Source organism: Haliotis cracherodii, unplaced genomic scaffold (assembly GCF_022045235.1).
Source record: "Haliotis cracherodii isolate W230 unplaced genomic scaffold, xgHalCrac1.p SCAF_17, whole genome shotgun sequence".
Classification (NCBI taxonomy): Eukaryota; Metazoa; Mollusca; class Gastropoda; order Lepetellida; family Haliotidae; genus Haliotis; species Haliotis cracherodii.
Window position 1 is genome coordinate 30162555 of NW_027266272.1, and position 72089 is coordinate 30234643.

The window sequence follows — 72089 nt, forward strand, 5'->3', positions numbered from 1 at the left end:
GACTTGGTTGTACATTTCTTTAGCACAGTCCAAAACTCTTTTGAGTTATTTATATAACCTAGTAAAATGTCTCTGATAGATGTATTATATTGTCTCTTTTTGATCCTTATTAGGTCATTATATTTATTGCGTTGAGTAATATATAAATGTAGTGATTCACTGTTCTTTGATCTTCTAAAACATTTCAGTAGCCTCAGCGTTTCTGATCAATTGAAATCACACTCTGAGTCAAACCATGGTTGATCTGATTTTACAGGATAAGGTTTCTTCTTTTTCTTCATGAAGTCCGCAGCCTGGTGAATAGCATCAGTAAAACATTTAACAGCTTGGTCGTTATCGGTCAAGGCAAGAGTGCAACAGTCATTAAGCATAGATGATATATCGGATGACAAGATATTGTCTCTAAATCTTTCAGCAAAATTATTATCCCATAAAAATTTGAAACCTTCCCCGTCTCGGTGGGTATCAGCTGACGAACTGGTGTGGATTTCATAGTCACGTGATTGAAATGTGCGGTGACTCGGTCCGAGATCCGATATTAAAATCTGAGCACATTGCAAACAAATATAAGCAACCCCTAAAAGACCCCTCTTGGGTTGCAAACACCACTTTCACCCTTCTCGGATTACACTAAATGGTCCGGCCAGGCCCGTGTGCGAAATACGCTGCAGTCGGAAAGCGCACGTTAAATCTTCTATATCAGTCAGTCAGTCAGCAAACAAATCACTTGACGCAATAACATAATCTATTACACTCGCTCCTGTTGACGCAAGAAATGTACAATCACCAACGGACGCATCTGAACCAGCTCGACCATTCACAATATTCATATTTAAATTAGAGCACAGATTAAGTAGTAGTTTCCCATACTTATTAACAGATTTATCAGGTATTGTAGAATCACCTGTATATAAGGCCGACACTGTAATTAGATACAACATACTAATGAGAATATGAGAATTATCATAAGAGGGCTGTTGTTGTTTTTCTGAACTTTTCCCATTTTCATACCAAAAGTGGCGATGCAATTAAAAGTTGTTTTCGTGTCATAATATTCACTCAAGTTTTCCTCAATCGTCACTCAGTGGCGGACGTAATTCAAACTCCTTCCACACTGACATCGTATCAAAGATATTTGTGTACCGATTACATAACTCTTACTGACAGGGTGGGGTTGAAGTTCACCGGACGACACTGTGTATAATGGGCGGCGCCTTTGATATCTCCTCACAACGTCCTTTTAATGAATGACCCATTAAATGATGATACACATCAGGATCGCGGAGAAAATACAAGATACGTTCTCGTTGAATATTTCAAGGCACTTATTCATCTTTCATAAACATTTTGTGTCGTTGTGCTTAATATATCCACATATTAACGAAAATATGTAATACGTAAACTATCAAACAAATACATGTATCCACAAAACAAATATGTATAGAGAGAGGTTAGGTATCTGACCACAGCAACACCTGCATAACTGTTTATTCACGCGTGGTGTGGTATATTGTAATTGACCGAGAGCAGGTATTGTAGAATCACCTGTAAATAAGGCTGACACTGTAATTAAATACAGCGTACTAATGAGAATTTGAGAATTATCATAAGAACGTTGTTGTTGTTTTTCTGAACTGTTCCCATTTTTCATACCAAAAGTGGCAATGCATTTAAAAGTTGCTTTCGTGTCACAATATTCACTCACGTTTTCCTCAATCGCCTTTAAACATAATTCCCATTGGTCAGTTCGACACCGCATATAATTTAATAATTTTTCGAGATTTCGTTAGAATGTGAGATATTCAGCCAGACGTTATGCAATGAAAGACGACTCGTTGTTTTCCATTAAAATACGCGTACGTGTACGTGTATATTGCATACCTAGTGTCACTTAATTGCCCAGTGTGGTTCATGAAAGATCGTTACAATATGAAAAAAAGGTGAAATTTGTAAAACTTCTATAAAGGAAACATCCAACCAAAGGCCCTTTTTAGATAGTAATGTAATGATATAATATAAGTATATTTCACATGATACTTTGCACACAATTAGATAATGCTTTAAAGGGACTGACGAAAACATGTGCGAAATATTTTAATAACGACACAAATGATTTGAATTAAGTCAAAATAAGTTGAATCATGTATCATGCTTGTAGACACACCTTTATGTATTTGCAAAACTAAAACTGTTGCGCAAAGAAAATATTATTGCCCATATGGGCCAAACTTCTCGCTCCAGGGCAAAATATTTCAATAACGCCGTAAAATAGTTGAACAAAGTTAAAATGAGTTAAATTATGTGACATGAAACTTGTAAGAACACCTTTAAGTATTTTCGAACCTAAAACACGAGTTTTGAGCAAAGGAAAATATTCTCGCCCATGGGCCAAACCTTTTTCTTGCCCGTGGGCGAAATATTTCAATATCGCTATAAAATTGTTGAATTAGGATAAAATGAGTTAGACTGTGTGTCATGAAACCTGTAAGAACACCTGTACGTATTTGCGAAACAAAAACATGAGTTTTGAGCAAAGGAAAATATTCTCGCCCATGGGCGAAATATTTCAATATAGTTATAAAATCGTTGAATTAGGATAAAATGAGTCAAATTTTGTGTTAGGATACTTGAAAGAAATACATTTATGTGTTTGCGAAACAAAAACAAGAGTTTTGAGTAAATGAAAATATTCTCGCCCATGGGTCTACCCATGGGCAGGTTCATGGGCCATACTTCCCATGGGCGACAAAGTGTAAATATTGAGTTTTTGAACAATATTTTTTTCATGTTTTCTTCCTTGGTTTGTTTCCATGAAAACAGCATGTTTAATTTTGTAAATACCCTTGACCGAAACTGGGAAAAGACCGTAGAGTTTCTGGACTATTGGGTTTCCAGAATTTAAATGGGACGTGTTATACATGCATATTATATTACATAATACATATATACATTAAAACAGAACAAAAACAAGTGGTCAACAGCGAGGTGCGGTTGATGGAAAGGTGTTCAATTATTAAGAAAAGCTATTTAACTATTTGACACTTAATACGAATCTTAAAGTATGAATTAATTATTAAGTTATTACATTAGTGCAAATCCACCACGGAGGATATACATTTTAGTAATTTTAAATTACAGTTTATTATTATTCATTGTGTATTTGACATGAGAGGGATAGCGACACACATATATAAACATGCTGTATTTTATAATAATGACTGTACAATTTTGAATACTTTAAACCTGTTGCATTAAACAAATATAGGATTTGATGTTGTCATATTGTGAATCAATTTATTTAATATCCACTTAATAGCTTTGTTGTGTACTAGTCTTGTAAGTAAATGTTATTTCTTCCAAATTTTCTATTTCGAACAAATATAGAGTCAGCGCTCATGATTGCCATATCTATTGCACGAATGACAAATCGCCGTTAGGCATTCTGCACGGCTTCGTTCACATTCACCCTCAAATGTACGATAGAATCATCTGCGATTCTGTGTGTTCAATGATCGACCGCATTTTTGGGACAGGCGTTCGTTTAGTTATTAAAATTACTACAATTCATAAATCACATAGAGTTACTCACCTATTCTCCAGTTACTCGCACTCTCCACTGATGCTAGCTGTTTTGTTTAACTGGATTCCGGATATAACTAATTATAAACTCTTCTAATTATGCGAATCGAGGAAGTGCATTATACTAGATGACAAACTTAGTAATCCTGTCACACTAATCCTTGTTTACAATGAACGCATGTCAATTGACTAAACGAACATCCTTTTTTATATACTTAATAGAAGTATCACAATGGACAGTGCATACAACTGTTTGTAAAAAAAATTAAAGCAATAATGTAAATTTAGAATCACCATAACTTGAAATAAAAGAAACATATATATTAAATTGTATATATTTATATTTTCCGGTATTCATGGCATATTTATTTTACCGTCATTGTTTAAAACTACTCTGAACTACTTGTATATATATATATAGATCTGTCTTCTTATTTGTAAAGGGGTGGCGTATGTATTTATATATATTATTGATCTAACTGTTAGAAAAGTTTGCTCAAATGCTTTATTATGTAAAATATTATCAACTTAAAAAATTATTTCATAACATTCCAAATATAGTTGTCATAATGAAAATAGTATTAAAATATTATTGTCACATGCAATAATACTGTCCGGTATCATTAGTAATATTTTTAATATCAGGCACATATTGTTAGAATCCCTGAATAAAGTAAGAAGAAACTGAATGAAGCAGTGGTAAAATATATCCATATATACAAAATATTATTGTATATTTTTGGATATACCAAATATTCAAAATTGTATATTTTTGGATGTACGAAATATCCAAAATTGTATATTTTGGATATGTTGGAAATTTTTCCTTGTGATACTACAACATTTTAGTAATCCTTGGAACTTTACAATGACTTCAAAATGTACAATAGATTGAACGAGAACACATAATATATTGCGGATTATACTGTCATTGTCTCTTTTATCAGCCGCTACGTTTGTATCGTTTGCATTGTACAAAGAAATATTTTGTCTGCCCTTTTGCAGATTTAGCCTCAGAATGTGCTCATTCGAATTAGGAAATAAAATAGCTGCTTATCAATGAATACATATGATACAATTAAAAGTTACTTGTACACTGTAGATGTATTCACTTTAGAGTAGTATACGACCTTCGACCTTTGCAAGCGAGTAAAATGATCCAAGTTTATTGGAACGAAGTGTAGAACGGGTTATAAAGGTTTGTATTTGGTAATGTGTAGGTTTGTTAAATATGACTTTTTTAATTCCTTTTATTCAAAATGTAAAAAAATAAATTATGCTTGAACTTTAAGAGCCAAACTTTTCTCGCCCATGGGCGAAATGTTTCAATATCGCTATAAAATCGTTGAATAAGGTTAACATGAGTTAAATTATGTGTCATGATACTTGAAAGAAAAACATTTATGTATTTGCGAAACAAAAACATGAGTTTTGAGTGAAGGAACATATTCTCGCTCATGGACCAAACCATTTTTTACGCCCATGGGCGAAATATTTCAATATCGCTATAAAATCGTTGAATTATGTTAAAATGAGTTGAATCATGTGTCATGAAACTTGTAAGAACACCTTGTGTATATTTTTTGCGAAACAAAAACATGCGTTTTGAGCAAAGGAAAATATTCTCGCCCATGGGCCAAACCTTTTTCTCGCCCATGGGCAAAACATTTCAATATCGCTCTTTTTCATTTCCCAGAAAAAAGAGAGGTGAAGAGTGAGCAGAAGAGAGGTGAAGGAAGAGAGGTGAAGAGGGAGAAAGAGGGGAGGTGTGGGAAGATATGAAAAGAGAGAAAGAGGAGAGGTGAAGGAAGAGAGGTGAAAGAAGGAGATAGAGGAAAGGTGAAGGAAGAGAGGTGAAGAAGAAAGAAGAAAAGTGAAGGAAAAGAGATGAAGAGGGAGAAAGAATAAAGGTGAAGGAAGTGAGGGGAAGAGGGAAAAAGAAGAGAGTTGAGGTAAGGGATATAAAGAGGAAGAAAGATGAAAGAAGAGAGATGAAAGAGGGAGAAGGAAACGATGTGAAGAAAAAGAGGTGAAGAGGGAGAAGGAGAGGAGGTGCGAGAGGGAGTGAAGAGGGAGAAAGAAGAAATGTGAAGGAAGGGAGATGAAAAGGGAGAAAGAGGAGAGGTAAAAAAGGGAGAAAGAAGAAAGTTGAAAGAAGGGAGATGAAGAGGGAGAAAGAAGAGGAGGTGAGAGAAGGGAGGTGAAGAGGGAAAAAGAAGAGAGGTGAAGGAAAAGAGGTATAAAGGGAGAAGGAAGAGATGTGAAAGAAAAGATGTGAAGAGAGAAAAAGAAGAAACATGAGAGAAGAGGGGTGATAAGGGAGAAAAAAGAGAGGTGAGAGAAAAGAGGTGAAGAAGGAGAAAGAAGAGATGTGAAAGAAAAGAAGTAAAGAGGGAGAAAGAAGAGATGTGAAAGAAGAGAATAATAGAGGGAGAAAAAAGGGATGTGAAAGAAAAGAAGTGAAGAGGGAGAAAGAAGAGAGGTGAAGGAAAGGAGGTGAAGAGGGAGAAGGAGAGGAGGTGCGAGAGGGAGTGAAGAGGGAGAAAGAAGAAATGTGAAGAATGGGAGATGAAAAGGGAGAAAGAGGAGAGGTAAAAAAGGGAGAAAGAAGAAAGTTGAAAGAAGGGAGATGAAGAGGGAGAAAGAAGAGGAGGTGAGAGAAGGGAGGTGAAGAGGGAAAAAGAAGAGAGGTGAAGGAAAAGAGGTATAAAGGGAGAAGGAAGAGATGTGAAAGAAAAGATGTGAAGAGAGAAAAAGAAGAAACATGAGAGAAGAGAGGTGATAAGGGAGAAAAAAGAGAGGTGAGAGAAAAGAGGTGAAGAAGGAGAAAGAAGAGATGTGAAAGAAAAGAAGTAAAGAGGGAGAAAGAAGAGATGTGAAAGAAGAGAATAATAGAGGGAGAAAAAAGGGATGTGAAAGAAAAGAAGTGAAGAGGGAGAAAGAAGAGAGGTGAAGGAAAGGAGGTGAAAAGGGAGAAAGAAGAAAGGGTAAGGAAGAGAGATGAAAAGGGAGAAAGAGGAGAGAAAAGAGGTGAAAGAGGGAGAAGGAAGAGATGTGAAGGAAGAGAGGTGAAGAGTGAGTAAGAAGAGAGGTGAAGGAACGGAGATAAAGAGGGAGAAGAAGAAAAAAAGATGAAAGAAGAGAGGTGAAAGAGGGAGAAGGAAGAGATGTGAAGGAAAAGAGGTGAAGAGGGAGAAAGAAAGGAGGTGAAAGAAGGGAGGTGAAGGAAATGAGGTGGAGAAAGGGAGGTGCAGGAAGAGAGGTGAAGAAGGGGGAGGAAGAGATGTGAAGGAAGGGAGGTGAAGGAAGAGAGGTTAAGGAAGAGAGGTGAAGGAAGAGGGGTGAAGGAAGAGAGGTGAAGGAAGGGAGGTGAAGGAAGAGAGGTGAAGGAAAAGAGGTGAAGGAAGAGAGGTGAAGGAAGGGAGGTGAAGGAAGAGAGGTGAAGGAAGAGAGGTGAAGGAAGGGAGGTGAAGGAAGGGAGGTGAAGGAAGAGAGGTGAAGGAAGAGAGGTGAAGGAAGAGAGGTGAAGGAAGGGAGGTGAAGGAAGGGAGGTGAAGGAAGAGAGGTGAAGGAAGGGAGGTGAAGGAAGAGAGGTTAAGGAAGAGAGGTGAAGGAAGAGAGGTTAAGGAAGGGAGGTGAAGGAAGAGAGGTGAAGGAAGAGAGGTGAAGGAAGAGAGGTGAAGGAAGAGAGGTGAAGGAAGGGAGGTGAAGGAAGAGAGGTGAAGGAATGGAGGTGAAGGAAGGGAGGTGAAGGAAGAGGGGTGAAGGAAGGGAGGTGAAGGAAGAGAGGTGAAGGAAGGGGGGTGAAGGAAGAGAGGTGAAGGAAGGGGGTGAAGGAAGGAAGTGAGGTGAAGGAAGAGAGGTGAAAGAAGAGAGGTGAAGGAAGAGAGGTTGAAGGAAGGGAGGTGAAGGAAGAGAGGTGAAGGAAGAGGGGTGAAGGAAGAGAGGTGAAGGAAGAGAGGTGAAGGAAGAGAGGTGAAGGAAGAGAGGTGAAGGAAGGGAAGTGAAGGAAGGGAGGTGAAGGAAGAGAGGTGAAGGGGGTGAAGGAAGGAGGGTGAAGGAATAGAGGTTAAGGAAGGGAGGTGAAGGAAGAGAGGTGAAGGAAGGGAGGTGAAGGAAGAGAGGTGAAGGAAGAGGGGTGAAGTAGGGGAAGGAAGGGAGCTGAAGGAAGAGAGGTGAAGGAAGGGAGGTGAAGGAAGGGATTTGAAGGAAGAGAGATGAAGGCAGGGAGGTGAAGGAAGAGAGGTGAAGGAGGGGAAGTAAGAGAGGTTAAGCGGGAGTGAGATGAGAGGTGAAGGAGGGAGATGAGAGAAGGGGGTCGATCGAAGAGATGTGAAGGGGGAGAAAGAGAGGAGGTGAAAGATGGAGAAGCAAGAGAGTTGAAGGAGGAGAGGAGTGAAGAGGGCAAAGGAAGAGAGGTGAATAAGGAGAAAGAAGCGAGGTGAAGAGGGAGAAAGAAGAGAGCTGAAGGAAGAGATAGGGAAAGGGGACAGGAAGAGTTGGGGAAAGAAAGAAGGGAGCAAGGGGTGTGGGGGGGGGGGGGGGGGGGAGATAGTATATCATGTCCAACAAGAGAACGATACGGTCGTTCAATACAAGGCCTGGTGTGTGTCGAGGAAAGGGACACGTCGATATGTGGGACACACAGTCACACGCCGATTGTACTTGATATGTCAATAACACTTCCCCACCCACCCCACCCTCCCCCACCATCCATATCTGCAACATGTTGATAGTATTAAACGCAGAACACAAAGGCTGCAAATCTCACGCTCTGAAGGCGTTGATAACGATGTCATCATAACCGATAGGAATATGTATACTAACATTATTTCAGGTTATGTCCGTTGTTTTCAATATAATCTAATACAGCACTATAACGGTCATCCCACCTGTGTCCATATTTGCCACAACCTGTTCAGCTGCAAATGTGTGCAATGTCACAGTCGATACCATCGCTCAGATGTATTGTGATAGCAGATCTGGTGTGGGCGCTGATTGCAACGCACCTTGTGTTGATAGGACGAGTATGTGGCGAGCGCGGATGAAATGGCGTGTTCTGTTTCCTTTAGGAATTACCTTTCTTGCTGGTCACATGTTCCTTATGTTTTATCAACTTCAGACTATCAATGAATCGGAACGTTGTGAGTGGATTTTCTTTCATTACAAAGTTATTGATTGTAGTTTTAATTATGGATTAAAATTTAGGAAGTATGAGCAATGTGCACTACAGCCTTAGCACGCATATGATTCTGAAATACTAAAACTACCGTATATTCTAACATATTCAAACATAACCATCGCATTTTTTTTATCAATTTCCTTGAAAAGTAATAACCCCAAACAACAATATCATAAACAAAAATACTTTCTAAATTTATAAAAAGAATATATCTTCATATGTTTACCGAGGGCCGTCATAAAGCTGGGATATTATTAGTGCGGCGTTAAACAACAAACAAACAACGTACTTTGTCAATTGAAATATTTACATCAAAGTGTTACCTGACTGTTCTGTTTTAAATGTATAATATTTGTTCACACATACGTTTAAGTTATCCTCTATGTTTTATACACTTCACAGCACTGAAGAAAAATAGTTCGGGACTAATCGGGACCAATCACGAGGTACGTGTTGATATAAGGATTCTTGCACACAGATAATGATCATATATTATTGTTGACAATTGCCATTTTCCATGTCGTTGTTTTAATGACTGAGTAGGATTTTACACCGCGTTTTGTGAGTGAGTGAGCTGGTTTTAACGCCTCGTTGAACAGTATTCTGGTTATATGACGGCCTATCAGCTTACACTACAACGCAAAAGTTGAAAATTGTAAAATTTCGAATAATCCGCGGATATTGCGCGGACGTTGCAAATAATTCGCGAAAAATTCTGAGAACTAATATATTGCTTTATTGCACTAATTAGGAGTTTTATTGGACTATATATCACGCCGTCAACGAGTGGCGAGCCGTGGCAATAACCCCCATACATGTACAATGTATACCATGATGCTTCACTGAATGGATTGCAGGTACATGTATGTATCATATATGATAAATACATGTAAACACCAGTTTGCAAAATATTCCTGCTATAATAATGCTGTCATTAAATACTAGTATTCTTATTAACATGAATATTTTATTTATGATCAACTTGCATCGTGTCTCTAGTCTTGTGCAAATCTACATGTATGCATTTATGTACAAGCATAAACTTATGCAGTGGTTTGATAAATACCACTTTGACAGCGGGTATATCACAGTTGATGTATGTACATGTACTTGGTTAAAAAACACATACCATGTGCATGTATGGAGGGACGGCCTGATTAGTGTGGCCACGCAGTTAACGTTAAAAATAATATGAAGCGCATTACATTACAGTGCAATGTTTTAAAATGTCTGCGTAGCCTCGCAAACAGGCCGCGGAGTTACTGCAGAGTACCTGCGAAACTGATTGCCCCTTTTATGGGACTAATTAGTTTTATGACCCGGCACAAGTGAGGTGTTGGAAGTTTGTCCTCCCAGATCGCCTAATTTCTCTCAGTGTCTCTCAGTGTCTCTTGTTCAATTACTGACTGACTGACTGATATAGAAGATTTAACGTGCGCTTTCCGACTACAGCGTATTTCGCACACGGGCCTGGCCGGACCATTTAGTGTATTCCGAGAAGGGTGAAAGTGGTGTGTGCAACCCAAGAGGGGGCTTTTAGGGGTTGCTTATATTGATTTTTTGAAATTTTTAAATTTGGAATAAATGCCGAGGTGGGTGGAGGAGGGAACTAAGGGAGCCGGGTGAGGTTGGTGTTTGTATGTTTATTGGATTTTGGATTGGTAGATTAATTAATTTTTAGATGCGCTTAATTAGGTCTGTTTTGATTAGGAATACGCCTAGGGCCTTGAAGTTTTCTAGTTTATTTTGAGGGTTTAGTATTTCATCTAGAGTAGGAACCTTATTTAGATTGAGGGTGGTTTGTAGTGTGGTTCTGTGTGTTTGATAGTGGGTGCAGTGAATGAGTGCGTGTTCTGTGGTTTCGGGTTGTTTGCAGTGGGGGCAGTTGCCTGTGGTGTGTCTTTTAAGTTGTTTTAGGTGGTTATTTAGGTTAGTGTGTCCTGTTTGGAGTTTTGTAATTAATCTGTCAATTTTTTTAGAGGGGTGTAGGATTTTAGGTTTGGCTAGTGGTTTTCTGAGCACTTTTTTGATTTGGCTATTTGAGTTTTGATATTGATTATGCCATTTTTTGGTTATTTTTTGTTTGTTTACACTTTTAATTTCTGATTTTGAGATGGGTAGGTTTAGGCTTATTTCTGGTATTTTGAGAGATAATTTAGCTGCTTTATCGGCGCTTTCGTTGCCGTAAATTCCTACGTGGGCGGGGATCCACAAGAAGGTTATTTGTTTGCCTGCTTTTGTTAGGTCGTTGGAGCTTTTAAGTATTTGGTTTATTAATTTAGGTCGTTTTTTTGGTATTTTTGTTTTGGAGGGCTTGTAGTCCGCTAAGGGAGTCAGTGAGAATTAGGATTTTTTTGTTGTTTTTAGATTGTTGGTTATGCAGGACTGAGGCCATGCCCATAAGTTCGGCCGTGAATATAGATTGGTTGTTAGGGAGTCGGTAAGATTGTGTGGATATAACTGGTTGTGTGGTATGGACTCCGAAGCCTGTGTGGTTGGAGATCGGGTCTGAAGATCCGTCAGTGTATATGTGACACCAATTTGGCCAATTTTCGTGTATGTATGCAAGTGTGGTGGTTTTAGCTATGTTTGGGTCGGTTTGTTTACTTATTTGGTTAGCTAGCGTTGTGTCTATTTGGGGTATTTTGAGTTTAGGGGTGAAGATATTTGATTTTTCGCAGTTCTGTTTAAGATTTTGAGTTTGGTGTTCATTGAGGTAGTTAGTTATTCTTTGGGATATTGGGGTGAGTAAGGGGTGTTTGCGAGCTAGAGCTTGGTTTCTAGGGCTAATGTTTTGGTTAATTAGGTTTTGGATGAGAGGGTTTGTTTGGGACGCGGCCCAGAAATTAAGGCTTAGATGTTCCCTGCGTAGATTTAGTGGCATTTCTCCTGTAAGGGCCTGAAGTGAGGTGTAGGAGGTGCCATGTTGGGTGCGTGTAATTAGTTTGAGAGCCTGATATTGTATTGAGTCAAGTTTTTTAGAAAGAGAGTTGTTTAGGGTATTGTATATGGCACAGCCGTAGTCTAGTTTTGATCTAATTAGTGTTGTATATAGTGAGAGGAGGGTATCTTTGGAGGCTCCCCAGTTAGAGCCGGTGAGACATCTTAATGTGTTAAGGTCTTTGCTGCATCTAGTTTTTAGGTTTTGGACGTGAGCCTCCCAGGTGAGGTGTTGATCGAAAATAAGTCCTAAGAATTTTGTTTGTTTTTGGAATTTGATTGTTTGGTTGTTTAGCTGGAGGATTGGGTAGGCAGGTTTCATGTTTTTATGTTTGAATACTACTCCTGTTGTTTTATCTGAGTTAAGGGAGAAGCCCCATTTGTCTGCCCATTGTTGTATTTTATTTAGAGATTTTTGGATTAAGTTTTCTGCCATTTTAATGCTTTTAGTGCGGATCCATAGGGCTCCGTCATCCGCGAATTTTGAAGTGTTTAGTTTAGGGGATAAGCCCTCGAATAGATCATTTATCATTATATTGAAGAGGGTTGGGCTGAGGATGCTGCCCTGGGGAGTGCCATTTTCTAGGGGACACTGGTCCGATAGTGTATGGTCTATACCCACGGTAATTTTGCGATTGTTTAGGAAATCTTGGATGAAGTTTATTATTTGACCTTTTAGTCCTATTTTTTTTAGTTTTTGTATTAGCCCGTGGTGCCATACCATATCGAAAGCTTTAGAGAAGTCGAGGAATATGCCTATGGTGTATTGCTTGTTTAGCTGTCCTGTTTTTATATCCTGTTCTAGTCGGGCAAAGTTATCGAGAGTTGATCGGCCAGGAGTGAAGCCGCTCTGGTCAGGATTTATGATGTTGTTTTGGTCTAGGTAGTGCTGTAGCCTATTTTTAGTCATAAGTTCCATTATTTTGCAGAGATTTGAGGTTAGGGAGATGGGCCTATAGGTGTTTGCCTGATCTGCTGGTTTATTTGGTTTAGGTATTGGGATTACTAGAGCTTCCTTCCATGAGGAAGGGACCTGTCCGTTTAGGTAGACTAGGTTGTATAGTTTAAGTAAAGTTTGGAGTAGTTTGGTAGGTAAGTGTTTGATTATTTGGTAAGAGGTGAGGTCTAGGCCAGGGGCTGTTCCTTTTTTTCTGTTGTTTAGTACGTGATTTAGTTCTTCTATGGTGTAAGGTTGATTTATTTCTAGGTTGTCTTGTCTGTTTTCTTTGGAGAATTTGGTTTCTTTATTTAGTTTATCTTGGAATTTCTTACTGAAGTTACTGTTGCTGCTAACTTTAGAGAAGTGTTTGGCTAGGTTGTTGGCCTTTTGGGTGGGGTTAGTTGAGTTGTTTATATTGGGGCTTTTTGTTTGCCGTTTGATGCCTCGGATGGCGTGAATTTTGCGCCACACCTTCCTAGCGTCGGTGTGGTGGTTTAGCTCCTCACAGAATTTTTTCCAGTTTTTGGTTTTAGCAGTTTTAACTAGGTTTTGCACTTGGTGGTTAAGTTCATGAGCTGTTTTGAGATGAGAGGGGTCTCGTTTAGCTCTGTTGAAAGCTGATTTGCGTTTTAGTCTAGTTAGCTCTATTTCCTCATTCCACCAAGGGACAGTGGGTTTTCCTGGGTTGGATGATTTGAAGGGGATTGCGGATTTGGCTGCGTTGATTATGAAGTTAGTTAGGTTTTGACAGAATGTTTCGGGGTCTGTTGTTTCTAAATCGTTTAGATTAGCTTCGTTGCATAATTCTTGGAATTGGTCCCAGTTGGCGTTTTTGTACTGAAATTTAAGTTCCTGTTTAGGGGTTTGATTTGGTATTTTTATATTTCCTAGGGTTATATTTATGGGAAAGTGGTCGCTGCCTAGAGGTACTGGGTGGACGTCCCACATCAGACTTTGTGCTAAGTCTGGCGTACATATTGTTAAGTCGATAGCCGACATGGTGTGGTGGGTTTTGTCGTATCTAGTTGGTTGGTTATTGTTTAATAGTATTAGGTCATTTTTTTCGATCCACTCTGATATTAGTTGTCCATGGTTGTCTAGTTTATCTGCAATGCCCCAGGTAGGATGATGGGCATTGAAGTCTCCTAGGAAGATGGTTGATTTATTTCCTAATTGGTAAAGGACATCTAGGTCTGTATCTTTAATTGGTTTTAGTGTTGAGTGATAGATGTTAATAATTTTTATTTTTTGGTTATTTATGGTGACTTGGATTCCATTGGCTTCTAGATTAGGAGTGTTTACTTTAACTTCCTCGTAGTTAATATCCTCTCTAACGTAGATGATTAGACCTCCTCCTGTTCTGCCTGGCATGGTTTTGGACCTGTCGGTTCTCACTGCGTTATAATTTGGTAGGTTGAATTTAGTTTTATGTGAGAATTTGGTTTCTTGAATACAAGCTACATGGGGACCTTTATCTATTTTGAATTTAGCTTTGAGTTCAGAACCATGGCCGGCGAGGCCATTGGCATTCCATTGAAAAATGTTTAGGCCTTCCATTGGGAAACTGGGTGGATTTATGTTTGGTTTAGGCTTGGTTTAGGTATTTACTTTAGTAGGTTATTAAGGTTGCTGCTGAAACGGTCGAAAGAGGTGGTGACGAGTTTTAGTTTATGTGCTACACCAAAGAAGGCTTTGGAGCTGGCTTCTGGATTAGACTGCTTTAACACGTAAGCTAGTAGGAGGACTAAGTTGTTTAGATTTTTGCTTGCTACGTTTTGGGTGAGTTTTTTTCTATAGCTTTTGGTTTTTGGGGCTGACAAGGTAAGATCGTTTATTTCCTCTGAGGATGTGTACTCGTCCTCTTCGGTTAGGTTGTCTTTTGTTTGGTCAATCTGTTCGGTGGTGGGTTGCATGCTGGGATTGGGTGCGAGAGTCTGAGTGGTTTCTGTAGTTTCCCTGTTGACTGGGTGTTCGGGGGTTGCCTGTAGGTTTGGGAGTGTTGTTGCCCTTGTGGCTGTGATGGCTTGTGTTGGTGCTGGTTGTGTGGTGGTCGTTGTGCGTTGGGTTTTGCTTGCGGGTGTAGATGTGGTAATTGTAGGGTGAGAGGCGGGGAGGGTGAGAGTGTGAGTTTGTGGGATGTGTGGGGTGTTTGTTTCATTTGCGATGTATGCGTCTCGCTGATTTTGGTCCCATACGGAGACTGGGTATACTGTTTTGCGTGCGTGAGTGTTGTTGTTTGGGGGTGGTGTTGGTAGTAGTGGTTTGTATGCTTGCGGTGTGGGTTTTTTGGTTTGGATTTTGGCCGTGTTTATGTCTATATGTCTGTTGGCCTGTTGGGTGAGTGATAGTCTGTGGGGGCATTGGTTCGAGAGTGATGAGTGTTTTATGGATTTGCAGTGGATGCACCAGGGTGTGCATATGCCTGGGCAGTCCGTTTGAGCACAGTTTTTGCATTTAGTTTTTTTGAAAGTACATTGGTTAGCGGTGTGATTATATTGTAGGCAATTAGAACATTGCTTTACTTGCTTGATGTATGGTTTGACCTCTAAGTTATGGTTAGCGCCGAAAGTGATATGTTTGGGGGCTTCAGGGTGTTTAGCTGTTTTTTTGAAGTTTATTATTACAATAGGTGTGGGGGTGGTTTTCCCGTTTCTGTTTGATTTAATCCTGCGGAGGCTAGTTATTTGTGGTTGGGTTTGGATAGTGTTAGCTTCTTTGGCGTATATGTCGAGGTCCTCGTCGGTTTCCCTTGGGTGCACTCGAATAACTCCCCTAGTGTATATTTGCCAGTTAGGTTTAGAGCTATTTACGGTGAATTGGAATATTTGTTTAATTTTAGTTGCTGCTATGTAGGATTCTTGATTTGGGAAGATTATCTGATATCCTTTGAAACTACGTTTGATGTTTAGGTAATTGATTTTTTGTTGCCTTAGCCACATGCCTATTTTATTTATGGTCAGTGTTGGAGCTAGTTGTACTGAGGGGGTGGCCGAAAAAAAGTAGAGGGCCCATGTGGTGATGAGGGCTGCGGGTGAGAGGGTGTGTGAGGTAGGTGATGCCGATGCGTCTAGTTTGCGTTTTTTTGAGTTGCATGCTTGGGGAGGTGGGGTGCTGGGTTGAGTTTCCATGTAGGAGGCTTGAGGGTCTTCATCGCCGTAGCCTGCGGGAATGAGTGAGGGTGTTGCCCTGTCGGAGGTGTTGTGCGCCTCCGCAGGTGTAGGGGATGTAATGCCAGATATTTCGCATATCTCGATTTGTCTTTGGTCTGTCATGCTGGGATTGGGTGTATAGGATGTGTGTGTGAGTTTGGGTGTTTGAGGTGAGGGGTTGTGGATGGAGTGTTTTGGAAGGGGTGAGTAGTGTTTGCGGTGTTTTGGTTGTTTAGGGTTTGTGAGTTGTTTAAAGCTTTAAGAGATTAATTGGAGGGCTTGTGTTTTAATTTGAAGTGTTTGAGTTTGTTTAGGTGGGCTTTGTGAGTGTAGTTTTAGGTTTGGGCTTGGGTGTGAGCGTTGATTAGGAGGTGTAGGTTGTTGTGAATGGATTGGTGAGTGGTTATATAATTACCTTTGAAGTTCTCCCTGGGCTTGCTATCAGCGGTGCTGTGCGTGGGCTTGAGGAGGCTCTGGAGGCTTGGAGAGGTGTTGCTCGCTTGGAGTACAAACTGCAATTGTTCAATTAGCATTAGATATCCTTTTATATCTGTGTATATCCTTCTCTTCATTTGAGAAAGGCAAAATTTACTGATCTCTCTATCTCAGTGGTTTAAGATTCATTACTCATGTGCAAGCTATACAACGCTGATATTCCCACTTAAGAGCAGTGTTGGTTTAACGCTTAATCAGCTATGACTTCCCCGTTGCTCAACGTTGGCCTACTCCGGGAGAGCGCATGGATTAGTGATCACACAGATCAGGCAATCTGGGCTGACCAGTAATTAGACAATGTGGGTATTAATTGATTTAGGAAATTAGGCGATCTGGGTATACTCCGCTGGAAGACAAGTTAGACATCTACATCCCACATGATTACCACTATTCACATTCTAATTTTATTCATAATACCACTTGAAACTTTACAATGACTTCAAATGTTAAGTAAGATAAACTGAAAGAGAACAATTGATAATGCATAATACAAATAAGGCTTGTGTATGTCATCTTGCATATTTAGATTAGAATGTGCTCATTCGAATTAGGAACGAGGGTAATTGATTACTGAATAATTATGTATTATGGATTATACAGTAAGAGTTTTATATACATGGTGGGGTCCAGACAATTCCCCAAATAGACAATTCCAAATACTACTGCGTATAATATTAGAGAAGATTACCAAATGGTTGAATGCAAGTACAATGCAAGAGAAAACAGAAACTATTCAATTTCGCGTTAAAGTCAACCTTATCTTAAAATGAAAGGAATTGATATAAATGAATTTGGGTATGATATTTCAGTCAGATTACTTATGGCATTCTCATATTGACGATATAGTTAACAAGTTAAGCCCTATGATAAATTAAAAGCGTCGTGTGAGAAAGCCATGATGGAATGATGATTTGCGTGTGTTGTGGAATGACATGTTTGTCTCATAGGCCTGTATGGTCGGATATTGCTTGCATATATTATGCTTTTATGTCTGTTTCATCGTGTATAGCAATATGTGACACTTAAATAAAATACTTCTTCTTCTTTATTCTACGTCAAAGAAGATCAGAACCCGTGTATAATTACAACATCCTCAGGATAACAATTACAACGAAGTGTGCAAATAAACACACATGACCAACATTATTATTTCAAGTTCATGCATGTAAATATAGGTATATTAATATATGTATACTATGCACCAGTTTGTTTATGTATATGTATGTGAGTATTTGCGTTTTTGTGTATTCGCATCATAATATTTGCAACAGTAGGTACAATTAATCTAAATTTATCATTTCATGTACAGTTTACTCTTATTAATTATTATATGTCCTTTTAAGGGAGAGGTGTTTAAATAGGTTTAACCTGTTCACCAATCCCATTCCGGTTTTTTTAAAATAAATATTGTTTAAATCATATGTATCTTTTTTCAGTTTGTTTTCAAACGCTGGCGAATTGATGCATGCGTACTGGGGAAAAAAGATGAATTACAATTCCAAATACCCCCAAAATTGGCCTGGCGGGCCCGTGTGCGAAATACGCATAAAGTCGGAAAGCGCACTCTCTCTCTCTCTCTCTCTCTCTCTCTCTCTCTCTCTCTCTCTCTCTCTCTCTCTCTCTCTCTCTCTCAAAGTCGAAGAATTGCAGATAGCTATAGAACGACTAAAACGCAACAAAACAGCAGGTATTGTTTTATTGACAACGTAACGTAACGTAACGTATTCCTTAACCGTGTTACCTTGTTTTATCGTCGGGTGTAATTCCTGAAGCATGGCAACAAAGGATTTATAAGACGAGACGAAAAGGTGATGCCCTCGATCCAAATTCATATGGACCCATTACAATTCTGAGCTGCTTGGGCAAACGTTTTACAAGTATTTTAAACAATCGACCTGGTAAATTCCTAGAGTGTAATACTATCCTTAACCCATCTCAAGCAGGCTTTAGAATACATTTATCAACCCTCGATAATATATGTATATAATTGTATTCCTTGACTGTACTTTTGTCATATTATATTGTATTCTAATTCTGGAGCGGTATTCAAATAAGTTTTTGCTTGTTTACCAATCCAGTTCACAAGTTGTGAAATAAATATGTTTAAAACATAATATTTTTATTATTGATACGCTGATGCACTTAATGAAAAAGCCTTTGATAATATATGGAGACTCGGGCTATGGAAGAAATTACTTCAAAATGTAAACTATTAACGGTAGATTCTTTATACTGGTAAACAACCACAAATATAAATCACGCGTTATGGTTAATGGTAAGATATCAGCTCCTTTTCCGAGTTATGCTGGCGTATGACAAGGGGCAAATTTATCCCCATTACTTCTCTCAATTTATCTAAATGATCTTGAGTAATTTCTAAATGAAAAGCAGTGTGAGGGCTGCTGTTTACAAAATGACAAATACTTTTCCCTGTGTTATATTATTACTTCTACTTTATGCTGGTGATACTGTTCCTTTCGGCGAGAGTCCTGATTCCTTACAGAAGCCAACTGGCGCTATGCATGCTTACTGCAATAAATGGAAATTATCAGTCAACAGCAGTAAGAGTAAAATTGTCATATTTGGGTCCTGGCTTCTTAAGATAAAACACTGAAATTTATATGCGGTGACGATGAACCTGAAGTCGTTTGCGATTACAATTACCTGGGAATTCAGCTTCATAGGAACCGGCGTCTACAAGGTTCAATCAAAGGTTTGGCAGAAAATGGTTCAAAAGCGATGTTTTCCTTACTTTAAAAAGCAAGATATATTACTCTTCCACTCGACTGTTTGTTCTCGGCCATTCGATGTATTTTCCTTTATGGCTGCGCAATATTGGGATATGAACTTGAATATGATTTTGAAATCATTTAGAAATAACAACTTATTTTTTTAGAATGGAAACAAGGCTCAGGAACAGTACCCCAAACTTTATTATTTTTGGCAGATTAGAAGGAATGCCACTTGGTTTAAAGGTATATAAGAGAATGATAAACTTCTGTCTTAAAACAGCAGCTAGTGATCAGAAGCTCTCACACTTTGTTTATGATTATGTTTATCATGATTCAAGAAATAATGGGCATAATAATAAGTGGTAAGAATGTGTAACTAGTATACTAAACTGTTGTGGGTTATGTAACGTGATTGATCATCCTTACTTAGTTACAACTACGTGACTTACAAACCGTGTCGAAGATACTTTAAAGGACCAGTATCTTCAAGAATGGCGGTGCAATAACATATCTAGTTCTTAGTGATTGAGTGATAATGGTTTTAGGCCGCTTTTAGCAATATTCCAGCAATATCACGTCGGTTGACACCGAAATAGGCTTCACACATTGTACCCATGTCGACATGACGAGCGAACGCTTTAACCACTCGGCTACGCGAACGACCCTAGTTCTGAAGGCAATCTATATTAGTATATCAAATTTGAGGGCTCATTTGAAACATACTTCCTACTTAATCAAAACATATCTAGCCCTTATTCAAATTTAGAACTTTTTATCAGTGTTTAATTAAGTTTTATTTAAATGTGAATTCTTTACTCTCTATAGCTCTCTATAGCTCTCTATAGATCTCTACACATCCCCGTTTATTATTGTAAGTTCCCCAATACCCATTAATTGGCAAGACTATTTCCCAACAACAGCACTAAACACTTGAGAAATTTATCTAAATTTATCTCTATGCACATGAATTAGTTCTAAGACCCTTCATACTGACGTTAATTTAGACATTTAATGTATGTACACAGTGTCTTAAATTGTTCTATGTATATTTATCAAATGTTAATTATTTATTGTACTCTTGTTCCACCGTGGGTGGTTTTGAGTAAATAAATGAATGTGAATCTGACGTGGGTAAACACGAACCACGGTGACAATCAACAATGAAATACAGCGATGTATCATCAGCAAACAATTTTATATAATTACATTGGATAGCACAGACAATAGTATTGATGAATACTAAAACATAATAAGGGTCCTAACACTGAAGGAGAGTGGATATGGTATAGGCAGTGATCTCACCACGCACCAGAGGAAAGTACTCCAGGATTTGAGACGTAACAACAGGAAAGGCTATTACAAGAATGGTGCCCTTGTAGTTAAGTATTACCAACAGCATTCAGATGGGCAGGATACAGATACTAATAATAAATAGAGGTGTGGCCGAGGCCCGGATTATCGCTGTGTTACTACATCAATTTCAGATTTTTTGTTCTGGAACATTTCCGGTATTAATAATAAACTTCAAGACAATGAATTTGTTTCATTTATCACACAGTTTGACTTTATTGGACTCACAGAAACATGGGCTAAGGACTGATTTTGATGAACAGCTCGGTGATTACCAGCCATGTGTTTTGTCTGCAGAGAGATTGTCATCTTTTGGGAGATTATCAGGGGGGATTGTAGTACTGTACTTATTAGAAAGTCTCTAGTTAATTATTTCAAAGGTCACATTATTGGACAGAATGTGATAGACGTTATTTTGGATAAATTGGTATTTAAGCTAGAAATAGATGTATTGGTAGCTTGTGTTTATGTCAATCCCGATGGGTCAACATGGTACAGGGGAAAATCAACAATATGTGGAATAAGTTTACCTTTCTGAATCCTTGTTAGATGTTATACAAAAATATGGTGATATGTTTATCATGCTTGGAGGTGACTTTAATTCCCGAACCGGTAATGAGCCCGATGCCACAGAGAGTGTTATTGCTGAAAGGCTTGACATTCAGGAACCTTCTGATATTAATGGCAATGTGATCACCAAGCGTTTCTCTTGTGATACTACTCTTGATCGCCTTGGTAAGATTTTATTAAACGTATGTACTGCCTTGAATTTGTGCATCTTCAATGGCCGATGTGGATCAGACGCGGCAAAAGGTCACTATACCTTCATCAACCAAAATGGCACAAGCTTAATCGACTACATTGTTGCATCCCCTTCATTGTTTATGTTGTGCAAACAGTTTGACATAGTTGCAAATAGAAGAGAATCGACCCATATGCCAGTTTCATGTTCATTTCACGCACGTGCCAATTTTGGATCGAGAGACCGTGAGCGTGTTGCACGAGACCCACGGGACAGCTACCGCTTTGTGTGGAACGAGGACAAAACTCAAACTTTTAGAGACAGTTTACTGTCTACAAATTTTATTTCAATGCTTGACAAGTGTTCAGGTTTTATCCCTTCAGGTAAAATTGATAAAGCAGTTTAGGTATTTTCAGATGTTTTATGTACCGCTGCGAAAAGTATGAAACGCCCTTTTTATATTTCTAGAAGTGAGTGAGGTAATGCTTTACGTCACATCGGCAATATTTCAGCCATATCGTGACGAGTATTTCTAGAAGTAAACAGCCATGGTTCGATATGGACTGTGAATACCACCGCTGTGAAAGATATAGGCTTCTTAAGGTTTTCCGATCACTAAAGGATTCGTCATCACTTTGTAATTATATTAAGGCAAGAAATACTTATACACATGTTATCCGTGAAAAAAAAGTTATATCAAGACAATGTACAGAGTACCATTTTGGGGGCAATTTTGAAACGTTTGTCTGCTACCACTGTTCGTCCTAAGCCAAATATAAATATTAAGCAATGGTTTTCACATTTTAAGGGGTTGTTCGATTCAGAAATGGGGGATGAAGATAACACTGTACCAGATAACAATTTTGATGACTTAACTCAATCTATCTTAGACTCGCCAATTGAACAGCAGGAGGTAATTGAAGCAATTAACAAATCGAAAATAGGCAAAGCTGCCAGCAGTGATAAGCTTATTGCTGAAATGTTCAAATACGCATACGATGTGTTAGTTCCCTATATTACCTGTCTGTTTAAAGTCATGTTTGATTCCGCATATTTCCTGGTCGACTGGCCAAATTGTACCATTACACAAGAAAGGGGATACTAATACACCCGATAACTAACGAGGGATTACAGTGTTAAGTATTTTTAGCAAGTTATATATTTCTGTTCTAAATAGAAGGTTGCAGTCTTGGTGTGATGCCTATGATAAAGTTGTGGAGTCGCAAGCAGGATTTCGTTGTGGCTGTTCCACAATTAATAATATGTTTATTTTAAATCAGTTACACAGCGTTATCTGGGGAAGAGGCGAGGTAAACTATTTGCTTTATTTGTAGACTTCTCAAAAGCGTTAGACTCTATAAACAGATCAAAACTATCGATAGTTTTGAATAACAGTGGCGTGTCACCTAAAATGTTTAAATGTATACAATCCACATATACGACTGTACGTTCCTGTGTAAAGTTTAACAATAGCTTCTCAGATGTATTCGATTGTGACTTGGGTGTCCGTCAAGGCTGTGTACTGAGCCCGTTTTTGTTTTCATTGTTTATCAATGATTTAGCTGTTGATATTGAGGCCAAATGTGAACCCGGAATTCAGCTCCATCCAGACATAATTCAACTATTCCTGCTTCTCTTTGCTGATGATGTATTTCTTATATCAGATACTGTATATGGCTTCCAAAAACGCATCGATGTACTCGATCACTATTGCCAGAATTATTTCCTAAAGGTGAATCTTGATCAATCGAAAATAGTAGTTTTTAAGAATGGTGGAGTACTTTCTAAATCTGAGAAATGGTAATTTAGTGGTTGTCAGTTGGAATGTGTATCATCGTACAAATATTTGGGAGTTGTATTTTTAAAGAATTTATCATGGTCGAAACATACTTACAATGCTTCATTACAGGCTAAACAGGTATTGTTTTCGGTTCTAAAATCCCTTTCATCATTTAAACCTATTCCACTAAAATTGCTCCAATTATGTTATATGGGGCTGAAATGTGGAGTTTTGAAAACTGCAAAGAAATAGAAAGTATCCATGTACTTGCTTGTAAACGTCTGCTAGGTGTTAAAACGTCTACTCCCAATCATGTTGTGCGAGGAGAGTGTGGAAGATACCCACTGTACATTTCTGCGTATAAACGCTGTATAAAATATTGGTGTAAACTTATGTCCCTCCCAAATTCACGATATCCTAAGAAAGGTTATGATATGTTATTTCAGCTAGCCACACATGGTAAAACTAATTGGGCTACAAAAGTCAAAACTCTTTTATACAGCCTTGGATTTGGATATATATGGGAGAACAAATTTGTTATTTGCCCCGAATCACTTATTTCTGAATGTGAAGATCGGTTAAAACAGGATTGGCATTGGTCTTTAACAAAAAGTTCTAAAATGTTCCATTATACACTTTTCAAAAATTCATTTAGTCCAGAGTTGTATTTGTCTGCTATCACTATAAACAAATTTCGTGTTGCACTAGCCCAGTTTCGCTGTAGCACCCACACTCTCCACATAGAGACTGGTAGAAACGTTAATACTCCACGAGAGCAGAGATTGTGCAATAGTTGCCATCAAAGATATGTCGAGAATGAATATCATTTTTTATTAATTTGTAACGCTTATGAAGAACTTCGTCTTCAGTATTTACCACAGAAGTATTTTGTACAGCCTACTTTTGTTAAATTCAATATGCTTATTACGGTAAACAATGAAACTGTTATTAGAAATGTTGCATCTTTTATATACCATGCTATGAATGTTAGACTCCAAACACTAAGCCTTTAGATGTTAATGATGGACCAAATATTGTACCATGGGCCGCTGGCCTACACATTCACATGAATAAAGAACTGAAAAACACTGAACCTTGAGGGGTACCCGTAAGCACAGGTTTAACATTCGATTTGTTGTCCATTAATAACTGTATGTTGCTTTCTACCAGTTAAATAACTTTGAACCATTTTAAGAGAGTCCCTTTTATTTCATACTTGCTTAATTTATGTATGCCAAACACGATCGAAAGCTTTACTTATATCACAGTATATTGCCTTAACTTCCTTTCCATCATCTAAGGCCTTGTCTATGAAATCTTAAAGATGGGTTAGTTGGTAAGCAGTTGAGTCGCCGACGGTAAACCCGGATTGCAAACTAGAAATAACTTGATTATTCAAGGAATGATTGTGCACATATTTTAGGACACAATTTCGACAGGCAACTTGTGAGCGCGATCGGTCTTTAGTAACAACAAGCATGAACGTCATTTTTCTTGTAAATTGGGATAACTGACAACTGTTTCCATGGCACAGGAAAGATACGTTGAGACAGATATAAATGAAATAACTTTACAAGTGGTTCCGATAAAATAACAGCCAAGGTCTTTTTTATACGATATCATATCAGGGCCAGTAGGTTTCGATACGTCAAGTGACAATAATACATCCTTTTATTCTTTCTCAAATAAACATATTTGCCCCAGGGAATAAACATTGACCGAAAATGCGTTATCATTAATGACGTCATCTAAGTCTGGAACTGATCTATAACATAATCATAAGGAACATTAGCTTTATCAATATCGTCCTCATGTTGCAATCCGTCCTGTTCTATGAGGAAAAACTGGCGACTACGTTTTCTTAATGTTCCAAGATCATTTTTGATTCGTCGCGACCAAGTGTTCTTACCTTGTGTAGTGTTTATAATATAGTCAATTTTGGAATTAAACTCAACTTTGCATTTTTGAATTTCAGAGATGACTAAATTACGTGAGCTGCTACATTTGTACGTTTTGCTCTCTTGTGAATCCTATTCCGCTATCAGTTGTTGTTTATTGGAGCTATTGTAATCATAGATTGTTCTCATGAAGTATCTACTTTTCATCCTTTGGTATTTTAAATTAAATACTGAGCAATGATCACTGCAAAACTCAAAAAATGCTGACCAAATCTGGACATGAGGCAAATTCTAGGCCAGTAAGCGTAGAAGACGTACTCGTTATCCGTGTTGGATCCGTAATAATTTGTTTTAGGCTGTAAAGTCTTTTCAAATTATCGATTAAATGCCAGTATCACTGAGTTGACATTAACGTCTCCCAATGCAACTACTTTAATATTATCGTCAACAGCTAGAGAGACCGACTGGTCAATCAGGTCACAAAATGAAGACTTAAAGTTGCTCTATAAAATTAAACGTACCGATTAACAATTTCTGGTTACGTGATGTATGTTGAACCCAAACTGCTTCAAGTCCTGTACGTCTGTCATGTGCAATTAGTGTAAAGTATTCCTAACGTATACTGCAACTCCAACACCTAGATGGGCGGTCCTTACATAGAGGCAGATGTGATACAGTGTAGATATCTCTTGGTCTCATCCAAGTGATATCTCCTGTGGGAGCCAGTTTTGGCAACTAGGCAATATTTTTAGAAGCAACATGAATTAATGTACTATTTTGCAAACATTAACTATTTTAAAATATCAAACTGTCTGCTGGTGGATGAAACTATAACTCTCAGCATCAACTTTCTTTATAATTCTAATATTCTAAACAGCACAGATTAACAAATAAGAACTTAAAGTAAAAAAACAACTGTATCAATTTAAAACATATAATTATAAAAAGTAATGGCGATTTAATTACTTTATTTTTTATGGTCTCTGCTCCAAGACTGTACTGAATGATATGTCTATGGATAGTAATTCAGTCCTTTTGAAGACGACATAAGCGGACCGCCTTAGGACGCAAGTCTTTTAAAGTGAAATTTGTTCTTATTATTTATATCACCCAAAAATTAAACTAACAATTTTGCAAATCTTAATATCTTCTAGTAGTCGGTATTTTATCGGATCTGAGGAGAGACTGTGGTGTTTGAAGTTGCCAGAGTATATTCCATTTAGAGGTGCTGTGCTGACCATTACGCTGGACCATGCCACGTGGTCATAGCTGATGATCAATGACCAACAGATAACTCTAACAGATGACGCATTTTAAATGTTATTAAAAAGATTAAACAAACAGATCTACTCACAGTATATGCATTTATATGTAATAGTTTAATACATAACATCAAGATTTTAATTTGCATATGTCAGAGCGAGAATTAATTTTCTGATTGTATTTAAACATTTATCGTTAATGTTCGAGCTTAAATTTGGTCTACTTTAATGTCAATCATATTTGTAATATATTTATAAGAAATGGTCGGATTGTTCTAGCATATCCATATTGCCCTGTGCGGTTCCGCTGTCCACAGCAGGTCTAGTTTCAATTACAAGGGCGAGTGAGGGGGGGGGGGGGGGGGGGGGGGGGGGGGGGTTGGGGGTTGGGGGGGGGGGGGGGGCTGCAGAGAGGGTCGGGATGGTTGAAATATGGGCAGTTTATCAAAATATGTGTGACAGGCTGACAGGAGATTTGGGATCTACTGATGAGGGCGAGAGGACTCTGATGATTGGAATAACCTCTTTGTTAATGTTAAAACAGATGGCGCGTGTTTCTGCTGCCCGTCTCCTCATCGCAAGTCTCTTCCCACTCTCTGTAGTTAGCCTTGACCCATGTCTGTACTGAATGATAGGTCCATGGGGGTATAGTAGTTCTACCCTTATTATAGGCAAGTCTAGATAAGTGGAATCATCACCTTGTGCGCTGAAAACTCTGCGCTGCGATATTTTGTTCATTGATAACAGTTAGCGAATGTGTCATTACCGAGTGAACGTGATGATTGTGTTTTATACGTACATATAATTCCCTAATTAATTATTAGCAATAACGATTATCCAAGTTAATCGGACCTCTTTCTAGTTAATTCAAATCATGATATCACAATTAAATGTATGCAACAGATATTGATTTCTCTACCAGATAACAGAAAACCGACTTTCTGTTTAGTCCTTAATCAATTTGATTCTTTTGTGTCTGTTATCCGTCGATGCCTTGCCTCTGCGTTGTGCCTGGACAACCCTACGCGTATTGTAGTGAATCCGATATGCTGTATGTGGACGCCCGAGTACATCCGTGTGAAAAACGACAAATGCAAGGGATATTTTCACTCTCATGTATGTTCGAAATTACGCACATTTTAAGTGTGAAGAAAAATGCAGCATAAAACAATGTATACCGAAATAGAATGATGTTCAATATGGAAATGTTCAATGTCACGGAATGATTGTGATAGTATCCATTGTTAGTTTCTCAATATGCATTGTACTGTGTCGACGATGTATCTTGGCCAGTATTGTCCCTAGCAACCTAAGCTTGTCGTGCGAGGAAACTGATGCTCGAATGGATCGGGTTGGTGGCGTGTCAACGTGCCCCGACGGGGCGAATCGTTGCTCTCAGTATTAATCACTGGATCGTTTGACCCGGACTCGATTATTTACAGACCACCGTCATATAACTGGAATATTGATGAGTGCGGCGTTAAACAGCACACGCACATTTCATTTTTCAAACGGGATCGCTAGAAGCTAGAAGCCATATACATATGTCGTTCAAGCCAGCTCACTCACTCTGTTTCGAATATTCAGCAGAAAATGTATGAGGTGAGATATCAGATTTTACAAGCAAACGAATGAGGAGGTTAAAGGTCCCCTCACTGACTGGGTTCTTTTCGGCCATTTTAGACAATATAACCACAAGCCAGGGCGGTAGAATCGAAGGGCCAAACTTGACTTGTTATTTCGGTTTGAGCGCACTGACTCACGTGAATGTTTCTCCATGAACACAACAAACAGGGGAGCAAAACGAAAGTCCACAAGTAAATTATGGCAATTATATATCGTATCTTGGAAAGGCAGTAAAATGAAACATTTTGAATGTACGACGTCGTGTATACAGTATACATGATTCGGAGAAATATATAAAAAAATGCTTTCGAATATAAAACATGGATAGACCAGCCAGGAAAGATATCAATATCACATGTTACCGCTGATCCCTTTAAATTCCAAAGCACAACGGAATAATAGTGTTTGTTAATACCAAGTGCGTGATCATGTGCACGTTAATTAGAGTAATGTACATAAAAGTAAATTTGATTATTATAAAAAGGCGACAGTTGAACGCGGCCTCAACGTCAACTATGATTGCCTTAGTTGTCATCCATGGACAGTGGACAACAATTCGATATAATATAAATAGCTTCATTGTCGGAATGATTTAGTCCTAGAAATATTTACAAAATAGTTTGATTTCCATGCCAGAACTGAGGCAATTTAGACTTGAGTTAGAGTCCTTTGAAATTTATTCTCTAGGATCTGGGAGAGACTATGGTGTTAGTAGAGGGAATCCCGCTAGGGTCAGCCTGGGCCAGTGTAATCGGATAATTTGCGGAGTCTCTACTTTCAGCTGTTGGCGGACTAGAACAAACTAGGACACAGTACTGTTCCAGCATAACATATGTGATTATTACTTTGAAGTTAAAACATTTAGGAGCAGGCTGGTTTGATATTGTAATATCATAATTAAAATTATATTACTAATCCTAAACTGAAGTAGTCCTCTACACTATACATTCAATGAAGCATTCTATAAACATATAATATTTTTATTCAAATAAACCTACATTTTGCATACAATTAACATTCGCATCCCTGCTTGGATCGGTTTGGGTGGCAGCCTAGATATCCATAGAATAGACATATCCATAGGAAATGTGACAAGTAATCTGTTAACAATAATAGAACATAGTCGGACAATATCGGTTTTGACACATTAAGTACAATGAACGCGAATTTCACTGACCCACTTTTTCAAATATGGAAACGTCATAGAACAAACCAGATGACGTCAGTATTGAACGTGACGTCACCTTTCCATATCCCTATGACGTCACCTAACAACGGGCGTGATAATGGCCCGTCGTCAAGCAATATGAGAGCATTGTTGACCTTTTTCACACTTGGCTACTTCCGGTTTGAAAGCGAGGCTTTGAGAGATAGTGTCAACACACAGGAAGTAATGGCGCACTGCTCGGTCCCATTCTGTACCTAGCGATCGGAGAAAAGCAGTTTCTTCGGATTTGTCTTTTTTCAATTTTCCTAAAGACAAGCATCTCAGGGGGACATGGATCGCAGTCATACGTCGAGATGTGAGCAACTCCTTCCAGGTAATCAGCCTGTCTGTATTGTTAGATGTGTTGAATCACGAAAAATGTTTATCGTCAGTTCACAAGAAGTCCGACTAATTTGTTGCATATCATGATACCACCAAATTATATTTCTCTAAAACATCGTATTCTAGGTAAAATAATAATTGTTTATATGTAATCGCAAAATTTACTTCCATATTTCGAGCCATTCGTCAACTGATCGGTGAGCTCTTGACAACTTCATTACACGATCAGAGAATGGGTTGACATAAACAGACGGCAAACCTAATGTTATGTAAAATATGTATTATTAATTCAAATGTTGATAATATGGGGACAGATTTGCTTGAATGCAATGCCAGTAAGTAACACTGACAATAGGCGACCTTACACTTGAGAAATAGTTATGTAATAAATATCTGTGGTTTGGGCCCTAGGCCTATAGATCTATATTGACTAAACATGTCTGTATCCAGACTTATGGGAAAGTCTCCAGACAAAAAAAATGTAAATATTATTTTGATTGAAGGATACTACAGGTTGATGAAATGTTATGGTTATGATAATTTTGCTATCCTGCAAGTCAGGTTTATTTTCAGCAATCCTAGTACTGAAAATGTTCATACATTAATGTAATACAGATAACTTCTACCTTATGTATGCTACTTTTAACGTTTTATGACCATAGATTTTGTAATAATGGTTACCTACAACAATGTTATTTTACAGCTTCTCTATTTTGAAAAATAGAAACTTAATAATATTGTTAAATATGTTTATTGATGTTAATGTTTTTTATTTCAGATTGGTCGCAATATCACTTTTGTTTGCTCTAACCACTTGTAGAAGTAGTGGCTGACAAAGGGTTTTTGATTGATGATCTTCTTCAGTCTACAGGTGCTCACTTGATAATCCCCCCTTTCTCTCAAAATCAAATGATTATCATTTTTCTAGAAAGGATGCAGAAATCACACATAAAATATCTAGCCTACGTATACATGTGGAGAGAGCTATCAGAAGAGTGAAGGAATACCATATTTTTGATGGCATAATTCCATTAACTATTGTAGGATCAGTAAATCAAATTTGGACTGTTTGCTGTCTACTATCAAATTTCAGGGGATCTCCTTTTTAACTGATGCAAAGAGAAAACTTATGAAACATAACATGGCTTAATGCCTCTGTACCGACAGTATTGTAAATAATCATTAAACAGAAATGTGATTATTGTTAACTGGTAAATTACTTCAATATGGTATGTTATGCAATCAGTTTTGCAAGTTCTTGTGTCATAGTTGAATGGCATGGTAATGGGAGAGCGGAGATATCTTTATTTCATTGTATTACTAATACATTAATGCTGAGTTTTCAAAACTGAAGTATGTCAATACAATAACAATTTGATCATTTACGAATATGTGTGTACATATCTTACCATGGTTACATGTATAACACATTAATTGTCAATGTCTAATGTCAGAGAAGTAAAGAAATTCATTCTTCATGAAGCACAGAAATTACAATGTCACTTGGCTGATGTATGAATCACATCAGAACCCGATTACTAATGTAAAACTTCATTACCCATAAAAAAGACATTTACGGGTTGATATGTGTCAGTATTTATGCCACTGGAGTCTGCCTGGTTTCCAAATGTACAAGCTACTTGTCAAGTTACTTTCCATTCATTACATCAGTCAACTTGCCCCTTGCAGTCTTATGTACTGATAATATTGTTTAGATTTTACCCAGGATGTAATTTATGAAATAGTTGAAGTAAAACAGGTCCAACCTGGTTTTCATTTCATTGCAAGATTCCTCATTGAAATATGTTCTCTCCAAGTGGTAATCATCTTTGCACCAAACAAAGAAATCGACCCACCTGGCCCCAGTGAGTAACATTTGACCCATTACTTGATGATAATGCTGGAATGTTTCTTTGAGCTTGTATGTACCTTGATATGTTAACTTAAGGTAGTTGATATTTGATATGGATTGTGCAGTGGAACATTTGATTTCTGGCAAACCCCAAGGGTCACTCTCTGTCTGGTGAAGTGGCTAGATATGGACATGTATGGTTCATGACAATTCCACAAGCATGGACATTAAGCTTCTGAAGCCTTGAATATGCCTCAGCAGCAGAGTCCTCATTCTCCATGCCATACTTCATAGCCTCAGTTTGTCTTTTGGATTTCAGTAGAGTCACACAAATGTTCAAAATTATCTTGTCTGGTATGCACAAATTTAAAGTTACTTGAAGAAAGGCGATGTGCCTTAAGTTCAAACCACTTCTTTTATTCACATTGATCTTGTGTTTCCTGCTCGTATAAAACACTCTGTGTAGATGAAACTGACATTCAATTGAGAAATGTTTGTTCTTTTGATGTACTCGTAAGTGGGCCATTTAGTTTGCTTTTAATATCAGGCGTTACAAAAGGTGGGGAAAAGGCGCGTGAATGGTTTATGATATGACTTTTGTTTATGTTTGATATAGAAGGTTGTTGAAGTGAAATAGTTGAACCTTTGGGAACTTGACCAAAAGCAGAGTCTACAAGAACTATATCATTCATATTCGGAATGATTGATGATAAAGGTGTTAGGATCTACACCGAAACGTCGCACTAATTGTAATAAAGAAGTTGTTTATCCATAGAACTCGTCTTACTACTTGAGAACTGATTAGCCTAAGGATTTTGTCCACAAGTGTTTTTTAGAGTGGAAGAAAATTCATTATGGTTGATGTCTTTTGGCAAGGGATTGTATAGAGTAGACCTCAAGCCATCAAGTTGTCTCTTTTTCAAAGGGACAATTTTCGCATTTGAAGATGATGAGTAAGTGTAGGAGACGCAAAGGAAGTGTTAGTAGAGGCAGCAGATGGAGTAAAGGCAGCTGATGTAGTAGCGGCAGCAGATGTAGTAGAGGCAGCAGATCAAGTAGAGGCAGTAGAAGAGGTAGTATCTGTCGATGACTTAGCTGTAACAGATCCACTGGCAGGTGTTTTTATTTTTTTAACAGTGATTTGGTCTACCTTTTTGGCAAAAAGGCCTTTACTTCTTTGTGGAACATGCCATGTCTGTGGCAGCGATGTTTTTGACAATGCAGTGGCACTGTTTTTAAGTCAAGGGATTGATAGTGTTGTAACAAATACAGTAAACCAATCACGTGATTACATTTGCCCTGGCCAGATTAACAATTACATGAAGTCTGCTCAATGAGGGTTGAATCGGTTGTATTGATCCAGATCTGAACAATATCATTGCTAGTCTATTATTATTATTGTTTTATGTGGTAATGTCTGCTCAGTGTAATAGCACTTTTCTCTTATGATGATTAAGTGGCCTTGTCCAATTATAACCATGACTTAAAAATAATTATGCAGTGCACCCAATTTTCTTTTCTAAGCCTTGAGCATATTAAAGGTTTCTTCACTAAATTGATTGTTCCTCAGACTATTGATTCAAAGGTGTGGGTTTTCAATAAATGGGAATTTTAATTATCTTTCCATCAAAAAGTCCTTTTTTCTGGGCCACAGTATAGAATTTTCACAGCCACAATTCTCTTAACGAGAAAATAAGAAACAATTTATTGAGTACAAAAACACATTTCCCCTCCGGTTTTATTCACCTTCATGTGATAAGGGGTTTCGTTCTTTTTATTTACGTGAAGCTTCGAGCTCTGCAAACCGTTCCATCAGGTTGAGGAGATACTATAATCATAAAAGTAATCGAATGTCCTGCCTGTTATAATCATGATAATATCAATGTATATAATTGATTTACAACAGGTCTATAAAATAAACCCGTGTATACAATTTATATCATTCTTTGTTGTTTTTAATTTGTCTGTATGTGTTGAATTTTAGTTTGACTCATGTTACCATACAATGGTGAGTTATTACACATATACTTCTTTGGATTTATGTGAATGTTTATTGGTCACACAGCAGATCATATGGACACATATGACTCAAATGTGGAGGGTAATAGAACATTATCTGAGCTTCCTGGTAATATTTAACACTGAACATGAATGGTACACTATGTACAATGAAAAACAAAATTGATGGAAAACTGTGAAACGAATCTTTACGTAAGGGGAGTTGCTGCTGGTTCTTAGGCTTGTGATGATGAAGGCAATTTTTCACAAGTTCAACACGTTTTGTTTGAGGTAACAACAAATGTGAGTAGGAATTTATGTTTCGATAGGTGCATGCATATAACAGAGTAAAGTATTATTTCAGCCAGAGACCATACAATATGGTATCTGCTTCAGCCTAACAATAGTTATGTGACATATGAGATAGTCATACAAATCATACAGAGATCAACACAGCAACATATATTTTTTTTTATCTTTTAAATTTCAATTTTACACATATTGTTGTTACTCATTTAATGTTCAAAACACCACCCAATATTTTTTAATGATTTTTCATTGCTACTACAGTACGAAGCTATTCACCACATGTTTTTTGTTTTGGAAAATATTTCTACTTCAGTTGGAATGTAAAGAATGAAAAATATTCGATTATTCATTTCAAACACGATAGTAATTACCAAAAGCTGTTCTTATTTAGACTCATATGATATCAATAAGCAAGCAAATCGAAACAACTTCACAGCCAAATTACAGTGTTTTTTTATTGTTTACTAAACAATGTGATGAAATGATTATCCCATCAACAATTCTAGGTGTCACATGTATAATAAAAACCGCAAGATGTGTGTTTTTGGAGAACTTTGATAAGATTATATTTAACGGGAAAATCACTTCCGGGTTGCCGACACAACCAAGGCCCTACCTTCAACATCGAATATGTATCCCTCGCAAAAATTGCCATAGGCTCTTTTTAAGACTTTTCTGGGGACTTTTGCAATTTGTTTAACCCAATTTTCAACAAAACCAGCCCCTATGACCGGGACACAGTTTAAGGTTTTGGTCCACAAAGTCTTCGCGTTCAAATTGGTGGAAGCCATTTCGATACTGTTTCCTTGACACGGAAGCACTCAATGCTCTCCAAGCCTCGTTCTCGACCCAAGATGGCGAACGTGTGAAAAGGGTCAATAAAGTTACAGCGGCCCGCTCATTTTTTATAACATTCGGGCGGTTTTATGATAATTCAACCCATTTTAGCTAATAATTATGATATTACGCAGGTTACTGTATAAGGTTTTAGGTAAGTGACGTGTGGGAAATCAATGGTCAATGTGCACAGGTCATATGACAATTAGAGGGCGGAAGAAATTAAAAGCATATTAATAAACATACTTTCCTCACTTGCAAACAATATCAGAGACCAGTAGCTGTATATGTTCTCTGGCAATATATTCCAATCAATCACCTTCTACAAAGATAAGGCGTGATTGCCGGCAAGTTATTCAGTTTCAGTTTCATATTGGTTTGCCTATTTGTTGGTTATATTCGACTGCGAAAGTAATATCAGTGTCTATACTTTAGCCGTTGCTTAGCTTTGCCCTTTCCTAATTATTTGACTGAAAGTCTCAACCTTACCAATACGTTATTTAATGAGTAAAGCGCGTGACAGCTGCAAGCAACGTGTCACATCAAGTACCTGCTGGAAACGATCCGCGAAATCGCGCACGCACAGAACGACAAATGAGGGCAAGGTATTAAACAAACTGCATGTGCAGAACGGTAGAATTCAGCAGTTCCTGTAACATCCACGAGCAACTCCAGCCTGTAATCTGACACGCGAGAGCTGACCAATGGAAGCTGAGAAATAAAAATACCGCTACCGCTGTTTCTTGATAGACAATGTCAACCAAGAAAGGGAGGAACTTGATCACAAGGTTCTCTGGCAGTAAATTCCAATGTCAAATAACGACGTTATTTGGACGGAAAACCAATGGTTAGAAAGTGTCCAAAGACCATATTCGAAAAAAACCCACGACGTTTACGTGTTTGAAGTGGCAGCTGTTTCCCGTCCATATTCAACTCGTAGACATAACAAACACACTAAAAATGTGATCTAAGCCTTTTCAGATTACGGCGCACAAGTGGTGGAGTATATTAAAGATTTCATAAATAATTATATTCTAATTTCATTTTCTTATAACTTGAAGATAAAAGTGAAAATATGTCTGATACAATGTAATTCATTTGGGAAAACGTTCGAAATCAAATTGGACGGACACCACACACAACATAAACAATCAAGAACAAATATCAATCATTGTACAGTTTCCATGGTGCAATGATTTGTACTTACATGAAAGTGTGTTACACATCATCACCACGTCATACTAAAACGTCTCAAGATATTGAATTCCGGGTGAGAATAGATCCACAGTTCCTCATGCTTGACGTCAGAGGTGTCTGACTTAGGGATTGGGTGTCCGGGCTTGCTTGAGTGTGTGTCATTTTACACCGGTGGGCACGGGAGGCCTCGTCGTCTAAGGCGCCGCAATTTGCTGTGCAGAGTTACGTCCCTTGGGCACGCCAGAAACCTATGATCGTTGGTTCGAATACCTGTTCGCTCGCGGTTTTCACCAAAGTGGTAAACGTCTGAGACTTGATCATGAATCACTTCGGGCTTTCCTCCCACATTAAGCTGACACGCCGTTATATAACTGCAATTCTGTTCAAAGCGGTGTTACACCTAATTCACTTTTCTGGTTTTGGTTTGTTGTTTTACGCCGCACTCAGCAATATTCCAGCTATATGACGGCCGTCTGTAAATAATCGAGTCTGAAACAGACAATCCAGTGACTTACATCATGAACATCGATCCACGCAATTGGGATCGATGACATGCATCAACCAAGTCAGCGAGTCTGAGCACCTGATCCCGTTAGTCGCCTCTTACGGCAAGCATGGGTTGCTGAACAGCTATTCCACTCCGGGATCTTCACGGGTCACTAACTCACCAACTCATGGTACACCGAAGGTGTGAATCGTTGTTCGTGCTTCAGTCGATTGTTTCCCTGGTCCAGATTTGAATATGTTACAGGCCACGGTGTTGCTGACTTGGTCGTTAAATAACATTCACTCACTCAGTCACAAAAGATTTTAAAAAATCATTATATGTATTTAGTACGTTGAAGATGTCTTCAAACCACGATCTCTCATTTCAGAAAAACATCCTGATGAAAAAGCAATTTCACGTGTGGCAAAATCACACGACGACACCCGAACCTACTGTCATACCCACGACGGCAACTCGACAAATTGAACATGATATGGAACGGGACGCGCAACATCTGCAGGACTTGCGACGGCATCAAATTGAGAGCGCATGTTCTGATGACGTCATTGGTTCTGTAGATCGAATAATTCAGTATGACAATATCTCCTACTGCATCACACATAAGGTAGCCTCAACGTACTGGGTCAGAATCTTCAGATATCTCTACAACGACACTGCTACAGGACATGTCAAAAGTCCCTTTGAAATAAGCAAATATGACACTCATTTGCTGAAATACAAATACATCAAGGAGATTCCACTGAATTCAGCGACAGAAAGTGCCATAATGAACACTTTCCGTTTTATGTTTGCTCGTGAACCGTATTCTCGGCTTTGGTCAGTATTTATTGATAAGTTTATACTTCCAGATAACTTTTTTTGGAGGACATACGGTTCTGAAATAAAAAGGTTGAGAAAAGATGGTACAGCAAAGAAGTTGTGCGATCCTATTTCGTTTCCGGAATTTCTAGGGTATATTGCAAATTATGGAACCGAAAACGCTGCGAAATTGGATGATCATTACCGACCACTTCATTACGGATGCAACCCGTGTCAATTGAAGCCACATTTTATAGGCAAGCTGGAGACAATGGGTGCTGACAGTCGATATATCCTCGGAAAACTGGGAATATCTTGGGTCTCGGATGTACACAATCATGAATCACGAATAAGGGAAGAAATAGCAATGTTAATACAGTTCAACTACAAGATGCAACGCTATCTGTCATCCTGCGTATCATATAGCGATTTAGCAGAAAGACTATGGAAGGCGTTTAAAATCAATGGGTATATACCAGCCACTGCCGAATTGACTTTAACAGGTGAGACTTTAAGGAGGGGAGACGTATTTTTTGAGTATGTGTGGCGAGTTTTTAAGGCGGCAAATACAACGTCGAATGAGATGGCGATGCAAAGGACGTCGATGAAGCTGCAGGCTTATAAAGATGTACCCATTGACGTCCTGAAGGGAATTCAAAGGATGTTCAAATTGGATTTTGAATTATTCGGATATGACCCTGAACCCGCGGATATTTTCAGGCGAGCAGATTTGAGATATTGACTTGGTTCTTTTTATTATGTAATAAACATCATAGGGTATCGAAACAATGGTGGTCATGCTATATCGTTTTCAAAAGTAGGGGATCATGAACTATATATGTTAAAACCAAGTATTAGAACAAAGGTACATGTTGACGACAAACATCCTTTGCAAAACATAACACCAAAACACATCCGATAGTTTGCACGTGCCGCATGCAGTATCGCCACACACGTGCGTTTTGTGTCATTCCTGATATTGACACTTTCAAGGAAGGTCGATTAATATCTGTGGACCATTGTTTCTGTCAGTCTTACAGATTCTGCTTGTTATATAGATGTGATTCACTTGATTTCATTCATTGTTTGTGTATGAACTATCGATGCTGCGTTTGCAACGCGTTGAGCGTCAACTGGCTATTGCTATGCTGGAAACTGGCAGAAGTCAATGGCCAATGTGTTCAATGTTTCACAGTCTGTGATTTGCAGACTTTGGAACAGGTACAACAAACCCAACATCTGACGATCGACCTCGTTCAGGGCGTCCCAAGTCAGCGACAAGATCCAAAACCAAGGCGCTCTGAAAGCGAGCTCAAACGGCGATTCAACCTGCTGCAAACGTTCGGTTGGAAATCGTCTGCAGCTCATATCCCTGCTCGACAGCCAGGTGTTGTGGATCAGAGAAACCAGTGATGTGTTTTATGAGCAACTACCCACGCCGTCGGGGTACGATGACACGCAATCAACCAAGCCGCCGAGTTTGACCACCAGATCCATGTTGTCGCCTCTTACAACATGCGTGGCTTGCCGGGAAATATTCTAACACGGAATCACCACGGGGCTTGCTTTGGAAATATTCCAACACGGAATCACCACGGGGCTTGTTGTGGAAATATTCCAACACGCAATCACCACGGGGCTTGTTGTGGAAATATTCCAACACGGAATCACCACGGGGCTTGCTGTGGAAATATTCCAACACGGAATCACCACGGGGCTTGCTGTGGAAATATTCCAACACGGAATCACCACGGGGCTTGCTTTGGAAATATTCCAACACAGAATCACCACGGGGCTTGCTGTGGAAATACTCCAACACGGAATCACCACGGGGCTTGTTGTGGAAATATTCCAACACAGAATCACCACGGGGCTTGTTGTGGAAATATTCCAACACGCAATCACCACGGGGCTTACTGTGGAAATATTCCAACACGCAATCACCACGGGGCTTGCTGTGGAAATACTCCAACACGCAATCACCACGGGGCTTGCTGTGGAAATATTCCAACACGCAATCACCACGGGGCTTGCTGTGGAAATATACCAACACGGAATCACCACGGGGCTTGTTGTGGAAATATTCCAACACGCAATCACCACGGGGCTTGCTGTGGAAATATTCCAACACGCAATCACCACGGGGCTTGCTGTGGAAATATTCCAACATAGAATCACCACGGGGCTTGTTGTGGAAATATTCCAACACGCAATCACCACGGGGCTTGCTGTGGAAATATTCCAACACGGAATCACCACGGGGCTTGCTGTGGAAATATTCCAACACGGAATCACTACGGGGCTTGCTGTGGAAATATTCCAACACGGAATCCCCAAGGGGTTGCTGTTGGATTAGAAACCACCGGAGACTTCCGGGCCAAAATCCCATGCTTCTCGTAAGATCCGACTAAAACGAGGATCGGGTGGTTACAATGTGCAATCTCTGTTTGCCATGGCGACAAAACGGAGATACTTATGATATCAACCACTAGTACGCGGCTATCAAGAGCACACAGAATAAAGACAAACTGTATTTCTGTTGCATGTCCTTGAGAAGTGCAACAGCCGTTAGTCATTAAATCATTAAATTTTTGCATGTTATTGCAGTCAACGACAAACATACCACTTATTGGAATCTCAGCGTCTGTCAACAACACCCCAGAACAACCAAATGTCATGTTATTGACTGATATTGACTAAAGGTCTCCCGGGACGAACTTACAATGTGACATCTGGACGGCAATTAGTCAATGTCGTTGAAATCCTATATAAACGTACCAGCTGACGTGTCTTTGTTCAAATAGCTCCTCATGTCAGTGTGGATTATTATAAGCGTAACAGTTCGGGCTTTTCTCTCACATTAAGCTAAAATAATGTATAGCTGAAATACTGTTCAAAGCGGCTTCAACCAAACTCACTAACTCACCATTCAAACACTTTCAGGGCGGCGGGGGGCTTAGTTGTTTAAGTGCTGACTCGTCATGCCCGGGTTCGATTTTCAACATGGGTACAAAGGTAGCCCATGGTGTCCCTCTCCTGTTGAAAGCGGCGTGATAACCTACTCACTAAAATAAAGATTCATGGGCGTTCAACTCTCGAAACATCTGGCATGCTGGTGACAATCCACTACCTAAAGGTATACGTTTTGATATTGTGTCGCCACAATTCGCTATGGAATGCTTGTTTGTTTGTCTAAAGCAGCAATCTTCAATATTCCAGCTTTATGACGGCGGCCTGTAAATAATCGAGTCGGGATCAGACAATCCATTCATTAAAATAATGAGCACCGATCGATGCCGTCGGGGTACGATGACACGCCATCAACCTGACCACCCGGACAATAACGTCTCCTCATACGAAAAAGGAAAGTTACGTCGTTTAGACATGCCTGATTCCTGTAGTTCGAATCCTAGATTCACACTGATTACGATGCATGGTTTCTCAGCTCCAAACCCGTGCTCGCCTCCAATCCCTTCATCACTTTGGGCTTCCCTTTCGCGTCAACCTGACTCATGAGAAAGCGGCGTCTCTCTGCGATGTTAACACTATGCAAGAAACTACAAGACCAACTGCAGCTGTGTCCGACATTTAATGCCACATACTGACATAAAGTTTACGTATGGACATGTAGTGAATTCTTTTTAATAGTTTACTTAACCGATAATCTTATTCGACAATATTTGAAATAAGGAAATACGATCAATTTGCCTACACCAAGATCATTCCATTACAAAAGGCGGAACATTTGATGTACAGCATATACTCAAAATATACACAACCGCAAAAGAAACGCAAGTTGTACATACAATGCGGATAACGTTGAGGGCAGAAATATATGTAAATATTGTCATAGTCCTAAAATCACTATAATTAACCCATAATTATAGTGGTCATATTTCAATAATATGTTTTGTATTTTACTCAATATTTTATCTTACAACTAGCTAAACCTAAATATATTTCTGTCGATAATGTAAGTCAGTTACCATGCACGTAACTGACCGTCACAAACCAGTGACTCCGGATTATCTAACTCAGCCAGGTGGCCAGGCTAGGGATATGCCTCAGGCTATAACATGCTGTGTATGGCCGGACGCATCGTCATTTGAGTATCAGATAGGTGGAATATAAAGGATATTACGCGGTCGGTGCGCTCTGTAACTGTCGAATAATTGTAATTAATACGCCACGCATGTAGCAGATTTAGATCATAGTTTCAATATTAGGTAACTAACACATTCTATAGAGGGCCTGAGTCCCTATATATACGGAGTCCAGTGGCAGATACTTCACTCTGCCACGAATAAAGACGTAAAGGGACTCAGCAGCCTTCTGTCTGTTTTAAAGGTAAGATAACATTATTTTCTTGTTAAATTCTCCTTGCCTTTAACTTATATGATATCCTGTGCAAGCAACTATATATTTACCATGGTTTGTAATATTTAAGAATAAGTTATATGTCATTCATTATACCGCAAAGCACCTTGAATGTTAATTGTATGTGTGTGTTTATATAGATGTTAGTAGATTAATTCACTTGTACATTAACTGTTGATATGCCAAGTGATAGATAAAGCCGTACATTACATAACATGAGAAAGAGTACATTGTGGTAAATACCCTCGGGTAATCTCACGTAAATACCGTCTCATGCGAATATTGGCCATGCTACGTCTATCATTTGGTTAAGCATTTACGGCATTGAAATTATACAGTATGTTAAATACATTTGTATGTAAATACATGAGTAACGCAAGAACGCCGTAAATGTAAATGTTAACAGTTCCTGTATGAAATGTTGTAGCTAGAATAACATGAAATACCTCCCAGTCGCATATTATTCACAATTCGTTTTTGTACCTTATTTATTAGAACAGTCCTGTTAAGAAAGTTTAAACGAGTTGCTATCAATTCATGTATGGTTGTCAATTATATATTTAATGTAACAAGTCATTGACTGCATCTATCTTGTAATGTAATATTGTTTAAATATCTCTCTATATATGAAATTACAATCTGCCACGAATAAAGACGTAAAGGGACTCAGCAGCCTTCTGTCTGTTTTAAAGGTGATAGCCGAGTAATCAGCTCTACCAAGTTAATTCCCCCACTATCTTGGCTATTGTGACGTAGCAAACGGGACCACGCCCACACAAGGCAAAACGGCCCGAACGCAAGCTACGTCAGTTGATGGAGATCAAAGTTTCCGGTGCTGATGAAAGGCAGAACACAGAGAACAGGATGAGGCTGCAGTCTTTTAGTCTTGACTCGTTGTAACCCTGAGTTACCAGGCAGAGTCATCATCAACAACAGCTCCACATCACAGACGCCAACCTCTACAATACCAACATCACCAGCAACATACACAACGTCAACATCAACGGTACCAACGTCAACGTCAACATCAACATCAACATCAACATCTACGTCAGTATCAACAACCATATCAACGTTATCAACAACATCCTCAACAGCAGCTACTCGAAGTATTTCCTCCACAGCTTCAAACACAAGCATGGCCATGTCACATATTCAGCTTCCTAAATATTCAGGTAAGCAGGATGCAAATAACTGGTGGTCAGATCTAGAAACTTGGGTTAAACTCCAAGGTACTGACCAAGACAGAGCGTGTTTAATGTTGAACTTCCTCTTAGAAGGACCGGCCAAACATTGGCATCATGCCTTGAGTGACGATATCAAGTCAGACTGGAATAGCTTGAAACAAGCTTTCATTACTAGGTTTCAACCATCAGGACAATTTGATCTGTCAGTATTGGCAATCAATCAGCAGCCTGCTGAATCAGTATCAGATTACATCAGTAGGTTACAGCAGTCCACCTCTAGTAAATCCATACCAGTCGACATCTTAGTTGCCATAGCTGTGAATGGTATGTGCCCTTCCGTCAGACAATGGGTCTATAACAAAGAACCCAAAACATTGGAAGAAGTGCGTCAACAGGGTGAACTAGCGGCCAAGTCATACCTCAGCATCCAACAGCCAGATCAAGCTAGTCTCACAGACCAGGTGACTAAGCTATCAACACTAGTGATGTCACTAATGGAGAGCCAACAGAAGCCTTTGGCAGCAGCAATGTCAACACAGCAGGGGACGCTTCATGATGACTGTCAGCGAAGAGTCAGGTTCCAGTCACCATCTCGACTTGATGACTACAGCTCGAGACCAAGTCATCAGTCATCTTATGCCAGTCTACAGTCGCAGCACAGACCACGTGACTTCAGACGAGAGCAACTCCGACCATCCAGCAGAAACAACAGAGAAAGATGCTCAGGATGTGGTGGGTATTGTTCTCAGCGTAATCACTGTCCCCATCGGCATACCATTTGCAATGTTTGTAGAAAGAAAGGTCACCATACATCTGTATGTTACCAGGTTCTTCTGTCTAAGATAGATAATAGATAGGGACGCGTGCCTGATTCCAAGGATCCACCTAGAATCAGGCACCCATTCAAACAACCCAAACCATCTGACCCACCCACTAAGCATACTACCCCTACTTCCCCATCCTCTACTAACGCTAAACAACATCATGTATCTCTTGTAGCCCCATTATCTAAAAACACCATTCGAGTTAAGGTCAGACAAGTCAAAACAACAGCATTGATAGACACTGGAGCAACAATCAACTGTGTTCATATGAAATTTCTGAAGAAAATAGGACTCACTGAGTCTCACCTTCAGAAATCTCATCTAACAGAGATTATTGGTGTAGGAGGAGAACGCCATCCTGTGTCAGGTTTAGTCACTCTACAACTTAACATCGGCCATGCTTCTTATTCACAGGATTTTCATGTCTTCACATCATTACATCATACCATCATTCTTGGTTTAGACTTTCTCCAGTCAAACCGGGTCAAAATTGATCTATCAAACCGCACAGTTCACCTGCATGATGGATTAATATCCGTAGGCTTGGTGGACGCCAATGCAGGGTTTGCTAGACCTCGCAAAACAGTTCAGATTCCTCCCCACTCCCAGGCTGATATTCCTGTTAAAATCTCCCGTTGTGAGAGCAACAGAGTATTGCTACTGGAACCATTTCCTGGCCTAGAGGCACTCCCACTCCAAGGAGCCAAATGTCTCATTCAAAGTGCCAAGGGTAGACCATGTATGAGGTTTCTCAACCCAACTGATAAACCTGTCACACTTCGTTGTCAACGAACAGTAGCCACAGCATCCATCATTGACCCATCATCTGTCCACACATTGGAATCTGAGCCAAACTTAGACCATCCATCAGTCAACACTGCAGTCCCTTCTAGCCCATCAAAGCTAAGTGCTAACCTGAATTTTGACCTGAGTGACTCAGATCTCATAGAGACCCAGAAGCAACAGCTTGAGTGCTTCCTGTTGTCTCAAAGATCTGTTTTTGCACGAGAATGGTCAGAGCTAGGCAAAACACATCTGCATCAACATAAGATTGAAACAGAGCATACCCGTCCTGTAAGACTCCCCTTCTACCGTCAGTCATCTTTAGTTAGAAAAGAATGTGCTAAGCAAATTAAAGAAATGTTAGACGCAGGCATAATAGAACCAAGTCATTCTGAATGGCATTCGCCAGTAGTCATGGTCAAGAAATCTGACAACAGTTATCGATTTGCGGTAGATTATCGCAAGCTCAATGCGGTTACGAAACCAATATTTTTCCCTCTTCCACGCTTGGAAGATGTCATAGATGCTGTTGGTGAAAAACATGCTCAGATGTTCTCTGTTCTTGATTGTGCAAGTGGATTTTGGCAGATACCACTTCACCCAGAAACAAAACATAAATCCGCCTTCATCACGCAAGATGGCATTTTTGAATTCAATCGTCTTCCTTTCGGTCTCAAAAATGCACCAGCAGCATTCCAGCAAACCATTTGTTCTGCTCTTCAAGCTATGAATTGGAAACACATTTTAATATATGTTGATGATATCATAATCTACAGCAGAACATTTGAAGAACACTTACATCATCTGAAATGTGTTTTTGGCAAACTTAAAGAAGCTGGTCTTACCTTAAAACCAAGCAAATGTAGATTTGCAGCTAAGAGAGTAACGTATTTAGGCCATGTCTTCAGCAAAGATGGAGTAGAAGTTGACAAATCAAAGGTAGAAGTTGTTAAAAGCATCCCTTCTCCCAAAAATGTCCATGACATCAGACATTTCTTGGGTCTTGCAAGTTACTACCGCAAATTTGTCCCAAATTTTTCCCGCATAGCATCACCATTGTATAACTTGCTTCAAAAGGATGCCACCTTTGATTGGTCAGACGAGTGTGAGCAGGCACTTAACAAATTGAAAGGATGTCTAACTTCAGCCCCTGTCTTAACATATCCAGATCCCAATAAACCATTCATTCTAACAACAGATGCTTCTACCTCAGCCATAGGGTATATCTTAGGTCAACGAGATGCTTCTGGCCAAGAACACGTCATCTGCTATGGTGGCCGTGCCCTTCATGCTGCTGAGAAGAAATGGGGCATCACTCAACTAGAATGTTTGGCTGTATTAGAAGGCATTAGAACTTTCAGGGTGTATCTCACATCGCAGAAGTTTAAAGTCTTCACAGATCATCATGCTCTGAAATGGCTTAAGGACATCAAACAGGAAACAGGTCGTCTTGCTAGATGGTCTCTCATGCTGCAGGAATATGATTATGAGATCGAACATAGAGCAGGCAAAGCCAATACAAATGCTGATGCTCTCTCGCGCATTCCATATCCTGCACAGATCATAGAACCTGTCACTGATGATTTCCCTGTCCCACCAGTCCCCTCTATCAGCTACACCTCAGCCACCATCCAGTCAAATCATCATCCAATCCAGCATTCATATGCTGATGCGGTTTCAACACCACCCACAAATCCATCATCAACAACCCATCACCAGATTGCTTGTCAGCTCACTGCAGCAGATAATGACTATGGGATATCTCCTGAATGTTCAACTTCAGAAAACCCTCATTTATCTGGTCAGAAGGCTATAGCACCTTCTTCAGCATCGTCGATAGATCTGTATGTTGAATTCTGTTATCAAGAAGAGATTCCATCAGGAATAGAGGTCGCCAGTTCACATCAAAGCTGGTCAATGCTATTTGTGAAATCTTTGAGGTTAAGCACCACTTCACATCGTCATACCATCCTCAGACAAATGGAATGGTTGAACGACGTAACAGTACAATTGCACAAGCCTTAAAATCTTACTGTAAGCCTGACCAATCCAACTGGGCTGATATTCTTCCATGTGTTCTCATGTCAATGCGAAACACACCGTGCCAATCAACTGGTTACTCACCACACCATATGCTCTTTGGCAGAGAGATGTGTCTTCCATTTGATACTACACTCACACCGAAGCCAACACTTGGTAAAAATGCAGAGACACATCTCCAGCAGCTCATCGACAATCTGAAGGTTGTCAAATCTATTGCTCACGACAACATGTCTGTAAGTCAACAGATAGACAAGGAGCATCAAGATCTAAAATCATCAGAACCTTTATTCATGTTAGGTCAACAGGTGCTTCTACACAGCTCTGTAGTCAAACAAGGACTTTCCCCGAAGCTGTCCCAATCATGGACAGGTCCTTATTATATCACAGACATTGGTCCAAACCACACCTTCAAAATTCACAGATGTTCAGATGACAAAGAACATAAATCTTTGGTCCATGCCAATCGCCTGAAACCCTATGTCCTCAGAGGTAATGTTGCACGGCATGTTGACGCATCAGGTTCTTCTGCACCTACATTGGTTTCAAGCAGAGCACAGGAACCATTACCAGATCCTCCTGCACAAACTTTGCAAGGCAGTCCTCCACTAGAATCACCAGTCTCTAGTGAAAAGCCAACTGCAAAAGCAGATGAAACTGTGCCATCAGAGAACAATCACAAGCAAACAAAAGATCACAATCAAGATCAGTTCTATGATGTTGAAAAACTCTTGAAGTACAAAGACATCAATGGCATACGCCATTTTCTTGTCAAATGGGTTGCGCATCCTACACCAACATGGGAGCCACACCATAATATAGGACAAGGACTTATCAGAGACTTCCACGTGCATAAAACACAGGCTGGACGCAGTCGTAAGCACAAACAATCACACAAATATTTTGTCTAATCTCTAATAATATAGTTATCCTTGACTTTGATAGTACCTGGCAGTTAGTTTCATTGTGAGTAGTTAAGATGTTGTCGACAAACCTGCAGGGCCTCCTGTGTTATTAAGTGCTAGAAGGATGATAGTTGCAAATGTCATCTCTTCAAACCCGTTGTCAACACTGATCTACCCACTTGATCTTCTCTCAGAGTTGTCAGATTCACTTATCTATTATTATAGATTATGCTGTTATAATGGTGTATATTTCAAAATCGAGACAAACGTTATGTCCAAATATGACACTATTTGTCCACCTTCATTCCCACAACTATTTAAAAACTTTAAGCTTAATAGAAAAAACCCAAAACAGTTAACGTTGTATGAACTGTTACTCATCCATTAACTAAACCGATACATATACATGTATATGACCTCTTTCATCAAGTAAAGTTTTCAAACTGCCGAATTCCTGCTGAGAACAATACTCTACATGTTCTATTAAGCCAGATGTTGCTAAAACTATTGTATTATGCTTCATTATGTTGTACCCTTTTGGGTTCTCATAACAGAACAATACTCTGTCATAACATGTTCTGTTTGGTTGACTATTGCTCAAATATTGTATTATTTTTTCAATACCTGCATTCTGTTTGTTACCATGACAAAGGGATATTGTATCTTTCAGTAGCACTAGTTCCATGTAACATATATTTTGTGCTTTTGCGGTCAAAAGCTTCCCACAGCGGAGGGATATTGTCATAGTCCTAAAATCACTATAATTAACCCATAATTATAGTGGTCATATTTCAATAATATGTTTTGTATTTTACTCAATATTTTATCTTACAACTAGCTAAACCTAAATATATTTCTGTCGATAATGTAAGTCAGTTACCATGCACGTAACTGACCGTCACAAACCAGTGACTCCGGATTATCTAACTCAGCCAGGTGGCCAGGCTAGGGATATGCCTCAGGCTATAACATGCTGTGTATGGCCGGACGCATCGTCATTTGAGTATCAGATAGGTGGAATATAAAGGATATTACGCGGTCGGTGCGCTCTGTAACTGTCGAATAATTGTAATTAATACGCCACGCATGTAGCAGATTTAGATCATAGTTTCAATATTAGGTAACTAACACATTCTATAGAAGGCCTGAGTCCCTATATATACGGAGTCCAGTGGCAGATACTTCACTCTGCCACGAATAAAGACGTAAAGGGACTCAGCAGCCTTCTGTCTGTTTTAAAGGTAAGATAACATTATTTTCTTGTTAAATTCTCCTTGCCTTTAACTTATATGATATCCTGTGCAAGCAACTATATATTTACCATGGTTTGTAATACTTAAGAATAAGTTATATGTCATTCATTATACCGCAAAGCACCTTGAATGTTAATTGTATGTGTGTGTTTATATAGATGTTAGTAGATTAATTCACTTGTACATTAACTGTTGATATGCCAAGTGATAGATAAAGCCGTACATTACATAACATGAGAAAGAGTACATTGTGGTAAATACCCTCGGGTAATCTCACGTAAATACCGTCTCATGCGAATATTGGCCGTGCTACGTCTATCATTTGGTTAAGCATTTACGGCATTGAAATTATACAGTATGTTAAATACGTTTGTATGTTAATACACGAGTAACGCTAGAATGCCGTAAATGTAAATGTTAACAGTTCCTGTATGAAATGTTGTAGCTAGAATAACATGAAATACCTCCCAGTCGCATATTATTCACAATTCGTTTTTGTACCTTATTTATTAGAACAGTCCTGTTAAGAAAGTTTAAACGAGTTGCTATCAATTCATGTATGGTTGTCAATTATATATTTAATGTAACAAGTCATTGACTGCATCTATCTTGTAATGTAATATTGTTTAAATATCTCTCTATATATGAAATTACACTCTGCCACGAATAAAGACGTAAAGGGACTCAGCAGCCTTCTGTCTGTTTTAAAGGTGATAGCCGAGTAATCAGCTCTACCAAGTTAATTCCCCCACTATCTTGGCTATTGTGACGTAGCAAACGGGACCACGCCCACACAAGGCAAAACGGCCCGAACGCAAGCTACGTCAATATTATTAAGAAATGATAACAGAGAAAACATTAGATACAAATGGGCGTTGGCTGTTTGATGACAACCATCCGTGTTTATTGAAAACTCCCTCGAAAACAGTGTACTCCCCCAGACACAAAAGTGACAAGTCCATGAACAGCGTGTGTGGCGTCAGTTAGCTTCGCAACAGGCTGCACATCGCCGCCTCATTGAGTCGACAAGTCTTTGGAAGAAGGCTTGAGGAATCCCGTTCCATTCCCGCACCAAAAAGGTTTCAAGATCCCGAAGTGTATGTGGTTGCCTTGCAGCCTGAAGGCGCCTCCAAATCTCTCATTTAACCGCCATATTTCACTATATCTGTGTTTATTATAGCCGCCATTTTACGCTATATCCGTGGCCATCATAACAGCCATTGTACGCTATATCCGTGGCCATTATAACCGCCATTGTACGCTATATCCGTGGCCATTATAACCGCCATTGTACGCTATATCCATGGCCATTATAACCGCCATTGTACGCTATATCCGTGGCCATTATAACCGCCATTGTACGCTATATCCGTGGCCATTATAACCGCCATATTGCACTATATCCGTGGCCATTATAACCGCCAAATTGCACTGTACTTGTGGCCATTATAACCGCCAAATTGCACTATATCCGTGTTTATAATAACCGCCTTAGTACGCTATATCCGTGGCCATAATAACCGCCATATTGCGCTTTATCCGTGGCCATTATAACCGCCATATTTCACTAATCCGTGTTTATAATAACCGCCTTAGTACGCTATATCCGTGGCCATTATAACCGCCATATTGCACTATATCAACGTTTATTATAACCGCCATATTGCACTATATCAACGTTTATTATAACCGCCAAAGTACGCTATATCAGTTTTGATTATAACCGCCATATTTCACTATATCCGTGTTTATAATAACCCCCTTGTACGCTATATCCGTGGCCATTATAACCGCCATATTGCACTATATCAACGTTTATTATAACCGCCGAAGTACGCTATATCCGTGTTGATTATAACCGCCATAGTATAATATATCCGTGTTGATAATAACAGCCTTATAGTACGCTATATCCGTGTGTATTATAACCATGTTTTGCCATGACTAAAATTAAAACTGTATATTTTGCGAGCCACCTGATATGGAAGTATGCTTAATTAAATACCGGACAATCCGGTCATAGGGAAGGTAACACCTAGCGTTTAAATTATTTTCACTCAGTAAAAACATTATATTATAACCGCCATAGTACGCTATATCCGTGTCCGTTGTCACATTGATCTGCTGTACTCACAATCAGCATGACCTATCGCACCTGTGAGTTCCCTGTCAGTGACCATGAAAAGGGTTGCCTTATGTACGTTTGTTTGTTGCTTATCGCCGCACTCAGCAATATTCCAGCTATATGACGGCGGTATGTAAATAATTGAGTCTGGACCAATCCAGTGATTGGCATCATGAGCATAGATCCACGCAATTGGAATACGATGACATCAACTCATCTTCCCGAGGCAAGTGAGTTAACTGACTATAAAAGTTCAGTTTCCACCCTTGCCGAACTAGGCTGGTATTATGGAGTTACATTTTGGCTGGACTAACGAATCTATGCATAGTTCAATCAAAATCGCACTCCGAAAACGAAATCCGGTTCGTAGAGTGTCAGTCGACTGTAGGATTTGCAAAGCATGTGCACCGCTAACTCGTTGTCAACAGATATTTTCTCAATCTTTTCATGTTTCTAATCAAGGTGCTCACGTGATTTGATGCACTTCGCGATGTAAGACTCGTTTTATCACAATATAGATCTTGATTATCGATCAGATCGTCTTGACTGGGCGCCACCGTTTTGTTTGAAGCAAATGCAAGTGATACGAGAGGTTGAATCTGATTGGTCAATAGGAGAGGCATAGAAAGGACATAACTCGTAATAACCACTGGTGGCGCTACGATCGAGCCCAGGAATTCCAGCCTAGTTCGGCAAGGGTGGAAACTGGACTTTTAAAGTCAGTTAACTCTCTTGCCTCGGGAAGATGGCATCAACCAAGTCAGCGAGCCGGTCCCGTTAGTGGCCTCTTACGACAAGCATGGGTTGCTGACGACCTGAGCCCTGTTCAACAAAGCGATCTTAGCACTAAGGTGATCGTAAGTTCCATACTCTAACATAAGTTTTACGATCATCGTAGCGCTGAGATCGCTTTGAGGAACGGGGCCCTGTTCGCTATCAACTGCAAGGTATCCGGGTTGCTATGGTAAATGCTACAGTGTACATTCAAACTGCGTAAATAATATCAAATATGTCTATCCCTTGGTTGACTATTTTATCCAATATACAGCATTTGTTAACGAAAGAAACGTGCTCGATCAGGGAGATCGTGGAAATCTGTCATGGTTTTATACTAAACAACAAAAGTTCCCGTGAAACCAATATTTTAGTGTATTCACCAGTATTTAGTGGAATCAAGTCACAAAAACGCAACTGCTACAGAAAAGCATGCATTACATGTAAAGGATTACTTTTATGTAAGCCCTATGCATTTCACTACTCAAGAATGGGTATAAAAACATGTGCGTTAACGGGATTCAAAAATGCATTGTTTAACATCGTGCTGACAACAACCACTCAGAAAAACAACAAAATTACGCAACTATTCAACATTACGAAGTGCCACGCCTGTCCGAAAATGAGCGTCTGCGAGCCATTAGTATGCTTGAAGCAAGATCGAGTCAACGTGATGTTGCAAGACAATTTAACGTCCACAGAAACACCATTTGGTATTTATGGCAATGTTGGCATCAGACGAATGCAGTCAGACAGCATCCTCGGAGTGGCAGGCCACGCGTAACCAATAATAGACAAGACAACTGGATTCGAACAACACACCTACGAAATCGATTCCAGCCAGCAACGGTGACTGCAAGAAGCATCCCTGGCCTTCTATCTTCACAAACCGTACGCCGTCGCCTCAGATGTGCAGGGATTGTCGCCAGAAGACCCGCCAGACGTCCCAGTTTGACAGGAAACCACCGTCAAACACGTCTACAGTGGTGCAGACAACGTCTACGCTGGACGGCCTATACAGTGGGGACAAGTTCTATTCACTGACGAGTCTCGTTTCCACCTCAGCCACAGCTATGTACGGAGACGAGTGTACCGAGGTGGAGGTGAACGTTACGTCAATAATTGCGTCAGGGAAGAAGATCGGTTCGGGGGCAGCAGCGTTATGGTATGGGGTGGGATTACAGCAAGACAGAGGGCCCGTTTGATAGTGGTAGAGGGAAATCTCAATGGACAGCGCTACCGCACCGTGATCATCGGCCCTGTTGTTCTACCGTTTTTGCGTCGTCATGACCCAGGTATGACATTTCAACATGACAACGCCAAGCCTCATATTGCTCGACTTTTGTTCAGGATTCTCCTCAACAAAACAACGTGAATGTCATTCGCTGATCTCTGACCAATCAAGCACATGTGGGATGAGATGGATCGACGTCAACCACGTGTTCCAAAGACACTCCAGGAACTTCGAAACTTGCTCCAGCAGATATGGACAGATATCCCACAGGAATTTGTGCGACGCCTGGTCCATTCCATGAGACGAAGATGTGTTGCTTGCATCGCAACCAGAGATGGACACACACGCTATTGATTTGTAAATTGACATTTTGGCATGTTCATGTTTTTTATAGAAATCACGCATTTTCTGAAGTCAGTATGGCAAATTAACCATTTGAACACTTACTAGGAGTCATTTATCTGTTGCAAACCGAAATTGTTTCAGATTTGGTAAAAAACATAACTTTGCATTAAATCTTATTAAGTGTCACAGGATCATTTGTTGTTCAGTATATATAGTGGGGCGGTTAAGGCTAAAATTGTGCACTTTGGGTTAAAAGCACCAAACTTGGCACACTTATACAATGAACCATTCAAAAAAATTTTGGATATGGATCCACCGCAGCAGAGCCCCCTGGTAGTAGAAAATCCACAATGGCCGCCAACATGGCTGAACTAATAGTATCAATATATACTCAATATATCATACTTATCTGATCCATTTACACATATATCCATACTAATGCATGCGGTATGAATTGCAGCAGAGCTGTATATAATTCAAATATAGTTTGCAGCGCCCCCTGGTGGTAGAAATTCCAAGATGGCCGCCAGCATGGCTGAAATCTCTAACGATATCAATCTGTACTCAACACATCATAGTTATCTGGCCAATTTATACAAATTATCATTGTAATGTATTTAGGAGTAATCACAACAATCCTGTATATAATTCAAACCTGGTATGCAGCACCCCCTGGTGGTGATGAAAGTCCAAGATGGCCGCCAACATGGCTGAACTCTCTAATGGTATCGATATATACTCAATATATCATACTTATCTGATCCATTTACACATATATCCATACTAATGCATGCGGAATGAATTGCAGCAGAGCTGTATATAATTCAAATATAGTTTGCAGCGCCCCCTGGTGGTAGAAATTCCAAGATGGCCGCAAGCATGGCTGAAATCTCTAATGTAATCACAACAATCCTGTATATAATTCAAATCTGGTATGCAGCGCCCCCTGGTGATGACGAAAATTCAAGATGGCCTCCAATATGTTTTAGTTATCAGAAATTATCTATTTCTACAGCAGATATAGATATCATTTGATATATTTGGATTTAGGATAAGTTGATAGGTTTTGATATCATGAATTATTTTAAATGACATTGTATCAATTAATATGTATTGCCTATGATCTATTCTCGGCATATTAATTTATAAATGGTCTACTGAGAAAGGTTCCACCCAGTTTATATTAGATCACCCCAAAATCATTCATCTGGGAATGGATTCATATCTTAAAAACAAGAATTTATGTAAAGGTATTATTGACATTATTGACATGAACCTATGACATTGACTTACTTCCTACTTAAGTAGGACCAGGAATATCGGTTCAATGTATGTGTTTACGGTTCTATAATTCACTTACAGTGAACTCTTTCCTTCCAAGTATCACATAGCACTGTTACAGAGTGTAAAGTTTACTAAGGTTTGCAAGATTTCTTGCAGGTGTAGTGTTAGTTTATAACACTTCTTTGTGCCTGACCAATTGTTGTCCACTTGGGTATCTATATATTACTGCATGTCCTCTCCCAACCAGGTGGCGCTGCTGAGGTGGATCCATATCCAGAAATGTTCGGAATGTTTCAATGTATAAGTGTGCCAAGTTTGGTGCATTTAACCCAAAGTGCACAATTATGACTAAAATCCAGCCTTAACCGCCCCACTAATAATTGCTCTGACGGATAGAGTCTACCAAAGACGTGAAGATTTTACGACGCATCACAACATGTGTTTACGAACAGGCTTTCTAAATGGTGAGTGAGATAAATAATTAAATATTTAAGCAAAACTATTTAAAAGGACCACAATTTTCATTCGATATTGAGGATTTGAGGATATTTTGCACCAATAATTTCTAAAGGTGAGTGAGTGAGTGAGCATGGTTGTACGCGGCTTTTAGCAATATTCCAGCAATATCACATCGGGGGACTCCAGAAATGGGCTTCATACATTGTACCCATGTCGGGAATCTAACCCGGGTCTTCGGCGTGACGAGCGAATGCTTTAACCACTCGGCTACCCGACCGCCCCTCTTTAAAGGTGTCAGTTTGTGGTTTCAAAGCTATGCTTGGGCCATTTGGCTACGTTGATGGGTTTTTGAGGGTCACGTGACCAATACCTACTAAGTTAGTATTTTGCCTGAAATCGCGGTGATAGCCACACTACTTTACATAGGTCCCCTTTTATCCGTTAGAAATGTCCATCTGCTATTTAAATAATATGTAAATTATCGGACATATTCTTAAAATGGACAACCAGCCTTTTTTTTCTGATCAAAATTTTGAAGTCTTAATACAGCAAACCCTTAGTCCGAAATCCGCTAATCCTGCAACCCTGTTATCCGGGCGAGTACCGTTACAAACGTGGACATCATTACAAAGAAACATAAGTAGGATACGTTAATCCACAAAATTATATAATTCGGACAATTTCACAAATGATGAAAGTATCTAGATTAACGGGGTTTCGCTGTTTGCAACATATTATTGGTGTTCACTGCTTCTCTTTCACTCGAAATCCCTTCCTGTTTTCCCATGCAAAATGTGTAATTTGTTTCCAGTATTTTATAATTTAATTGTAATACCTTTCACATAATTATTATTTACATTACATTTTCACAATTAATAAAACAAAACAAAGTTCAAATTCATCTTATCGCGAATATGGGGGTGGGGGGTGGGACGGGGGTGGGGGTGTGTGTTCTTTGTAAGTCTCGAACCCACACCTCTGTCGCTACACATTCATATAGATATTTCTACATGTAATAAGAGTGACCTCCCTTATGCTGTTAAGCAAGCCTTATCTATGGTGATTTTACAGGCGAATCCACAAGTTGGGGGACTTGGAAGTGACTGGGTATGGTTTAACGCCGCTTGTAGCACTATTCCAGCAATATCAAGACGGGAGACATCTCATATGGGCATTCTATCTATGTGGGAAATGAAACTCGGGCCAAGTGAACGCTGTAAAAACCAGGTTACCTCGCCGCCCCTAAGCGGCCTGGAGAAATATACAAAGGGACATACATAGGACTCGTTAATACACATTTTTTTATTGAGTGATCTGTAAATGTTAATAAATTCAAGAATGGCGCTCCATCATTCACTCTTCATGATACTGCTCGCATCGTCTCAACCTGTCACATGTGTTTAGGTGTTTGAAGTTAAAGTATTAGAGACAAGTCACGGAAAAGACGAGATATGAAGGGGGACAGGGCCCAGGAGGGAGCCACGCAGGCTGCATATTTCGCTGCACTAATATGCATTAGCAGGTTGATGCGACGTTTACGGCAGACGGGTCAGACAGGCCTGAGAGTGGAAGACCACGCCCATTGAAGACCGTTACATCTGTGGACTTCATCTCCGAAACCGCTTCACTCCCGCGACAACAACGGCATCGGCGGCTCTCAGACATCGTGTCGGTCGACAGTGTCACGGCGATTGGTACCCGAGCACGTCGACCCTACCGTGGAATTACTTGGACGCCACAACACCGTCAAAACAGATTGATAAGGGCCAGGCGGGTTTAGTGATGGCAGGTTCAAGATTGGTGACGAGTCATGTTGTCTGAAGAGAGCAGGTTTTGCCTGTTTCGAGTTGATGATCGGCAGGTTGTGTACAGGCGTCAAGGTGAAAGCCTAGCGCCGAACTGTGCCATTTTTAGGCGGTGGTGTCCTGGCCTGGGGAGGAATCTGTAGACACTTGAACACAAGGCTGGTTATACCTTCAAGGCAACATTCCTGCACGGTATCAACAGCCGCGCAGTATAGTCTTCCAGCATGGTAACGCTAGGCCCCATACTGCAGGGCTGACACGGGACTTCCGCCACAACATGAGCGTTACTGTTTAGCCATGACCTGCGTGTCTCCTGACATGGTCATTTGTGGGATCATCTTAACAGGAAAGTCATAAGGCGATCAGTACCACCAGTCAACCGTCAGGACCTGGAGCGATGTTTTCGTGGAGACATGGCAAGGGATTCCCGCTAACGTCATCAGGCGTCTGACGTCATCGGTGCGGCGACGTGCTGTGGCCCGCGATGCTGCACGAGCTGGACATACTCAAAATTAAACCGGTGATTTATAATTTTGCAGCAACTTGCAAGTCAGTTGTTCCATATGAGTTTTGACAATGACAATGTGAATGGTCTGATTTTGACCCCCTGTATCTTGTGTTATTATTACTCGTAAAGTTCTTTTGATGCTAAAACGCCACTCTCATTAAATATATACTCTAAAAAAAAAAGAATCGGAAAGCCAGATTTGTGTGAGGTAGGAAAATACATTTATACGATGAACCGTACATGGTATCGAGCCAAAATGTTGTGGAGAGAACACTTGGTGATTGTAGTCATCTCAGTTATCGGTACATAGGAAAAGTCCAAGGTGAAAGTCAGCTACCACCAATAACGCGTATGACCCCCGTTGGAATCGATAGCGTCCTGACATCTCCCGCCCATGGAAGAGACGAGTATGCGAATCACATCCTGGGGAATGGTAGCCCACTCGGCCTGCAACGCAAAAGCCAACTGCTGCAACGTCTGGGGTTGTGGTTGACGTCGGCGTATCCGTCTATCCAGTTCATTCCATAGGTGCACTATCGGGTTCAAATCCGGGGATTTGTAGGGCGAGAGGAGAACATCAACGTTGTTGTTGTGTAGACAGGCTCTCGTGATCAGTGCTGTATGCGGTCGAGCGTTGTCCTGCTGGAATACACCGTTGCTGTTGGCTGCAATCGGGAGGACGTGCGGTAGGAGAATTTCGTTGATGTATCGCTGAGCCGTAAGAATGCCCTGGATATAGACCAAATATGTCCCGTCAAGATGAGAGATAGCCGCCCACTTCATAACGCTACCTCACCAAACCTGTCCACTTCCTGTATGCAGTTTCGGCGTAACGTTCTCCCCCACGTCTGTAGACCTGTGCCCTTCCATCCCCTTGACTGGAGGAGAAATCTTGATTCGTCGCTGAACCAGACATCCCTCCATCGCAGGCCATACCTTGTGTTGACGACACCAATGCAGTCGTTGTTGACGATGTTGTCGACTCAATATGACGCGTCGAACAGGACGTCGTGCTCGTAGACCTGCTGCACTGATCGATTGACGCAGATGCCAGGCAATCAAAAACCCTGCACTTTAATACCGTTAACGATGCTGCTGCACATGCAGTGCGTGCAACTCCATGGCCCTTTTGTTTATGCACCGGGTGCGTTTTTCCGAATCGAACGTGTTTCCCGACTAATGGTTTGCATGTACATGTCCTTATTGTGATAATTTTAAACGGGGAAATTTGTCACTGACACTATAACACATTAAACCTCTTTATTTTGTACCTCTTGGTCAGCTAATTTTGCTTGTATGGCCACAAATATCTGTATTACGTTTCTTTTTTAAAGAGTATATATGTTTTAACTTCCAACATCCTTTGGCTTTGCTTAAACCGTCTCTCAAAGTCTTGGTGTCATTTCTTTTAGACGTACGTTTTTATTTTCGTTCTCTCTCTGCATTTGGTGTCGTTTTTATATATTGCTTAAGAAAAAAATTTATTACTCGTGTATGACCACTTCTTATGAATTTCATGACGGTTTTTTTTATATATATATATCTTAAATAGGCTTATCTTGTGAGACAAATCGAGCCCTCGTCATATCTCCACGGTTCATCTTATTTTGTCTCAAGAACAGCTTTATGCCGCCTTCAGCAATATGACAGCCACATCGCGCCCCGCCAACCACTAGCCCTATGTCCCCGGTAACTGTCGTACACAAGTAAATACATGTAAGTTAATTCTATCAATAGAAACTTACTACCTTGAACGCACTGTAAAGAAATAAAGGAAACTCTGATTCTTGGGTCAAGTCCTCAAAGCGATCATAGAGGTAAGACGTTCACAACTCCTACATTTTAACATACAGTTTACGAAAGAGTGTCCTAGCACCTTGTGGAGTGAGTTCGGTTTTACGCCGCTTTAAACAGTACTGCAGTTGTATCACGGCGTTATATCCAGAAAGCATAATCCTGGCACACAAGGGGGGCAACTCTGTGCTGCGAGGATGCATTTTACGACGTCAGTGGTGAAGTGTTGGCAACGATAGTCGAAAGTGAAATATGAACATGCACAATTTGTGTGTGAGAACTTTGCAGTCAGTTCAAACTAATGTTATACAGCAGTCGGTAATACTACAATTTGAACAAGATCCATCCTCGATTATCCAGAATATCATATCTCATCCCATCACGCCATCTGGACCTTTATGCTTAGTTTAGCGACACAGGTGGTGGAGGTCGGGACAGCTATGGTGGCCAGTGGGTAGGGTCGAGGATGGTATGAGATAAATTACTGGGTTACAGCATGTGCAAAGATCATGTCATCTTCAACATAACTTCGAAAAAGCAATGTGTGTCAAGCAAGTTGTTTTTCTTTTTAAGAATTGTACACTTAGGGACCATATACCATCTGATATACTGGGAAGGGGTAGGGGAGAGGGGTACTGTGATGTTGTTCAGCTACATCTCCAAAACCACATACATTTTAGTAAAACTATGAATATCATTAAAAGAAATCACCTGGCAACAATGTCATTCTGTGGCTTTCTTTTCAACAGTCTGAAGCATAATCATCTTTCTAATGAATGATCTAGGACCAAAAAATTCGAAAAAATCCATTTCAACATTAACACAACGCCCAATGTTTGGTGTCCATCGCCGTAATATGGCTTGGGTGTTGCATCGTAAAACTATATTCGCTCACACACAGGAAGCAGTTATACTTCCCTTGCTTCGTTCATATCAGATCTGATTAAGGATGGGCATCATACTATCGACCATAGGTTGACCTTCACCATGGCATAACTCACTACGGGTTAAACTAAAGCTATCTATTGCTTCTGCTGTCTTCGTTAAACTCAAAAAAGGTGTCACACATAAAAAGGTTGTGATTAGATTCTGAAGGATAACGCCATGTATCTGCAACCGACCCGATGTATATCCTACATACATTTCTAACTCCAGACTCTCTTATATGAGGGGAAGTGAACTGGGGTTTAACGTAGATTCATTATTATTTCACATGTAAATGTGTGTGTGATTGCTTGTACTCTGGTCGGAACTATAACGGTTAAATGCGCTTGCCCACAGAGATACAAGCCGCAGTTTGACATGGATACCACGCTCAGACACATCATACTGACTCCGAGTCGTCCAGTCCTTATTTATCTCCGTAATGTCAAATAAGTATCAACTTTTAACGTCTTTTGGGATGCCACGCTCAGGATCGATCCACCGACCTTCCGGTCTCCGGGCATCCACTACACGGAGGAGGTGCTCTCCGAACAGACGGTCTATCCACTACACCTCGGTGGCGGTCTCCTGGCAGACGGTCTGTCCACTACACCACGGTGGCGGTCTCCAGACAGACGGTCTATCTACTACACCACGGTGGCGGTCTCCTGGCAGACGGTCTATCTACTACACCACGGTGGCGGTCTCCTGGCAGACGGTCTGTCCACTACACCACGGTGGTAGTCTCCAGGCAGACGGTCTGTCCACTACACACACGGAGGTGCTCTCCGGGAAAACGGTCTCTCCACTACACCACGGAGGCGGTCTCCTGGCAGACGGTCTGTCCACTACACACACGGAGGTACTCTCCGGGAAAACGGTGTATCCACTACACCACGGTGGCGGTCTCCTGGCAGACGGTCTGTCAACTACACACACGGAGGTGCTGTCCTGGCAGACGATCTGTCCACTACACCACGGTGGCGGTCTCCTGGCAGACGGTCTGTCAACTATACACACGGGAAAACGGTGTATCCACTACACCAAGGGGGTGGTCTCCGGGCGGGCAGTCTATCCACTACACCACGGTGGCGGTCTCCTGGCAGACGGTCTGTCCTCTACACCACGGTGGCGGTCTCCTGGCAGACGGTATATCCACTACACCACGGTGGCGGTCTCCTGGCAGACGGTCTATCCACTACACCACGGAGGTGGTCTCCGGGCAGACGGTATATCCACTTCACCACGGTGGCGGTCTCCGGGCAGACGGTATGTCCACTACACCACGGAGGTGGTCTCCGGGCAGACGGTCTATCCACTACACCACGGTGGTGGTCTCCTGGCAGACGGTCTGTCCACTACACCACGGTGGCGGTCTCCGGGCAGACGGTCTATCCACTACACACACGGAGGTGGTCTCCTGGCAGACGGTCTGTCCACTACACCACGGGGGTGGTCTCCGGTAAAACGGTGTATCCACTACACCACGGTGGCGGTCTCCTGGCAGACGGTCTGCCCACTACACCACGGTGGCGGTCTCCTGGCAGACGGTCTATCCACTACACCACGGTGGCGGTTTTCGGGTAGACGGTCTGTCCACTACATCACAGGGGCGGTCTCCTGGCAGACGGTCTATCCACTACACCACGGTGGCGGTTTTCGGGCAGACGGTCTGTCCACTACACCACGTTGGCGGTCTCCTGGAAGACGGCCTGACCACTACACCACGGGGGTGGTCTCCGGTAAAACGGTGTATCCACTACATCACAGGGGTGGTCTCCGGGCAGACGGTCTGTCCACTACACCACGGTGGCGGTCTCCTGGAAGACGGCCTGACCACTACACACACGGAAGTGCTCTCCGGGAAAACGGTGTATCCACTACATCACAGGGGTGGTCTCCGGGCAGACGGTCTGTCCACTACACCACGGTGGCGGTCTCCTGGAAGACGGCCTGACCACTACACACACGGAGGTGCTCTCCGGGAAAACGGTGTATCCACTACACAACGCGGGCGGTCTCTTTTCTGAGCAATAAAATATTGGCGTTTAATTGGACAAAGTATTAATCTGATAGATTTTCTAAAGACTTATAAATACAATACAAATTCAAAAGTTACCATTCTAATTGTGCTTAGCAATTGTGGTGATCTTTAAACAAGTTCGGGCGTAATGTCTGGGTATTTGCCTTAACGGTGTGAGATGGGCATCAGTTTGTAAGGGAATGAAACTTTAACGCTTTACTTTAATTTGTAGTGATCAATAACTTTATGATCACAATAACTTTTGATTGAGTATACACACACACGTATGAAGAATACTATTGTATAGATATCCAATCGCGTTTGTTTGATTGTCGGTCAATGGCGCACTCAGCAATGTTCCAGCTATATGACGGCGGCCTGTAATTAATCGTGATGACTTTATGCCGTTCCACGCGTCGGACAGGCTGACACGCAATCAACCAAGTCATCGAGCGTTGCCACACGATCCATTTAGCTGCGTCTCGTATGCATACGTTGGGGTCTTCACTACCCCAGAACCCCCCGGGGTTCATGTAGGTGAGTCTGTACAGGTGGGTAGGTGGGTGAAAAGTGTAGACCGTCTCAGATGTTAGTGTGGCCCGGGGTAGGGGTGGATGTGGTAATAAATCGGTGTGGGTAGGTGTTTGGTGCAAAATCCAATTCGATATTTACACGGCTACTTTCTCAAAAGCGAAATCAAACCGAAACACGCCGAGTAGTCAATAACAAAACCCTGATGTTTTTTTAACCTTTTCAAATATTTCAAAAAGTAAATTGAAGCCATTGACGATGAACCTTTTCTAAAATCCTTGTTTCGCAATGTGTACAAAATGCATGACTCTCCCAGATTTCGTCGATCTAAAGCAAAGACAAATAATAAATATATATTTGTGGAGCACTGTCATTGAAACCACCTGCCTGAAGGGGTACAACTGAAAATACATTGTTTTCTTACAGCTTTGATCAGTCTGTTTTCTATAATTCAAAATTCGGTTAACGGTGTACATGGGATGCACTGTTACTGGCTGTTTTCAAACATACAAGAATCATTACGTCCGTATCTGGAGGCGAATCATATTCGCGTACAATCATTATTGATAGACTGACACTTTATCAAAGTCATGCGATACTCTACATGCCAAAGCCTAAGGTATCTGTATAAACCAAGATAAACATTCTATATTAATAAACAATACGGCAATAAGCCATCTCTGATTAGTTACTGTTGACAAGTGTTTAAATCATTCATAGTTAATCAATCAAAACACTGGCAGCGAAGGCCATGAAAAGTTCAAAAATGGTTCTCAACATCTTGCGGATCATTCGAAAACTGTCCCATGAATGACTCTCCTTTTGAGTGATCTGTAACTCTTGCTTTTGTCCGGAAATAAATACGGTTTTAATATTGCTATAGTTATAAGACTATACTGATTTTACTATTTATAACAGCAGAGTTATCACGCATTCGGCTCGACTCTGTCCAGTAGGTGGCGGAATAAGCCGAGTGTACCTGAGCGACCCGACTTCGGATCAGTATTCGCTGTTATACCTTTGCCACGGGAATCCTTGCATATAAGTTGCCACGCTAACTCACTGAAGTATAGTTAACACTTTGTGATAGAAACTCCGTCACCATAGCCCACAGGTGGCCCAATATTCCAAGATGGCCGCCAAGAGTTTGATGGCTAGACATAGAATATCAATACACTGTTGGTCTGTGGTGACATATTTCAGTGATTTCAACTTCTACAATGGGGTAAACAGACCCAAGGATGTATGTAGAATACCCAATCATTCGCATAAATCCAATATAACTACCGAATACCAATATGTATCTCTTAAATGACGAGTTTGGGCGAGTTTAGATATCAATGTTGATTGTTGGTGTCTGAATTTACTTATTAACATGACAATAAACGCTAAAACAAGTTTCGTTTTCATTCCTGTAAATACTTGTTGGAAACAAGTATGACCTATATGAAGTCCTCTCAGAATTACCCCAAACCAGATGTTTCACAAGAAGTCGATGAGTTATCTCCCTTGTAGTTCATCAGCGGAAATTCAATATCACCACCAATACAGAGGCGTACAATAACATTATTGTGAATGGATATTTGACTGGTCAGCGATATTTTGAAGACATTTTGCGTCCTGTCGTTTCGCTTGAATTATCGGCATAAATAAACTCCAAGGACAATGCCAGACCACACGTGCTCACATCGTCACCGATCATGTCAGACTGGAAGGCATTCGGACATTGTGGCGAAGGTATTTTAACGATGTTCATTAACGGTAATTTGAAGGTCGTTTGAGTTCCGACTTAGTCGTAGCCGGCACTTGAACACCTGAACTACTGTATACCCTCGTTCTTCGGTCCTGACGATTTGGGATGATTGTGCGCTTGGGGTACAGTGTCAGGATTCGAGGGCTCTTGGAATTTACCGTAATTCTCCCAGCAATCATAAGAAGATGTTCGACTTTTTAACAGCTTTTATTCACTCTTTGTGTTGATGTCAACCCACTCTATTTGTTACCTAATTAAGAGACTTCGGACGCAAAGCTTCAGTATCAGTTGAAATTATGGTGCCTTGTGATTATTTCTTCGTACGAGGTTTAGAGACATAAAGAAGAGAGTGGGTGCGAAACAGACTGTCAAACTTGAGGTCCGTTCCTACGTCATGACTACCTACCTAAATAAAGACTTACCATTGGTCGGTAACCTTCCCCCTTGAAATATACTATTCTGCCCCTCAAGTCGTTCTACCCCAATCCGGGGGGCACGCGTGGCCCAGTCGTCTAAGGCGCCGCGATTCGCTGTGGAGAGTTGCGTCCCCTGGACACGCCAGAAACCTATGATTGTGGGTTCGAATCCCGGTTCACCCCGATTATGATTCTAGGTTTGTCAGCACCATACCCATGCCCGTGGGTTTCACCGAAGTGGTAAACGTCTGAGACCTGCATCACTTCGGGCTTTCCTCCCACATTAAGCTGACACGCCGTGATATAACTGGAATAATGTTTAAAGCGGCGTTAAACCCAACTCACTCACTCGCTCTACCCCAATCCCTGACTTGGCCCTCTATTAGGTGGATTCCGAGATGGTACCTGCCTAGAATTGCCCTATTTCTGACAGTCCTGATGCCAACCTTATTACTCCCATCATGATATGTGTTATTCCGAGTCCCACTTCTGCCCTCACCTAAGAGGATTATATACCTACTCAACAATATTACCAATCCTTATTATAATTCGTAATATATTCCCCCTTATGTACATAGATGATTAATACAACTTCTTCTAAATAGGTTTCGTAATTTAATGTCTATAATAATGTGACCCGCTAAGTCTCTTGACATACCCCAAAAAGAGCACCTGTGAGATCTTCTGACGCGGAGAGTGTACACCAGAGACCCAACACCCGCCAACATGGCCCAGCTTAGGGTAGCACTTCAGACGGAATGGCGGGCAATACCAAGGGCGACCATACAACATTAAAGTGTGGTGCATATTTCGCCCAACATGGTTGACACACCAGATGTTAATCTACACCGCCTAAATGGCATTTATAGTCATCCCATCTTCAGTAGAATTTAATCAGTTCCCTTATTTCTTGTTGGTAGTATATATAACAGAAATGCTGTTTAAAGCGGCGGTTTAGCGAAACTCGACCACTTGTTCATAGGAACGTATAAAGTTAAAGGTGTTAAGGGAGTGGAGTGAGTATGGTTTTACGCCGCTATTAGCAATATTCCATCAAAATCACGACGGGGGCATGAGAAATGGGCTTCGAACTCGGGTCCTCCGCGTGACGAGCGAACCCTTTCACCACTAGGCTACCCCTCCGCTACCAAGTGTGTTCAGTGTAAAAATTAATAGAGTAGCTGGCAATCACAGATAAAGTTTGCGTTATTTGTACTGAGAATTTCATTGTGAAAACATTTTGTTTGGCATACCACAGATTAATGGAGAATTTGTTTTAATACACCATCAGCTTGTTCGTGTAGTTTGACAGTCACGCTCGCGTGTATTGTGCGCGAGTTCTATAGGGAACCAAGTTCACATTCTTGCATCTCGGTATTCTCTGGCGCTGTATGATTGATGCAAATTCCGGTCACGACCACCAAATCGAATCACTTGCACGCTGGGACTTTATCAATACAGATGTTTAACGTATTTACCGTATTTTGTTTAGGCTGACATCCTTTACGTGTATTCCTATAATCCCAAACTCAGTCTGGATGGTTGTCTCACGAGACGATTACCCTCTCCGCGAGACTTGGATGGTACCGTCTCACAATAGATTAAAATGGGAATTCTGGTAAACAAACTTAATAATAAGCTGACCCATCACGTGAATAGACACAATCTAGAATTGCGGCTGTCCCTGCAAAATATGGGTTAGTTGTGATAATCAGACTGATCATGTCCACACGGTACACAACTGCTCACATGTTTTTACCACTTTTTTTCAGAAACATTTGGCCATACCACAGATGTACGATGTGGGTATTCCTCAGACAAACATCCCTCTTTAATTCTGCAAACGTACTGCTTTCAATTCCGCAAACGAAATGTATGACCTTCCCCTGTTACAAGTTACGCAAAAACTCTCCTTCGTGGGATACTCGTACGTCGCCACTTTTCTTTGGGGAAGTCGATCAGTTCTTGTCAGTTGGCTGGGGGATGTGGTCGCTGTCGAACACGGCGATCTGTGACTTCCCAGTGGTGTTCTAAGGGGGGGACATGTCTTGGGAGCGTTCAGGCCATGCTGTTGGGTCCAAGGAAGTTCTGTACGATTCGGGATGTATGAGGCCTGGCGTTGTCCTACTGATAAAGGACACCATGTGGTAGCTGTTGTAGGACAATCGGACGTAGAATGTCATCCATGTAACTCTGAGCTGTCAAAGTTCCATTAACGATGACCAGTGGTGTTCTCTGCTGTCCACACATTCTTCCCAATACCAAAACACACCCCACCATACGGCACGACCTACTGATCGCAACATGTCGCCGTTTGTTTTCCCCTTCGGCGGTAAACACGATGACTTACAACAGCTCTAAACAGACAGATCAGCGAAGACGACCCTCTGACAGACACGTCGCTGCCAACGACGACAAGCTCCATCTCAATCTCTGACGATGTTGCTCGATCAAATACTATTCTCCGTAAGTCCTACTGTCCACCGTCTGTTGACTAACCATATGCCCTAATACATTCGTCGCTGATGACGTCATTGTCAGGAATCGGTTCAAAATACGCAGGTACCGGCCTTCATTGGGCGTAGTTACCCTGGGTCTGCCTGTCCTTGGTCTGTCTGATGTCTGCCCGGTCTATCTGTAACCTTGCATTAGGTTACTTATAGCAACACGGGAGCAACCAAAGTTCTAGCAATGTGGACATACCCAGGGCCCGCTCCCGTTGGCTGGGTGTCAGTCATGGTATTGCTGTGATGGGTTTTTTATCAGTGTGAATGTCTGACATGACGTTCGTATTATTTATATAGCCTTATTGCACGTGAAGGTTCGGCTCCCCAAGCGGCAGGTGTTTTTTCACTATTTCGCATTTTATACAGAAAAAAACGTGCCGTGGACGTATACTTTTCAGCAAAGAGCAGTGTTGTGTTTGGACGATGTGTTTTGCTTTGATTTAGTTTGAACTTGTGTTTTAACTTTTTCCAATTTCATTTTAAAGTGGTAAAGTTTCTTTTGGCCGTCAGTTTAGCTCTGTTTGTCATGTCACCCACTGAGACAGTTACAAACTTGAACATTGAACTTAATTACTTTAAAGCAATTGTTTTCAAGACGAAATATTGACAGATGTCGACAGTCACTTCCGTGATCGGCATTTCAGATTGGATAGTTAATAGCACAGCCACTTCGGGCTTATTTATGAAAAATGTATATCAGTTATTTTACTCCATCCACCTCCTCTATTATATACGGAGCTCGCCGCCATTTGGCTTCCGACTCATAGAGTAAGAGTCATTGTGTGTTTTATGTCAAAAACAATGTGAAAAGATTTTAGTTCACACAATAGAGTGATTTCCGTAGGAAAAACAAAACACATGCTATCACTTGTTTTAACTTTGTGTTAAATTATTGGGCGTTAAATAAGTACACTGGCTAAACTCACTTTGCGAAAAAGTGCAAGCTCAGTTCCCTGACTGAGTTCCGAGTTCCGTCATTAGGAGTCCCTGGATTCTGTGAGTGTAGTTTTGAATGTCAATGTAATATCTTGTGGTCTTCAGCGCACTACACGTCTGCGTATTTGCCGTACCTACTGTCATCTAACATTATGCTTACCCGTCGTGATATGAGGGAAATACCGCCCAGGGCGGCATAAAATACAATTCACTCCCCATTCGCTCAATTTGTGACGTCAGTGTTTGTATTCTAAGGCATGTTATCCCCGCGAAGGTGCGGTGGCGTAGCCTGTGGTTAAAGCGAGTGTGACTTTTTGAACAAGCTGGTGGTGTATTAAAATAAATTTTCCATTAATCTGTCGTATGACAAACACAATGTTTTCACAATGAAATTCTCAGCACAAACAACGCAAACTTTATCTGTGATCGCCAGCTATACTATAAAGTGGACACTGAACACACTTGGTATCGGTGGGTTAACATAGTGGTCACGTCGAAGACCCGGGTTCGATTTCCCACACAGGTACAATGTGTGAATCCCATTTCTGGTGTCCCCCGTCGTAATAAAACCATACTCACTCACTATCCCTGCGAAAAGCTTTCAAAAATGCTGATGCGGCACAAAGACATTCACCACAAAATGACATTTTGTTGAAACTTTTATGCATACCACTCAAACATTCAATTTTTTAAAGATTTCTTCAATTAATCCGCCATGGCATGACATATTACCTATTGTAACACAATAGTATTGGGTGTTCATTAACTTCTTTTGACTGGTATATTTACTTGAATCCATGAAAAGGTGATCATGATAATGATCAAAGGTGAATCTCCAAACTTCAAACTAAAAAAGCAAAATATATAGGACAAGGAATGATACCTTTACCGTTATTATCCGAACACTATTGTCCTTCGCACTTCACTCGGATTCGCTCGCTTTATTCCGCTACCTGCACACGACCCTATTGAAAAGAGACGAGTCGAGTAATTAAATGGCTAATATTAAAACCTGATTCTTTACCTATTTTAAGATTCTCACATTTCGCTGTCAATACTCGGAAATGATCAACATCAAGTTGAAGCCTTATAAACGTCAAAACTGTCATGGGGGAAATATTTCGTAACTCGTCTTCTCTGAACAATATATACTTTTAGCACAGACGATAAATAAAACATACGTAGATTGTAAATATAAATATCAGTTACGTACAGGACTTTCGTTTGTATAATACTGGGAATGATATTTTTTAAAGAAATATCCGTAAGTTTTGTTTATGACTACTATTATATGAAAACACATGTCTTAGTGTATATTGATATATTTTGCCAAACAAATCGTTCATAAAATAGCACACGTGTTTCTCGTGTATTTGATGGATTGTACAGAAACGTATCTGGTTCTTTCTAAATACATACATCAGTCGTCTATAAACTGGAATATTATATGCAGATTGTCTATTGCAGAAGATGTTTGATTGATGTATTTATATTTCATTTGACGAGACTATTGACGTTAAATCTCGTTTATAAAAGAATATGCAAACATATGTTGTATGTGTAATTAAACATAACAGTGTATATATGCACATCATGTGTACTCGCACTGTAGTTATTATGACATTTTAGCATTTTCTATTGTTACAGTAACAGTTATTTCATAACCGATTCGACAAGGAATGTTGTTAACATCGTCTTGATACAATGTATATGATTTGTTATATTTTACTGTTATCTTAAGTAAATACCTCCTTTATTGATGATGCTGTTTATAAAATGCTTGGAATAGCAATGTGGTTATCAACAACAATTATTCTAATATTTGTAAACAATTTACGTAAAAAATCAAATACTTTGGCAGGTATCCATCTATCAAAACTTGTATAACGTGGAAGATAGCTCTATGTTGTAAAATGCTACTTGAAAGAGACAGGTAAAGTTTTCGTAAGAGGCAGTAACTTTGCCATTTCGATAGGCAGTTAGATTTTATTTTGACAGTAAAAGGAAAAAGTCTCTTTGAATTCCAGATAAATACAAGTCCATTAAACGTGGGCAATTAACATCAAATACTGTTTCATATCAAATGCAATTTCCCGAAAGTTGATTTAAGCAGTTGTAATTGTATATTTTTGGCTTTGTATGTTTTTTTATGTAAAATTAATGTATTTCTTTATATATAATCATTCCTGTTGCGTATTGTATTTCGCAGCGTGTAATTCGTATTTCATGCTTTTTACAGACATTGTTCCTAGCAAATGTCAGCCTCAAGTGCATACCAACCCGAATCTGAGCTGGAACTGTCATTCAAACGTCACAGAAAAATCCCCTTGTCTCATGGAACGTGCCTAACCATATCAAGTTAGACTTTTTGACAATTTGTGTTGTTTTTTCCGCTACAGGAGTAACTTTGATCTAAATAACGATCCCTGACACCTCACAAGCTAACCATGTCTGTTTTCATAAAGGGACAGCATCGTGGAGCCAAAGGTATGAACTGAAATACGATCAACGCCGTTTTCAGTTTGAAATTGACATGTGATATATTTTTGCTTTAATGTAACACACAATATGGCTGATTTAATTGCGCTTTGAAATTCTCATGACGATAATTTTTTTTTGCATTTCTTGAAAACATAGCATGCACATGCGCAGTAATCGTGCTCGTGCTCAGAATCACCTTTTGTGCACAAAGAGTATATGGATTCAGAAATATGTGTTTGTTTGTTTGTTTGTATGTTTGTATGTTTTTGTTTGTTTGTTCAACGGCACAAGATTCCAGTTATATGAAAGCGGCCCGTAAATAGCCAGGACCAGACAATCCAGTGATATGAGCATATGTACCACCACGCTGTCATCAAGTACATGGTGCTCCTTCCGTTGCCGAGGTTAAAGAGGCGGGCAGCGGAGTACAAGAGGGGAAGAGAGAGCTGCGACTGCTACCACCAGAGAAAATGTGGATAAAATACATGATATAATTAGGACTCATAAAATAAAGTAGGCATCTCCCATGAGAGAGCAGAGAACATTCTGAGAAATGACCTGGGAATGACAACCGGTTCAGTACGCTGGGTTCCACGGCTTCAGACACCTGATCAGAAAGGCTGCATGTTCGTCATCTCTTGTGTGAGAAGTTACGTCATTTGGAAGCAGATCCAGCTGATTTCGTTAAGCGATTTGTAACCATGGACGAGTCTTGGGTTCACCACCATCAATCAGAGACTAAACAACAGCCAAAGCAATGAAAACATCCAACGCCTCCTCCTCCCAAGAAGCTAAAGTCACTTCCAACAGGCAAGATCATGGCTCCGGTTTTCTAGGATGCCAAAGGAACTCTGCTGGTGGACTCTCCCGAAAGGTCAGCCCATTAATGGTCACAGTTATACTAGTCTGTTGAGGCGAGTGCGTGAAAACAAGGCCAGACTTCCTGGAAAACTCACTGATGGTGTGTTGTTCCACCAGGGTATGAGCATGTGCACAAATCTAGTCGACATGGCTGCAATGCATGAATCCGGCTTTGAACTGATTGAACATACTCCGTATTCACCCGATTTTGCATTCCACCTCTTCCCAAACCTGAAGAAATAACTGTCTGGTAATCATTATGCAAATAACAATGGCGTCATTCCTGCTTTGGGGCTTTTCCCACAAAAGGAGCCTTCTACGCCAGTGCCATTGTTGGAAGAAGTGTGTGGACCTCGGGGAGAATTATGTGGAATCGAGATTAGCAACTAACTCCATCAACGCAGTCAATCATTGTTGTGCTCAGAACCTTTCAGCCACCCCTCGTATGTTGTACTGGACCTATGTTCTTACCTGGAATCCCCACAGATGGCTGTGATATAGCTATCGCAGCTTCAATGCCTCGAGCGTTCATATAAATATCGCATTTCACAATTCCAAAACAAACAGGCTTCCAGGACATGAACCAATAATGGAAATGAAATGAATTTTAACACACTTCAAGATGTATTTGTATAACCCTTATGCGGACCTTATGATTAAGTAGAGTGTTCATGACTGTCTGCACTCTTGAACCAAAGTTTGCATGTCAACTTTAGGCTTTCACTCCAGGAAACTCTCACCCATTACACCCACTAACCAACTTAGCATATATACGGTTTATTTACATACAGACATGTTTTAGAATCAGCATCTTCATCCCACAATCATCAAGCCTCCGACAAAGTTGAGTCTTAAAATGGACTTCTGATTTTTGGCCCTTGAGAAGAGTATTCTCCGCTGCTTCCTTACCACCGTATTGTTCTTTTAATTCACTTTGTTCTCCCATCAAGGTGAGGGGGCGAGATGTTAACGAGAGGAAACGATAGAAAACGAGAGAAAATATCCTTGATCAATAGAATTGTCTGAGATGATGGTGGGGTACGGACCCCGAGTCCGATTGCGTGTAGATACAGCCGCGTTCCATTACTACCAATCATTCTCTACTTTGATATGCAAATTAAATTTGGGCGCGGGGAAATCTCGTAAAGATTGTGCTATCTGATAGGCTGGTTGTGGTCAGGGGAGGTAATTAATGGCTCGCTGAAATCACGCCATTAACAACTCCTTGAATCGTGAT

At 40.3% G+C, this 72089-nt stretch overlaps 1 protein-coding gene across 1 annotated transcript; it reads left to right on the forward strand.

Moving 5' to 3' along the window:
• Window positions 1-8606: 8606 nt before the first annotated feature.
• Window positions 8607-37465, forward strand: LOC139464605 (carbohydrate sulfotransferase 9-like). Its single transcript, XM_071246129.1, has 3 exons — window positions 8607-8723; window positions 9164-9207; window positions 36293-37465. The coding sequence occupies exons 1-3, from the start codon at window positions 8609-8611 to the stop codon at window positions 37463-37465; spliced, it is 1332 nt and encodes a 443-aa protein (XP_071102230.1). The 5' UTR covers window positions 8607-8608.
• The last annotated feature ends 34624 nt before the right edge of the window (window positions 37466-72089 follow it).

Coding starts and splice junctions, on each gene's coding strand:
- LOC139464605 (XM_071246129.1), top strand. CDS start 8,609: ATGTGGCGAGCGCGGATGAAATGGCGTGTTCTGTTTCCTTTAGGAATT. Junction 8,724..9,163: donor TATCAATGAATCGGAACGTT/GTGAGTGGATTT, acceptor TACACTTCACAG/CACTGAAGAAAAATAGTTCG. Junction 9,208..36,292: donor TAATCGGGACCAATCACGAG/GTACGTGTTGAT, acceptor CTCTCATTTCAG/AAAAACATCCTGATGAAAAA.